Source organism: Miscanthus floridulus, chromosome 15 (genome assembly GCF_019320115.1).
Source record: "Miscanthus floridulus cultivar M001 chromosome 15, ASM1932011v1, whole genome shotgun sequence".
In the NCBI taxonomy this organism is placed as follows: Eukaryota; Viridiplantae; Streptophyta; class Magnoliopsida; order Poales; family Poaceae; genus Miscanthus; species Miscanthus floridulus.
Genome location: NC_089594.1, coordinates 30983080 through 31055168, shown reverse-complemented (window position 1 = coordinate 31055168; position 72089 = coordinate 30983080). Strand labels below are relative to the sequence as shown.

General features: G+C 45.3%; 4 protein-coding genes and 1 pseudogene across 4 annotated transcripts; 2 read left to right on the top strand and 3 right to left on the bottom strand.

Moving 5' to 3' along the window:
* Nucleotides 1–1885: 1885 nt before the first annotated feature.
* On the bottom strand, nucleotides 1886–4915 carry LOC136508710 (uncharacterized). Its single transcript, XM_066503460.1, has one exon. The coding sequence runs from the start codon at nucleotides 4094–4096 to the stop codon at nucleotides 3140–3142; it is 957 nt and encodes a 318-aa protein (XP_066359557.1). The 5' UTR covers nucleotides 4097–4915; the 3' UTR covers nucleotides 1886–3139.
* A 21920-nt stretch (nucleotides 4916–26835) lies between these two features.
* On the bottom strand, nucleotides 26836–27352 carry LOC136507309 (uncharacterized). The gene is made up of 2 exons (XM_066502075.1): nucleotides 27249–27352; nucleotides 26836–27112 (listed from the first exon to the last, which is right to left on the bottom strand). Exons 1-2 carry the CDS (start codon nucleotides 27350–27352, stop codon nucleotides 26836–26838), a joined length of 381 nt encoding a protein of 126 aa, XP_066358172.1.
* Nucleotides 27353–31695: 4343 nt separating this feature from the next.
* Nucleotides 31696–34805, top strand: LOC136508095 (probable mediator of RNA polymerase II transcription subunit 26c). The gene is made up of 9 exons (XM_066502711.1): nucleotides 31696–32412; nucleotides 32534–32602; nucleotides 32722–32804; nucleotides 32902–32975; nucleotides 33090–33142; nucleotides 33506–33545; nucleotides 33640–33785; nucleotides 34144–34240; nucleotides 34457–34805. The coding sequence occupies exons 1-9, from the start codon at nucleotides 32029–32031 to the stop codon at nucleotides 34567–34569; spliced, it is 1059 nt and encodes a 352-aa protein (XP_066358808.1). The 5' UTR covers nucleotides 31696–32028; the 3' UTR covers nucleotides 34570–34805.
* A 25295-nt stretch (nucleotides 34806–60100) lies between these two features.
* Nucleotides 60101–62631, top strand: LOC136508985 (exocyst complex component EXO70C1-like). The gene has a single exon (XM_066503772.1). It carries the CDS (start codon nucleotides 60222–60224, stop codon nucleotides 62274–62276), a length of 2055 nt encoding a protein of 684 aa, XP_066359869.1. The 5' UTR covers nucleotides 60101–60221; the 3' UTR covers nucleotides 62277–62631.
* Nucleotides 62507–63544, bottom strand: LOC136507308 (citrate-binding protein-like; annotated as a pseudogene).
* Between the last annotated feature and the right edge of the window lie 8545 nt (nucleotides 63545–72089).

Sequence of the window (72089 nt, the reverse complement as noted above, 5' to 3'; positions counted from 1 at the left end):
CGGAAAATCATCTGATGTAGCTTCGGAGGAGCTCAGACGGCTTCTAGGAGATGCAGTCGAGATCATGTTTGGTGCTCGACCGAGTACACGTAGCCATATAATTGTCGTTGAAGACTTTTTTTAGCTCTTCTGAGGATCCGATGGAGTCTGGGGCAAGGCTTGTGAACTAGTTCATGGCGGTTAGCGTGAGCATGATGGGAAGATAATTTGCCATGACACTAGTGTCTCCTCCAGCGGCGCGGACAGTAGTGGCGTAAGCCTGTAGTCACTGTGTTGGGTTCATCCTTCCCTCGTAGGACTCGACCCTAGTGATTTTAAAACCACGAGGCCACTGAAGTGTTTGGAGCGCCCTCATGAATGTTGGGGGCCCTTTGGGGTTGTCGGCACCGTCGTCTGCAGCGTTGCCGACATTGAGCGGCTCGAGAGCTGAGTCCGGGTTACCATACTCTTGCTCGTACTCTTGGCGGCAGCGTACTTCTTCATGGCGACCGAAGCGGTGTTCATTGATACATCATCGCGCATCTCAAAGATTGTTGAGGTGCACTCGGACGCCCTGGTCGACCTCCTGGTCGTGTTGGCGGTGATGTTCAATGCGGTTGCCCCTAGCTCCACCCTAGAGGGGTTGCCTATCGTCGCGGAGCTGGTCGGTGAAGCAACTTGGGCGACGATCGAATCTTGGCATGGCTGATCAGCGAATCGAGGTTGTGGAGTATGAAGGTCTCTGATCCTGGCGGATCTCGTTGACCTGATAGTGCTCTGCTTTAAGCATGGCGGCGACCTTAGCGACCTCTGGTATCTACGGGAGCCGGGCGAGCTCGTTGGCGGCCACTGCTAGATTGGCGCTTGGAGTCTTGTAGATGTCGTGGCCATCAACACGGACAAACTCATCATCGAGGTTGCATTGGAGTGGCCTTCCTTGCGAGTCAAGGTGCTGCTTAGCAATCGCAAGGGCAGCCTCGTTTGCTCGGCGCTGCGCACGGTTGACGTTTCAGTTCTCGCGAGCGACGCGTTCCTCCTTGGTTTCGCCGTTCCGAGGGGGGCTGTCGACGCTGATGTTGAAGATTGCACCGCCACAGAAAGGAGGGAGAGGAAGTAGTTCGGTAGTGATTTCGGCGATGGTCTCCATAGAGCCCTAGGACTCGGAGTCCGAATTCTCCTCCAAGATGGTTTGGAGGGATGCTCCGAGGCATCGGCCGACGTGCAGCATGTTGACGGCCAGTGGAGCCTGGTCGGCGATCTGGTCGGCGAGAGGATGGACATCTCCAACCTGGTTGGTGAATTTGCCCCTTAGGGCATCTTGGTAGGTGGCGACGATGTTGCTGAGCCCGAAGGGTAGGGCTGTAACCCCTGGAGTTTATCGAGCAGCCTTCGATAGATCTGGATTGGAGGGTGGTCGGCGCTGAACCAGAGTGTCCAGAGCCGATTCGGTGATGGAGAGGCAATCGGCGAGCTTCTAACTAACCTGATCGATGGATGTGATCAGATCATCTTTGTTGATCTGCCTCCTCTGGTAGCGAGGAAGCGAGCGACGAGTTGTCGATGAAGACGACCTCGGAGGCGGTTTTGAGATCGGATCTGTAGTCGTAGGTGTTGGTGATCGACGCAGAATCAATCTACACTGGCTCAATGAGCTCTCTGACTCCATCAGCGTTGATGAGCCACAAGATCGATCCAATCGTGAAGATCTAGCCGGGCTACGGGAGGGACGAAGAGCCTATGGAACATACCATCTTGTTCGATATAGAAACAGCACGCACTCCCCTACCTAGCGCGCCAACTGTCGACAGAATATTATCGACAGTCCTCCGAGGGGTATCCCATGAAGGTAGATTGATCGGTACAGAGGCGTGTAATCAAGAATAAGAAGGCAACAGAGACACACGAGTTAGATAGGTTCAGGCCATCAGTATGACGTAATACCCTACTCCTATGGTCTATTTGATTGTATTGACTATCGTATGATATTGCGTGTGTTTGGAGGGGGTCCCTACCCGCCTTATATAGTCCGGGAGGCAGAGTTACAAGTCAGTTAGATCTGAGAGATAACCGGAAAGTAATAACAAATTACAAAAATCTTGGGATCATACGTATTCTAACAGATCTCGTAGTATCTTCAGGATATCTTTGTGGTGTCTTGCGGGAGGCGCCGAGCAAAGTCATGCCCCGCAAGGCTTCGTCTTGTGGGCTGGCCCGCCCCTAGGGGCGCAGCCCATGTGGTCTACCGTGGGTATCCGGGGTCGTACCCCCCCACACAATAAGAATGTCATCAATAAAGACCACTGAACACTTTCTCGACAGTGGATGTAGTACTGTATTCATAACAGTCTAAAAAGTAGCAAGACCTCCTGTAACTCCATAGGGCATGACCCTGTACTCATAGTGGCCACTATGTGTTTGAAAGGCTGTTTTGAATTCCTCTCCAACTGCCATCCTTATCTGGTGGAATCCCGAACACAAGTCAAGGGATGTGAACCAGGTAACTCCATGCAACTCTTCAAGTAACTCTTCAATTCAAGGGATACTTGTTTTTGACAGTCATTGCATTCAGAAGCCTATAGTCAACACAGAGCCTCCAATCTCCGGTCTTCTTCGTGACAAGCAAGACAGGTGAGGAGTATGGACTCATGCTTTCTTGGATCCATCCCTTCTCCAGCATTTCCTTAATTTGAGTTTCTATCTCTGTCTTTTGAGCAGGGTTATATCTATATGGCCTTAGGCAAAATGATTGAGCACCCTCCAGCAAGGGTATTTTGTGATCCCCTGGCCTTGGAGGAGGTAATCCAGTGGGTGGATTAAAGACAGTAGCAAACTATTGCAACAGTTGCTATAGATCTTCAGGCATGCTGTCTTTAGGATCAGTATCAGAATTGGGGGAAGGCATGGACTGCAACTGGACAACATAAAGAATGGAGTCATTTTTGTCAAAGGCTTGTAGCTGAAACTGGGATACAGGAGGACCCACAGTAACTCCTAATGCCAGACCTTATAACTTAACCTTCTAACCTTGATACTAAAATTGCAGCCACCTTTCAACCCAGTGTATCTCCATTGGACTGTTAGATTCTAACCAATCCATTCCTAAAATAACATCATAACCACTTAATGGAATGATCTTCATGGTTGTACAGAATGTATATCCCTACACAGCCCAAAGTTGCTGAGATAGCTCATGAGTGCAACTAATAACACCTCCATTTGCAACTTTCACCCTCATTGATTGTGGCAAGGGTTGCCAAGGACTGATATGAGTAGCCAGTCGATCATCCACAAAACTGTGAGAGCTTCCAGAGTCAACAAGCATGAATACCTCCTTACCATTCATATGACCCCTCAGCCTGATGGTTTTAAACCCCTCAGTGCAATTCATGGCTTGGACAGATACAGCCATAAGATCTTCCCCAGAGTCAGAGTCATCACAACTAGTTTGATCTGTACCCTCTCCTTCATCAGAAACCCATTTCCACAATTCTTCAATGGCATGTAATGAAACTTGTGTCGGGCACTTGTGCTGAGGGCCCCATTTCTCACCACATTTGAAACACAGGCCTTTGGCTCGCCTGAAGGACTTCAGAGCAAAAAGTTTATCTTCTCCTGTCTTGGTTCTGGTACCTTCATTCCCCTTCTTCTCTTCAAGAGTCTTGTTGTAATTTGGAGCTTGAGCATAAGGTGTTCTTGACTGCTCTTGATTAGTCTTTCTAGGATATAATCCCAATTCACTCTTCCTTGTAACTGAGTCTTGAGAGGCTTCTTCCTGCAATAATGCCAAGGAACTAGCAGCATCCAGATCTCGATGTCTATGAACCATAATAACAGCTCTAATTTCCTTTTTCAACCCATCAACAAATCTATTAGTGATAACAAATTGAGCTATGGTGGGATCATAAGCAAGGAGTTGCCGGATAATCTCACTGAACTGCTCTATGTACTCAGAGACAGTAGCAGTTTGCTTAACGTGGAAAAAATGTCTAAGCAAATGGTTATGCTCATCCTTATAAAATCTATTGGAAACAGCTAGAACAAAAGCATCCCACTTCATAGCAAGGATAGAGGCTCTACTAGACTGAAACCAAAGTGCAACTGATCCTATCAAGTTCATGGTAGCTATCTTAACCCAAAGGTGAGGAGGGGTGGCATACACATCGAAATAGGTTTCACACTGAGTTACCCACAACCGAGGATTTGAACCATCGAATTGGGGAAAACTAAACTAGGGTATGGCTGAAGCGGGGAATGGCTGACAAACGTGATCACCAGATGCAGAACCATCCAAATTAAAAGGAATTGGAGTCAATTGGTGGAGATTCTTTGCACCTGTGGCCGGAGGCGGATCTAGGATGGCATACACCATCCCATGTCCGACACTCCGGTGATGATTCTCTTGTCGATGGCCACATGGCCCAGACACCGCCCCGGACGGGGTCGGTTCCAGATGGGCGGAACCTGGCATCAACATGATCCCGGCCTGGGTTGGCTCCGGTGCAGGATGCTCAGAGTGCGCCTCCTTCTTCTCGGGGGATGAGCTGCCGGAGAAGAGGAGCTCCACGCGGTCACCGTGGTCGTGGAAGGCTTGCTCCAGCCCGGTGACGTGGAGGTCCACGGTCGGCTTCCAAGCATCCAGATCGGCCTTTGCCACCTTCACCTCGCTCATGGACTCCTTCAGCTCCGCGATCCCCTTCTGGTTCGCGCTCAGCAGGGCAAGGATTTGCTCGTACTGCTCTTCGGGAGTCGCCATGGATTGGAATCGGGTATATGGTAATGGTGATTTGGTTGGTCGTGAGCCAGGTTGTTGGTTCTGATACCAGATGTTACCAGACTACTACGTGTATAGGGTAATTTCAGTAGCTGGTGGATACAAGGACTCGAGACGCCGGCGATCGCCGCGCTCGCCGCTGCCGCCGACACCTTCAGGTGCGGTTGAGAGAGGCTTTTACCCGTGTACCCTTAAAAAAGATGCTACATTTCTGTGTATCCCTCAAAAGTTGGTCGCCACCTACGTGCCATCGCTCGAACTTTTCTTTTCCCTCATGCCATTCCGTCGGCATTCTGTTAGGTGTTGACCGTTTGGCGGCTCTGACATGTGGGACCGGACTAGAAAAATACCATCATTGCCCCTGGATCATTGCAATGAGCGCCGGAGGGGCCATATTTTCAAGCCTGTCGGTCCTTTTTTTGAACGTGCGCTGGAGGGGCCGACGCACGTACACATATTTTCAAGAAATGAACTGCAGGGGCCATGCATGCACGTACACGTACTACTGAGCACAGTACTTTGATTGAATGTACTACTGTTGTTTATTAACCTGTATACTGTTGGTGCACTGGTACGGTGTATGCTTTTTTTTGCGAGATCGATTCGTCTGTTTACATGTTCAATTAATTTCGACAGTGCAAAGTGCAACAGTGCACAACATGCATGCTAGCTGTTTTATTGGCGTATGGATGCACACGTACGTGCCCTCGGATCCGAGTCCAGCAAAGCAAAATGTGAAACGCGGATGCCAGATGATCAGTTGCGTCAGGTATGTGGTAGCTCTGGTGCCTAGTAGCTCTACGTGCAGTGACACAAATAAATGCATCACTGTGTTCTCTCTCAAAAAAAATGTATCACTGTGGCAGCATGCATGCATGATAAATTGCACGAAGTCGCGCGCACTTGTGCGTGCATGCATGCAAATCTCCATGTGGGACCAAAAGCCATCGTCAAAGACGGTGAGCTCTGCTGTAAAACAAAGACGGTGAACTCAACCGTACCGGATACTCCGGCCTTGTTTAGATTGCAAATTTTTGTAATCTGGACACTGTAGCACGTTTCGTTTGTATTTGACAAACTTTGTCCGATCATGGACTAACTAGGCTCAAAAGATTCGTCTCGTGATTTATAACTAAACTATGCAATTAGTTATTTTTTTACCAACATTTAATGCTCCATGTATGCGTCCAAAAATTGATATGATAGAGAGAGTGAAAAAACTTGAAATTTAGAGGTGATCTAAACAAGGCCTCTGTGCCCATGCATTCAAATCTCTCCTGACTCCCGACTCCCTTCCAAAGGACGACGAGAAAAGCGAGCGCAGGGCAAGGCGGCAGACAGAACCTGTCCTCTCCGTCCGTCCAAGTGTGCGTGCGTGCGTACGCCCGGCCATGGCCATGCACGTCTCCATCATCCAATAACACGTCACGACACGACACGGGTCACGCACATGTCAAGGCCTGGTCACCTGGAGGTAGCGTACAGAATCAGGCCAGGCGCGAGAGATGGGCCGGAATGGCGGATGCATCATCCGTCCGTGCCATGACGTGCGGCTTAAGTTCAGTTGCATGCCATGCATCTCTTGCAAACTAAGGCCAATATAATGGCCTCATGTGTATGTAGCAACGACTAGCTAATACATGCAGGCAGATGCCATCATCTTTTATATTTTGCTAGCTAGTTTGCCAATAATGGGCGTGTCATGTGCGGCGACCGTGACCTTGCTTGCCACGCATGCTATATATATATATATATATATATATATATATATATATATATATATATATATATATATATATATATATATATATATATATATAATCTGCCACGAGACAACTGTCCGGATCGACGGTCTTTGCATCGCTGATGGAGGCAGACAACTCAACAGGATACATACTTCCTCTGTCTCAAACTATACGTCGTAAGAATATTACTCCCGGCCGTATAATCTACATTATTAGTACGTATGTACTCCATGCCGTACATATATCTAGAAAAATAATTAATCAAACTATAGATCCCGATGCGGCGTCTCCCGCCGACCCCGTGCGCGTGCGTGCGTAGGTACGTGCGGACGAATACGATCGATCGATCGAGGTGGAGGCTAGCCACACCAAACGTGTCAACAGTAGTGTGGTTTGGGGTCTTGCGTGGGGTGAGAATTTGAGCGGGCTGTCTGGCTGGCAGCTGCCTTGGACAGTGGTTCGCTGCTGACAGGGCTTATTCTTTTGCTCCAGGGATGCAGGGCTAACTAGCTATCTTCTTGGATCATGTGGATCAAGGCAAGGCTCGTTGATGAGAGAGTTGAAATGATAGCAGTGCAAATACAGCACCATTTTTCTCCGATAGTTAAAAGAAATCGTGCAGGACCGTAGGAGTAGGTCACGATTGGACAATAGGAGTAGGCTCCGATGAACAGTAATGGCACAGAGGAAATGAAAATTGGCCTGGCAATGGCACAGGGGAAACGAAAAAGTTCAGACACCCATACAAGCCCAAGGGCAACTGAGTCATTCTCCAGAGCCGTTACCCACCGTTAGGAGCAAATGCCGACGGAATGGCATGAGGGAAAAGAAAAGTTCGAGCGATGGCACGTAGGTGACGACCAACTTTTGAGGGGTACGCAGAAATGTGGCATCTTTTTTAAGGATACACAGGTAAAAGCCTCCGGTTGAGAGTAGTGTCCAAGTTCCCCATCTCCTCTCGTTCCTTGCCGTTACAAGAAGGAGCCAGGAAGCTGCCTCTGACATGGGCCACGCAGAGCCAGTAGTTCACTTGGCCCACTCCGGTCCAGAGATCTTGGGGTTCGGCTTCCTGGGCCGTGTAGCTCTCTCTTGGGCCACTTCATTTGAGGAATATGCCTTCTCCGGCGCAGCTGCCCCCTTCTGTCCTCCGTCAGCTTCGGCTTCATCCTTGTTTGCAGCAGAGGTACCGGCGGCCTTGAGATGCCGGCGGTGACACAGTTTGGAGCAGGGGACAACGGCCGCGCCTCCTGGCCAAGCTGGGGCCGCCTCGCTGCCGCCGAGGGCTGCACGAGGATGGGGTGACCATGTCCGTCGTCGCACACCGCGCCCCGGCGGCGTCGGTGTCGGGCTGCCGCCGCTGCAGCTGCGGCGGCGGGCAGTGCGTCAACATCTATGTGAACAACAGCAACGTGCAAAGGGTCACCAACGCCGTGGTGGTCGGCAACAAGGTCGTCATGAGGGAGCCCGGGCCGCGCGTCTCTAACCGTCACCGCCAGCCGCGGCGAGACGTCGCCGCCCGCCGCAGTGAGGGAAAGCGAATTTCTCGGCAGCGGCATATGGCGAAGACGACGAAGGTTGGGATCGTCGTCGCCGTCGTGTCGTTGCTGTTCGTAGCAGCTACGGCCTGCAGCTGCCGTGCTTTGCCTCCGTCTTTTTGTACGCGGAAGCAGATGACTGCACTAAACTAAACTAGCTGAAGACTTAGGGGGTGTTTGGTTCTTATTGGAAAATTTTAGTCTACGTTCCATCGGATGTTTGGACATATGCATGAAGTATTAAATATAGACGAAAAAATAACTAATTGCACAGATTGTGGCTAATTTGCGAGACGAATTTTTTAAGCCTAATTAGTCCATGATTTGACAATGTGGTGCTACAGTAAATATATGCTAATGGCGGATTAATTAGGCTTAATAAATTCGTCTTGTAAATTAGTCTCTATCTATGTAATTAGTTTTATAATTAACTCATATTTAGTTCTCCTAAATAGCATCCAAACGTCCGATGTGACATAGACTAAAATTTAGTCCATGAAACCAAACACCCTCTTATTGGACGGTTTTTCGTGATGGTTTCTGATAGGAATGTTACTTACCTTACGTCTGGACGGATAGACATTTGGTCATCAAAATACGAGCGCCCCCACTCCCTGCTCTTTGTGCGCCATGCATCCGGCTTCCGCGCCGGCGCCGCCCCGCCCTGCCTTGCTCCGCCCCACCCCACCCTCTGTGCCACCGTTGTCGTCCCAACCCACCCTCTACGTCGTCGTCGCTGCCGCCGTGCCCCACTCACCCTCTGCATCACCGCTGCCGCGCGCCACCCGCCTCTGCATCGTCACTGCCGCCCGTGCCGCCCGGCCCCACCCCGCCCTCCATGCGCCGCCTCCTGTACACCGGTCACCTCCACGCGCCAATGAGCCTCCATTCGCTGAAGCAACAAGGAGATGTTGCACTGAAAGAACATGTTGCAAACGTATATTTTAAGTGTTTCGGGTGTTTCAGAGGTATGTTGCAAGTGTTTTTATATTTGATGTTGCAAAAGTAGATCAGGATGTTGTATATGTTGCAATGGCTACACAAGTATGTTTCAAATGTTTTATCTCATTCAGATGTATGTTATAAGTGTTTCATCTGGATGTTGCAAAAGTAGATCTCCATGTTGCATATATGTTCAAGACATCGGGGCATGGCAGGGATGGGGTGTGGCTGAGACAAACACAGAGGGGAACGGGGCACGACGAGGGGTGGAGCGTGGTAGGGGATGGCAGCACGGCGGGGACGAGCCGCCATGAGTGATGCACAAGCTCCGTTCCGTTATGTGGGGACAGGCGCGCTCACTCCAATCATTTTTCTATTGTGGTCTTTCATCGGACGTATGGAATCAGGCTGGGAGCTGTGTCCAGACGCATCTCGATGCCGAACGTCCAGACACTAGCTGTCCCATTTCTGATATCGAGCAATTTTCACTTGAATATAATTCGCTGGACGCCACCACTAATCCTGCCCATATCGATCGACACTTGAACGGAGCATCAAACAGCATCACTCCGTCGTTTATAATTTGGTTCGTTCAGTCTCCTCATCATGGAAACATTAAACACAAACCTAGAGAACTTTTGGTCTGCATTGTTGCCAAAAGGACAAACATCAGACACTCAAACAGAATCCACAGAGCACGTTCATCGGTGAGGTACATACGCCTTTTCTTTCCCTTTCCGCTGCAATTCGTAGGATTCCCTTCCACAGGCCACAGCGGAAGTCCGATCGACAAGCCCCGCACTCTCCTCCCACCGGGATCGATCGGCGCTAAGCAAAGGACTGCAGTGCAGGTCCAGCGCGCGTGTGGCCTGTGGCGGCACCAATGCTGCGTGCAGAAATGATTTCTAGTGCCCGTTACAAACGGTTTTTAGAGGAAGTTCTGAAAAACAAACTACTACGTTATCAAATCGATGGTACTAAGAATTAGGCCCGTTTGCCTAGTTGGATCGAACATGGAAACCGCAGAGAAACACTACCAAACACATTCTAATATATTAAGCCAGTTTGCTTTGGCCGCCAGGAACAGCATCCACATCACCGAATTGTTTCCAGCCGTCCGATCCTCCATCGTGTGGCCCAGATTGCTTGTAGCCGCTTCTGTTGGAATCTGCTTCTACCGGCTCCTCGTCGCTTTGGGTTCGTTTTGCTAGCTTCTGCGGCTTCTCATGCGAATCCGGTCGAACAAATATATACTCCAGCTCCTGATTCTTCTTCAGGAAACTTCTCATCCCCTCCCCAGTCTCCTCTACACTCCCTCCCTCGCTCCCGAGTCACGACGCGACCGACGACGGCGCGGGGCGGCCTCGCCGGTGGCTGGCCCTCCGTGCGGCGGCGGCCTCCCTCCTCCTCCTCCTCCTCCTCCTCCACCACCACCACACACCTTCCTCCTCGCGACGAAAGCCAGCGGGTCGCAGCGGCACGAACGCCAGCCTAGGGTTTGGCCCCTCCGTCGCCGGTCGTCCCCACAGGCGCGCGGGCAGGTCGGCGGCGCGACTAGACCTCCACGATGGCCGGTGCGCGGGCTGGACGGTGGCACACGTCCACGAGCTGGCCCCCCGCAGGTGGCCGCCGCCGTGGCTGCCACCCCGACGCGACTTGGTCCGGCCGCTGCGTAGGTTAAGGTTCGCTCTCTCTCTTGCTCCCCCTCCCCTTCCCTCACCGGCGCCGGGGACGGACGTCGATGTAGGCTTGTCGGCTTGGTCTTCCTTGCTGGCGGAGGCCCACACCGGCGGATCTGGCTGATCTGTTGCCTCCATGGCCGGATCCGTCTGTCCTCCTGTCGGATCTGTGCAGGCAAGAACCTTCCGGAGGCCATGGGCAGCGGTGGCATGGTGGAGGACTGTGGGCCAACGACGGCACTGGCCACTGCCTCCTGCGCGTCTTGTCCCGGTGCTCCACTTCCCTCCGCTCGGTTGTGGCGCTGCAGGCAGCGCCGCCCGCTACCATGCCGGGTTTCCCAAACCCTAAACTCCGGTGTGCCCTTTCTCCCCTTCTCCCACTCCCCCTCTCCTCACTACGAGGATACACTGGTGGTTTCCCATACATGTCCTAAACAAAAGGTACAAAACTAATGGTTTTCCATATTAGTAATTTATTTGTCTTACCTGTAGTGATAATTTTTATAGCAATTTTATATTTACTTAATGCATAGGAAATTATATGGATAGCTAGTTGTCATGAGTAAATTCCATGTTCGTAAAGTGAACGGAATTTCATGTTTATAGGTAGTATATATCTAGCCATTCTAAATAGTTATTCTTGGCTCATAGAGCTTGCAATAGCCAAATAATGATTGCATCATGTGTGTACATGTCTAATTGTCATGAGCGAATAGGAATTGTTGATATATTATTAGGCCTCATCTTTGTTCAGTTAAGTTAGCAAGGTACTTATGTGTTCAATCCTACGCTGCATCTTTGGTTGGATAACCGACGCGTGCAAGGGCACGCGTGATGGACTAGTTACCGTGAACCGACTCATCCTCGGACCGTTTCTATCGTTTCTCTCTTCTTCTTTTTGCCTGGCCAAGAGAAACGACTTTAACATGGTTTCGCTAGGTTCTGTTTCTGGTTTCTCCTATTCACCAGCGATAAATATTTGTTCTACTTATCCTTTTTAAGTGCAGAATTAAAATAGGTTGTATTTTGATTATTCTTCGTCCACGAAAAAGTTCTAAAGTTTTTTAAGCGTATTTTTATTTATATATTTATAATATATTTTTAGAATCAAAATCCAACCGTCAAACGGTTTCATAAAATTAAAGTGATTCTAATTCATCAATTGAAACGTTTTTTAAGAGAAGATAGATCTGAAATATTTATACAATACCAAAGGGACCCTTAAGCATTTCAAGAGGCACCCATCCATTCCATGTCCGATAGCCTTCCAAGCTTGCCAAAGCCTTGAAGGACAGGGGATCACGTTGTGGCCAGAGTGGCTCAAGAGGACTTTTTCTGAGGAGCTTGACTGGTCATGTGTCCTCTCCTTCCTCTCTCTCTTGCCACGTGAGACTCCCGCCCCTTTGCGCTGAAAGCGAGGTTGAGAAGAGAGGCAGTGGTGGGACGGGAGAGGTAGGAAGGGCATGTTTAGTTTCTCTCCAAAAACATCAAATTTTTTAAGATTTTCTGTCACATCGAATCTTTAGGCGCATGCATGAAGCATTAAATATAAATAAAAAATAAAACTAATTACATAGTTTAGACGAAATTCACGAGACGAATCTTTTAAGCCTAATTAGATTATGATTGGACACTAATTATCAAATAACAACGAAAATGCTACAGTGTCGTTTTGCTAAAATTTTCGACAACTAAACTGGCCCTAAACGTGCACAGCCTATCGTCCATTGTGTGGGATGTAGGCCTATCCATCCATATCTACGTGGAGAACATAATCTTTTTTTCCTGAACCTAATTAATTCACTTATCGTCCTGCATTGTTGCTGCCATAAACGAGTTAGGTAGAGCTCTTAACAACTTTTCTTCATTTCTGTTCCCTTTTAACTCAGGCCCGGTTCGGATCCCATGGACGAATAACTAGTCGCAAAACTTTAGTCTCTGAGGATCCAAACAGGAGGGGCTAATGAGTGGGCTGAAGTTTAGCCAAAGTTCCAACTAGTTGTTAGCCAACTAGTCCATTAAACCCAACTAGTATAGTGCTCGTGCTAACGCCACGGCTTCATTTCAGGGATGCACATGAAGATAACCAAACTACGGTGGTACTTCGTCACATCAATAGAGTATATCAAGACAATTAAGAGATATTCCAATTCATTGCATCATTTTCAGTATATTATAGAAATTTGTCATATACATACGCCATTCAGATAATGCGTATTATACAGCTAAATTTAACAAAAAAAAACAACAGAAACATTTAGCCAGCTATAAAACATAAATTCTCAATTCTAGCTACCGCTATCGATCTGCCAATGTTGTCTTCTTGCTTCAGGTGATATCCAGACATCAAAAACATTCGACTGACCTTTTGGACCTATAATGGCTATATACTCTATTAGTACTACAGATTAGTGAAAACAGAATGAAGTTGAATTAAGAACGACAAGCTTAGAAGCTTAGACAAAAGGTAGGCGTCTACATTTAAGGGGACCTTATTCTTTGAACACACCAATAATTATATCAACATAGGTTGCATAAGTCTCAGTCTACTGCGTAAGAACAGAAGTTAAGGCAGTGTGATTACTAATGTAGGTATGGAGTCAGTTCCAAGCATGAAAAAACAAAGCTGAGTCGAAAAGATGACTATTTATACATTTGTGAAAGAAATGCTGAATCATGTGTTGAGTATATTAATATAAATAACATGACAATATTTATGGATAACTGATCTCCTGCTATACCCTTATCAGTTATAAATTAAGAAAAATAGTATAGTGCCCGTGCTAACGCTGCGGCTTTATTTTAAGGATGCACATTGAAACAACCAAACTACGGTGGTACTTCATCACATAAATAAAGTACAACAAGACAATTAAGAGAGATTCCAATTCATTGCATCATTCTCAGTATATTATAGAAACTTGTACTGTACATGCACCATTTAAAGAATGTGTATTATACAGCTAAATTTAACAAAAAAAAAACATCAGAAACATTTAGCTAGGTATGAAACATAAATTCTCAATTCTTGCTACCGCTACTGATCTGCCAATGTTGTCTTCTTACTTCAGGTGATGTCCAGACATCCCAAACATTCGACTGACATTTTGGACCTGCAATGGCTACTCTATCAGTACTACAGATTAGTGAAAACAGAATGAAGTTCAATTAAGAACGACAAGCTTAGAAGCTTAGACAAAAAGAAGGCGTCTACATTTAAGGGGACCTTATTCTTTGAACACACCAATAATTATATCAACATAGGTTGCGTAAGTCTCAGTCTACTGAGTAAGAACAGAAGTTAAGGCAGTGTGATTACTACAATGGTGGTCAAAGATCCTCGTTAAATTTAGAGTTTGCAAATGTAAGTATATCCGATCATGGAAAGACGAATCACATTCACAGAGTCCATGTAGTAAACACACTGCCATTCTAACAGGTTGTCGGCTATCATGTCATAGTGAATCACATTCACAGAGTCCATGTTAGTTCATGTTCACCTCATTGAAACCAGAAATAAGAGAGCAGAGAAAATATAAACTATCAAGTGACATTGTACATTATGGGTTCTATTTCAATATCAGTCCTTTATATGCATGAAAAGCTCAAGCTTCCACAACAAATTTGTATTATAGAAATTGAGTCCTAAGTACTAAAGAAAGACCAGTTACTCTCAATCCAATCCCATGTTTATTTACTCACTAATGTCCGATAAAGCTCCATGCACCTAAACTCCATCCCGCTCTGCGCATCTCCAGCAAGCACACATGCCTGTTGTATTTCCTGTTGCCTAGTGTATTTCCATGCTGCTTTTTCCATTGGAGCCGCTCCATCTTGAATGAGTGAACAAATTAGTCATATTGAGGAAGCACAACAAACATCATCGACCTAAAAAAAAGAATGAAAGCATGAATCGGTTCTTTAGCAAAAAAACACAACCACAAGATGCAAGCAACCACAGGCAACCTCTACTATAAAAAAATCACTACAATAGAGAGAAGATTTCAAATTTGAGCTAATTATCATACAGAGTACAGGACCATCCTGCTTGTTGCGTATTAGAAAAGGGAATGGACAGGATCTATTTACCTGTAGACCATTGCCAGTGGCAGATCTAGAAAATACATTTAGGGGGGAGGGGGGGGGCTGGGACAAAGAGAGCTATTTCCCAATGGGCTGGAAACTAGCTTCTCTACACTCTACTATGGGCCGCTGAAACACATATGCTGGCCCAGGAAGGCAGCCCAACTCGAAACTCATCTTCAACCTCCGTCGGGAGCACTCCAGCACCTCCTTCCCTGTTGTTAATGGCTGAAAAAATCATGGGGGCTAAGGGGGCTCCAATGGCGCGACCAAGGTAGGGGGGCTTGAGCCCCGGCAGCCCCCCTGGTAGATCCGCCCCGAACCATTGCACACACTGGTTGCAGTACCCTAATTATTAGATAACCATGTACCCTTTTTCACACCAATTAAAACATTTTCAATAATGATTCTCTTTCTGTATAGCAAACCATCTTTAAATGATTCTTAAATTATCCTAAATTATTCCTTATGCACACATAAAATTATTCTCATCTATTAAGCACTCTTTTTGTTTTGCAACTCCAGCAACTCCAAGGCACTAAACTGGTAGGCGCTAAGCTATATGGATTACAAAAGTAAAAATACATGAAAAAATGGATCATATGAGCCATTTCAACAAACACGTTGTGTGCAAGTGGGTCATACGGACCATCCCATCCACCAAACTGGCAGGGGCAAGGTGATCACGGCCTAGCATCCCAAAACAGAAGGAAAAATTGTCGCAGCAAGGAGATATATCACACATACATCAAAATATCTAGCATCTAGATCTGGTGGAAGGTGAAGTCGTGGAGATAAAGAGGCTAACCATGGGGGAGGAGGCAGATCGATGGAGTCCCGTGTCGCTCACAGGTCTTGCAGTGCTTCCTACACAGCTTCATCTGTAAATAGGAACTCCCCGCAGTGCTCTCAACTCATGGTAGCATATAAAGAAAACTCAGAAAAAACATAACCAATATTAAATTACTGAAGTCAACACCCACTATTTTAGTTAGTAAAGAAAACAAGCCTGCAACAAGTAAATTTAACTTCCAACGAACCATAATAATTCAATTGCCAATAGCCAAAAGCAGGGGGACCAACGTGATTAAAACATGTTCACCAGTCACCACTGCTACCACCGATGCACATTTTTTAAAAAAATAGACTTCAATTAATAGGCATGATTAAAAAAATGGTAAACAATCATTCTGATTTATTGTTCAAGGGAATCCAACAAAGGACATGTGCTAGAATATATTTTTTCTAATGCTACATTGTATTCCCGACATATTAACATATACAATAAAAAAGAGTGGTAATGTCATATGCATAAGTGTACATATACACAGAAAGGGAGAAGTGTGGACTACATGACAACAGAAGTTATATTTATATACCTCAGGAGTCATGTACAGGCTTCGTTTCCATCTACTGGTACATGAACCTAATATGCTCCAAACCCTTGTGTTAACCACCAGCTTCAAATGGCAACACCTGTAAGGAGCTTGGGTTAGATCATAATCGCTAGAGAAAGGGAATTCAATAATTGCTAGAGAACGGGAATTTTATTCAAAAGACATAAAAAACTTCCATATATCTTTAAAATCAAGTGCTATGATCTTCGATAAATGCAGGGGTCAACAGAAATGTAACATATCATTTCACCACCAAGCCCCAATCAAGTCAAAAAATAAGGCAATGTCAATGTACAAATTACAATCATTAGCTGCTTGACCGGATTCCACATGCCAAGCATCCAACTCAAACTAACACAGCCTCCACCAATGCCAAATTTTCATTATTTTACAAAACATGCTGGGTGGTAAGCTGAGTGCGGAGCTGAGGCACGGCGATGAAGGGAACCCCTAGACCAGTGTTCCACATTACTTACCTGATATTCTGTAACTCTTAGATTGATACATGTCAGATTACTTATTTGGAACTCAGTCTTGGCTGAACCATGTGTCATGATACTTATCTGAACCATATTTTAGAATTACATACTTTATAAACAGGGAGTTGCAGAAAAATAGCATAATTATGTATTGTTTATAGAAGGAGGAGAAAAATGACCACTTACATCCGATCTTTATTTTAGCAATATGCCTGTCCTGTAAGCAAAGCCAGAGAGCATATTGTCATTATTGGCATTCTATAAGTAAAAAACATTTTAATTTGTACCACATCTGATAGGTGAATATTATGCATTAAAGAGAATGATGCAAAGATTTGTTTCCTTCCTACCCCAACTCACAACAACGAATTTGTGGTTGTACTATTCTCATTACTGACTTCAAGGTGCGGGGAATCCATCAAAATTCAAACAGGACTGACATGGTGCCTGACAGCTGTTAAGGAAGTGAATAATAGCAATGTTCGTAGAGGAAACAGGAGAATGTTATCACTGTCGTCTGGCTACAGAAGAGAAGCCATGCATGCGACTGCAAGATGTAGTCCACTGGATCTTATGCCCTAGAACCAGAGCATATCCCAGCAGGAACTCCTTGGACTGCCCCCACATGATCTCGCCTTCCTTCCTGCTCATCTGTGACGTGACCTCCTCGTCCCACCCTCCACCACAGCAGTCCATGGCCTTCCGCATGAGGCTGGAGTCACTGGAGCACGCCTTGTCGGCAGTCTCGGAGAAGTTGCCACCGCTGTAGCACTCCGTAGGCATCCCCCACGACGCAGGCTCTCGTCCTCGCCGTCCTCCCGCTCGTCGGAGTCCGCGGCTGAGAGGAGCAGATGTCGATGACGAAGGTCCGCCCTCGTAGGTGTTATCGCGGGGTCCGGCGATGGTGCCGGTGAGGTAAGACATGTTGGTGTCGGTGGCCGCAGGCCTGGCCGCGCCCCTGGATGTAGGCAGCGCTGCCAGCCACGCACCTGAGCCTGGACACGCCCCCGGCTGGAGGCTACTCCGCCGGCCGTGCACCCCTGCCTGGAGGTTGTGAACCTGGCCGCGCCTCCGGCTAGAGGCGGCTCCTCCGCTGGCCGCGCCCCTGGCTAGAGGAGGCTGCTCCGCCGACCGCGCCCCTGGATGGAATCCGCACAGCCGGTCTCGTCTCCGGCCTCGATCTAGGTTTCAGGCGAGAGGGGCAGAGACAGAGATGCATGGGCGTCGGGGGTGAAGGTCGCCGTAGGCGCGTCGATTGGGGAGAGGATGCGTCGCGGGAGACGCGAGAATTCGGGAGGGCGCGTGGGTGGGCATGCGTGAGGGGCGATGGAGGGCCGACACACTAAACATGAGCCGTCGGATTTGGATGAGTAATGAGAGAGAATGGCTAAGAGATAATCTAGTGCATCCGTTTTGATAGTGTTATATTTTCTAGGTGTATTCATGGGTGTGGATGTAGCATAGGTCATGATTGTGGAGCACGCATTTGTTGTGTGGCTATAGATTTAATCTAATAGGTGTATTATAGGGTGGGGTAGACTATCAGGGGCTAAAATTTTAGTCGATTGGAAAAAAAACACACCGATACCCCCTCCCCCACGCGACCCTATCCACAATTCGCTCGGTTTCCCTCCCTCCCACATTCGCTCGCACCGCCTACGTGCCCAGCGCGGCCCCGTGGCTCTCCGACGCTCCGGTGCGGGCCCGCTATCTACTGTAGCCCAACACGTCGACACAGCCTCGCTTGTTGCCCGGCGATCTGTCGCGGCTTGACTCCCTGCCAGGTCTTGGCGCTCCGCCGTGGCCCTACTCTACGCCGCAGGCTGGCGCTCCGGCACGGCCTCGCTCACAGCCCGGCGCTCTACCGTGGCCTAGCTCGATCTCCCGGTGGTCCCAGCGCTCCAACGTGGCCCAGCCCCATCCTACGCTCCGCCATGGCCCGCCTCTATAGAGAGAGAAATAGATGTAGCTGAGAAATGTCGTGCGGGAGAGTGAAGGAAGAGAAAAAGTTAGGGGTATTCTAGTCCATTTAGAGAAATATATGGAGCTATTCAATTAGCTATGGATCCAAATATGTAAGGGCTAACGATTAGTTGGCTAATATTTAGGTGCCTAATTTTTAGCCATAGATAATCACTACTAGTCCTAATCCAACCAAACATGCCCTAATAAAACCAAGCTTGCCATACTTCTTCTATATTATTACTCCCCTGGTTCCCTAAAGCAAGTATTTAGACATCGACATAGTCTAAAAAACAAATTTGACCACTATTTTTTTCTATAAAATATAGTCAATATATACTTTTACGAAACTACATTTCGAGATAAATCTACTTACATTGCTTTCATGTTTTCAAACTCAACCTAAAAGAATTTATTTGTAGTCCAAATTTAAAATGTTTGACTTTTGACAACCTCAAAACGTCTTTCCTTAGAGAACCGGAGGAAGTACTCCCTCCGCTCAGAAGTGGTAATCGTATTTTATTTTTATCCAGAGAAAAAGTCAAACTTTATAAATTTAAACAACAATTAGTCAAACTATATGAAAGTTTAGAGCATAAAACTTGCATCAATAGATTTGTCTTAAAAGTGCCTATAAGATAATATTGATTTTTAAGCTATTGACTTTATATTATAAGAGAAATTAATGGTCAAAATATATTTTATATTATTTTTTATGTAATATGATTACTATTTTTAAACGGAGGGAGTTATCTATACATATTAATGAAGAGCCAAAATTTCTGCCATGTATTTTTTCTGTCTTCCGTATCGTCCATGGTTTTGTGTTTACACTATGTTTTTGTTTCCGACTCTGCTATGCGTTTCCTTTTCATGCTTAGATATTTTCTATCCCGACTCTGCTCTGCTGTACCAATCCTTGGATGTCGGCAACTAACTTCAAGATCATAATTATATATTCAATTAATTGTTGCAACACATGGATAACATGAATATTTAAGTTATGATATATTTATGTCTAATAATATTTTTGCTTTCCATGATAGAAAGCAAACTGTTAAGGTTGTAAATTAATTCCACAATAGGATATTATCAACATTAACTTATATTATGGATGCCATAGTCATTATAAAAAAATTATAGAATCAAAATTTTATATAGAAAGGATAAAACATAAATAGGTTTGTATAAATCTCGTCGTCATTTACTATAAATGTTTGGTAGTTCTTTTCTTCCATTGCAACGCACAGCCATGTTTACTTATATCTATATCTATATACCCAATATACCTAATAATAAAGAGAGAAAATTTTTGGTCATTTTTTTCGTCCATCTATTTTTTTTCCGTCTCCCTCTAGCTACCGAACAATAGAGAGTTTCTTTTGTCCGAACTTATATATATAACGCATGCTCGTACGAGTTAGAATCCTAATCTAAATAGGCCTGATCATGTTTGATATTGAATCCTAATCGTAATCTAAATAGAAAAGGAAAATAAGAGTAAACACTAGGAAATATACGACCTTTTGTCCTCACGATCCTAATGTTTTTGTCCGCAAGTTTTTTTTATCTGGCGTCGTCGTCAAATTGCTGCAGCTGCAGCGGCGAGCACTGCGTCAACATCTACGTGAACAACAACGTGCAAGGCCGGGGTCACCAACTCCGTGCTGGTCGGCAGCAAGGTCGTCATGAGGGACCCCGGCGGGCGCGTCTCCAGCCGCCACCGCCAGCCGCGGCGAGACGCGGCCGCAGTGTGGGAAAGTGAAGTTCTCGGCAGCAGCATAAGCCGAAGGCGACGAAGATTGGAATCGTCGTCGTCGTCGCCGTGGTGTCGTTGCTCTTCGCAGCAGCAGTTGCTGCTGCGGCGACCATGCGTTATTATTTGCCTCCATCTTTTTGTACGCGGGAGCAGATATGACTACAACACTAACACTAGCGAGTGCTAGTTTGGACGGGTTTTCGCGATGTTTTCTGTTCTGATATCGGGCAATTTCACTTGATGAATGTAATTGGCTGGACGCCACCACTAATCCTGCCCGATAGCCTTGCAGAACTGCAGAATTGAAGGACAGGTGATCAAGTTGTAGCGAGAGTGGCTCAAGAGGGATTTGTTTTTTTTTTTTTTCTGATGAGGAGCTTGACTGATCATGTGTCCTCTCTCTCTCTCTCTCTCTCTCTCTCTCTCGCCACGTGAGACTCCTGCCCCTTTGTGCTGAAACCTGAAAGCGACATTGAGAAGAGAGGTAGTGGTGGGACGAGACTACGAGAGAGGTATGTAGTAAACGTGCACAGCCTATATCGTCCATTGATTAGGCATGTAGGCCGCAGCCTATCCATGTCAACATGGAAAACACAATCCTTTTTTCCCTGAACCTAAAGCACTTATTATCGTCCTGCATTGTTGCTGCCATAAACGAGTAAGAGCTCCTAACAGCTTTCTTCATTTTCGTTCCCTTTAACTCACAAAACCAAGTTTGCCATACTTCTTTTATATTAATATTATATTATGAACCACGAAGGTTAGAACCAGCGGCGGAGCGTGGAACAAATGGCAGGGGGGCAATTTTTGTTTTTATAATAAAAAAGACGAGTGATCTGTAGCTGGCATCATTAATGTAGTCCATGCGTGGGCTGCGCATACATGCGTGTGGAGCTGCTCTTCGCTCTGGGCTGGTGCATGGTGCGTGAGTGGGCTGCTCTTCGCTCTGGGCCAGTGCTGTGCTAATGGTGTTCTATGTCCATAAAGAAATGCTGAGAAATTCATTGGGCCACCAAAAATTATCTGGCCCAAGGGGCGGCGGGGGCCCAGTTTCACCTTCATTGCGCTCCGCCCCTGGTTAGAACCGTGTTAAATCATCATTACAAGTAGCAGCTAAGCAGCACACACAAAAAAGACATTTTCATAGTCACCTAATGAAAATGAGTTGCGTACTTGAGTCACTGCTAGGGTAGTGGTTGAAGGATCTTGCTATGACTATGAGCAATCAAACGGTACCATGTTTCAATTATGACGCAACAAAATTAGTTTAAATCCCAGGTGTGCATGTAGTGGTTGCAGTATCTTACCATGAGTGAGCAATCGGATAGTACCATGTCTCCATTATGATCCAACAAATTACTTTAAATCCCAGGTGCATCAGAATTTTACGGTTGGTGTAGAAAGTGACCAACAAGTAAATATTTATAGTTTTACCGTACGTTATGATCGAAGGTGGGTTCAGGCAACGTGCCCTACGTCCAGTTTGAGTCGGTCGGTGACTTTATTCCTGAGCCCAGATGCTCGAAGTTTGCAGTGGGGTTACAAACGAGAAGAAAAAAGATGGGGTGCACGAGAGGTCCGATCGGCTCCGGTCGGAAGGGCCGAGAGCGACAGGAGCTCCTCTATGAGCTAAGTGTTCAAACGTGTGCTTAAGGTCCGAACCTGGCGATTCTGTGGTTGTGAGCTAGTGAACTTGATCGATCTGAATTAACTTGTATGAACTTGAATCAACTTAGTCTCTTGGGAGAGAGCGCATCCCCTTTTATAGATGAAGAGGATAGCCTTACAAGTGAGAGGGGGAGAGTTCGTATGCTTCTAAGTCTGGTTGTCCACGCCGTCGGGTACAGCAGGATGGTAGATGCCCACAACACTGTTGGATGTCAGTGGTATGTGGGAGGTTACGTCGTCTTGTTTCGGGTATGGCAAATGTCAGCACCTACATATACTGTTGATGCCTAGAGGCAGTGAGAAGTTTCACCATGTTCACTGGGTACAGTAAATCCTGGCGCCCACATTACTATTGATGCCCAGAGGCATGTGGGGGCCTTACCGTATGGGAGTTAACGGCGCCTACAATACTATAGAGGAAAATGTCGGCGCCTACAATACTGTTTATGTCAGGGCGATTGCAGAGTACTGTTACTGTAAGTGACAGGGCATGGTCCCTGGTATCATGGTTTGACTTGAGCGCCTTGCCTTGCTTTCTCCGTTCGTTCCCTGGTCCCTTTCGGGTGGGCATCCCCGGTTGGTTGGTCCCAGTCAGCTCTGGTTGTGCCAGTCGGAGAAGAGCAGTGAGTAGGATTTTTGCATACCTTGGTCAGAGACATGGGGTCGGATTCAGAGGTAGTGCTTTGCTAGGCCTTCTGGTCGGAGAGACCGTTCGGAGGCGCTGGAGACCGAAGTGAGCGCTCCGGCCAGAGAGGTGGGCCGGAGTCGACAAGCGGGCATTGTTCCTCCTCGGCCTGACCTTTCGGTCAGTGATTGGACCGCCCTTCTGACCTATTGTTTTAGACACTTGGGCCAGCCCATGAGTTGCGCGTTGTCTACTTGGGCCGAGCTTTTGCGGGAAAGCCGGTCCGTGAGGGACCCTAGGTTTATGAACCCAATAGGAGCCCCCAAACCCCCGGGCGATTTGGGCAGAATCATCTGGGGTTTTTTGTCTCGATGGCGGGTGCGTGCGAGCGCACTCGCGAGTGTAGCCCCCGAGCCCCCGGGCGGTTCGGGCAGAACCGTCTAGGGGTTTTTCCGTGTTGCAAGCGAGGGAGGTTTTTGTTTCGTCGGCGGGTGCGCGCGAGCGCACCCGCGGGTGCAGCCCCCGAGCCCCGGGGTGGTTCAGGCAAAACAGTCTAGGGGGTGTTTGTTTAGCGGGCGTGTGTGCATGTTTTCCAGTCGAGACGGAGTCGTCAACAAAGACGTCGTTGCGTAGCTGAGGCGGTTAGTTTCAAGGGATTGGGTGAGACGGAGCTTGCGGGTCCTGGCATCGGTGCGTGCCATGGGACCAGACGAGGTAGTTAGTCTTAGGGATCGGACGAGGTAGAGCTCGTGGATCCTAGCGTCGGTGCGCGCCGTGGAGCCGAGGCAGTTATTTTTTGGGATCGAATGAGGCAGCAAGGCGGTGCTCGCAGATCGTGGCATCGGTGCAGCCCACGCAGCTGAGGCAGTTAGTTTTGTTAGTTTAGGGATCAGGCGAGGTGACAAGGCGGTGCTCGCAGATCCTGGCATCGGTGCAGCCCACGCGCCGAGGCAGTTAGTTAGTTAGTTTAGGGATCGGGCGAGGCGGCAAGGCAGTGCTCGCGGATCCTAGCGTCGGTGCAGCCTGCGTAGCCGAGGTAGTTAGTTAGTTTAGGGATCAGGCAAGGCGGCAAGGCGGTGCTCGTGGATCCTGATGTCGGTGCAGCCCACACAACCGAGGCAGTTAGTTAGTTTATGGATCTGGCGAGGCAGCAAGGTGGTGCTCGTAGATCCTGACGTTGGTGCAGCCCACGCAGTCGAGGCAGTTAGTTTAGGGATCGGTTGAGACGGAGCTCGCTGATCCTGACATCGGTGCGTGCCATGGGATCGGGCGAGTCGGAGTCGTGGATCCTAATGGGGCGAGTTCGGATCGTAGACCCAGGCGTTTTGTTTCTTGAGCCCCCGAGTCCTGTTGGGCCTTAGTAGGGGTTGGTGTGAGTAGTGTGCGTTACCCTGTCCTCGGTTCCTCACAACTAGAGAGGCTGAGTTTTGTCGCTTGTCCCGATCGCTCGGGCTCGAGTGACGTGCTCGGTGAGTTCACTAACGGGTATGATCAAGTGGAATCCGGGTCCGTATAGCCTCTTGTGATAGGGTCGGCATAGCTCTCTTGTGACATTCCACTGCTCCTTTACCTACAACCCAGCGGATGCCTAGGTCATTCTAGAGACCGACCGGGTGGCCTAATGGCCTCCTCTCGATGGAGATTCTGTGGGCTTGGCAAGAGGTTTAGAATCGAACGAGAAGGTTGAGATGACCCTATCTGCCAGATTGGGCAAGGGCCGCATGGGGCTCATCTACATTTTTCTCCCCTGGCTCTATTGTTGCTCATGTCGAATGAGGCAACTGCCGCTTCGTGACGCAACACGGAGCGTTGTGATGCATCTCGCTGCATGTGCGATGCTTAGTTCTTGAGCCCCCAGGTGGTTCAGGGCCCGAATCGTCTGGAAGGCACGAGCGTATGGAATGAATGCGTGTATGGATGTATGAAATGATTATAAAGAAATAGAGGGGTTTTGGTAGTGTTACCTTGACGACCCGAGTGACGGGGTTTAGAGAGCTCTAGTCGGAAATGTTCGACCGGGACCTGTGCTCGTTGTTCGTGATGGAGTCGGCATGGCCTATATGGGGCATCCCTTCGCTCGCTACCTGTCTCTCGATGTGTTTCTTGTATCAATGAATACATCAATACTGTTTTTTGATAGAAATCCCTATCTATTCCTTGTTTTTATCCTAGCATATCTTTTATTTTTTGCCCTTTCTTTTTTGTACCTGCCCGTGAGTTTCGTAGGCTGCAGCTTTTTTAAGAGCCTGGGCATGGCCCGCGGGGCTCGGTTGCTCGTAACCGTAGGTCGTGGCGGGGTGTGTTTGGTTAGGAGTAAGAACAAAAGTTACATAGGGCAATCAAAGGAAAAGGAATACGCTTATGGAGCCCCCAAGCGACCCGGGCTGAAAGTGTTCGGGTTGGGGTGCTTTACAGGGGCAAGTATTGACTTCGGTGGCAACGCATCATTCGAACCTAGACTTCACTACTATCTGTAATGGGTATGCTGATGGCTTGAGCACGGAGGACATCCAATCGATCGGGGAGAGCTTGCTACCGCACGCAAGGTCGATGGCAGAGCAAGTCTCTACTCAGTGGGTGATGGACGTCCACCGTGAAGACATGGCTAGAAGCATGCAGGGGGAGGACATTGCCCAGCCTATGGATGGCATGGAGCCTGGGTCGAAGGTGGACATCGCCCCGGCTTCGACCGAGCCGAATGTCGTGCCACCGGGGAGTGAGCAGTCCACGCCTTCGCCGGTTGCATCGACAACAGATGCCACCGAGCTGGCCCAATAGCTTGTAAAATATAAGTAGTTTAGTGAACATAAAAAGTTTAAGTTCATGGGGGAGCCCCCGTGTAAACATCCCTGTGTGCTTAATGACTATAGTTGGTTCCGTTTTCTGTGATGGAGTCGCTCCGTTTGGAGAAGCTTATTCCCTTTTGTTCCTTAGTTTTCCCTTAGCATAATTTTGTTTTTTATTCTTTCTTTCTCGTACCTGCCTGTTTGTCCCATAGGCTGCAACCTTGGGATCCCAAGGTGTGGCCCATGAGGCTCAGCTGCTCGTAACCGTAGGAAAAGACGGGGTGCGATCGGTCGGAATGTTTAAAAGCAAAGCTATGTAAGGCAAATGAAAGGAATGAGCTACCCTTCTATTTGGGTAAGGAAGAGTTTCACCATATGATAGTAAACAAAAAAGAGAGGTAGTAGTGTATCCTCGTGGAGCCCCTGAGCGACCTAGGCCGAAAGTGTTCGGGTCGGGGCGCTTTTATAGGAGCAAACGTTAAGTAAACAATGGTAAGATTGAATTTTGGGGGAAAACGACGTAGTTGTTCAATGTTCCAAGTGTTGGTGAGAACATTGCCGTTAGTGTCCTCCAGTCGATAGGCACCCAGTCAGATCACTTCGGTTACCGTGTAGGGTCCTTCACATGGTGGAGAAAGTTTTTGTATTTTTTTGTTGACTGCGTCCTCCTGAGTACAAGATCGCCGACCTTGAGGATCCTCCCCCTGATCCTCCTTTTGTGGTACCTACGGAGAGTTTACGAACATCGCACCCAAGTTTGTGATTAGGTCGCGAGTTTGAGCCATTTTGATCACTATGTCATCAATATAGAAGGCGATCGTTGGTCTTGGCCGCTCGTCCTGATCAGGCTGATTGAGTGAGTCGATTTGGTCGGCGAAGTATTGCTGCATGCACCTTTGGTAGGTGGCGCCAGCGTTTTTAGGCCAAAAGGCATGGTTATGTAGCAGTACGAACCATACGGGGTGATGAACGAGGTTGCGAGCTGATTGGACTCTTTCATCATGATCTGGTGATAGCCTGAGTAGGCATCCAGAAAGAAGAGGATCTCACAACCCGAGGTGGAGTCAATTATCTAGTCTATGCATGACAAAGGAAAGTGATCCTTTGGACATGCTTTGTTGAGGCCAGTATAATCGACGCACATTCTCTATTTCCCGGTCTTCTTTTTAACAAGAACGGGATTGGTAAGCCAGTCGGAGTGGAGTACTTCTTTGATAAATTTGGCTTCCAAGAGTTTTGTGATTTCTTCGCCTATGGCCCTGCGCCTTTCATCGTCAAAATGGTGCAAGCGTAGCTTTGTGGGCTTTGAGCCCGGGATGAGGCACGACGTGTGTTTGGCGACATCCCACGGTATGGCGGTATGTCAGATGGCTTCCATGTGAAGGCATCACGATTGGCGCATAGGAAATTGACGTGCTCGCATTCCTATTTGGCCAGGAGCTGGGTCCCAATCCGCACCGTTTTGGTTGGGTCGGTGGGGTCGATTCCCACCGCCTTGGTTTCCTTGAGCTGGCGGAAGGCCGTTGAGGAGTTTGGTTTGTTATAGTCTAGGGCTGCTGGGGTCAGTGACTCCTCGAGCCGCAGAAGCTCAGACGAGTTGATGACCGTGGTGGCAAGCTCGAAATGCTCACGGTTGCACGTGAAGGCGTGTGAGAAGGCACTGCTCACGGTGATGATGTCGTTCAGTCCCAGCATCTTTAGCCTGAGGTAGGTGTAGTTGGAGATTGCCATGAATTTTGTGTAGCATGGCCGCCCCCAAGATGGCATGGTAGGACCCTAGGAAGTCCACCACTTTAAAGGTGAGGACCTCCGAGCGAAAGTTGGCTCGGTTGCCAAACGTGACGAGCAGGTTGATCTGCCCGAGCGGGTATGCCTGTGCGCCCGGGATCACCTCGTGGAAGGGAGAGCCCGCCAGGCGGAGTTCCGACCAGGGGATGCACATGGTGTCAAGGGTGTCGACATAGAGGATGTTGAGGCCGCTGCCTCCATCCATCAGCACCTTAGTGAGGCACTACTTGTGGACGATGGGGTCAATGATGAGCATGTAACATCCCTGTCTCGCAACATGGGAGGGATGGTCCCTCTGATCGAAAGTGATCAGAGATTCCAACCAGCTTAGGAAGGAGGTGATGGCCATCTCGGTGGCGCATGCCTCCCTATAGCGTACCTTGTGCTGGCGTTTGGACCAGATGGTGTCGGATCCGTCGAAGATCATGATGCATTCATTAGTGTCGGGGAAACCGTCTCCATCCTTGCCCACCGCGCCTCCTTTCTTGGCTGCCGCCTCTTTGTCGTCCCCTTCTTTTGGCCCGCCGGCCTATCGTAGGAAATGTTTGAGGAGCTCGTAGTCCTTATAGAGGTGTTTGATAGGGTAGGCGTGGTTGGTGCATGGGCTATCCATGAGTTTGTTGAGATGGTCAGGCAGGCCCTATTGGGGCTGCTTGCTCATGCGGTCAGTTGCGGCAACCAATGCGGTGTTGTCCAGTCGGCGGTGGTCCTTTTTGTTCTTATTGCCCCTCTGTGTGGAGGGGCCCTCGTCTTGGTCTGTGTGCTTGGCCTTGCCTTTGTCCCGGTCTCCGTTGAAGACCGCTCCGACCACTTCTTCACTGGAGGCGTGGTCAGTGGCGACGTCGAACAGGTCACGGCTAGTATGGGGCTTTAGGCATCCAAGCTTGTGGATTAGGGACTCATAGGTCATCCCGGAGAGGAACGTGCTGATGACATCCGCATCAACGACATCAGGGAGGGAGTTGCATCGTTGGGAGAACCTGTGGATGTAGTCCCGTAGGGACTTGCTGGGCTCCTGCTGGCAACTCTTGAGGTCCTAGGAGTTCCCAGGGCGGATATATGTCCCTTGGAAATTCCTGACGAAGACCCTCTTGAGTTCTGCCCAGTCACGGATGCTGTCATGTGGGAGGAATTCAAGCCATGCTCGAACATGTTCTCCCACACAAATAGGGAGATACTGAATGATAAAATAGTCATCATCCACCCCTCCAGCTCGGTAGGCGAGCTAGAAGTCTTCAAGCTAAATACCGAGGTTTGTCTCCCTAGTGTACTTGGTGATGTTGGTGGACGGTCGGAAGCGCTGTGGGAACGGCGCTCTTCGGATATGCCGGTCAAAGGCCCACGGCCCCAGATCCTCAGGGCTGGGACTCTGGTCGTCCGGTCAGCGACCGTGCTTGGGGCGCATTTCACCGCTCCCCTCGAAGGTTTGACCAGGATTCGTGTCACCTGCTCTTGCCACTGCCCGGTGGACATCATCATCATGCCAGGCCCGATGCCAGTTGCTGATGATGCTGCGAGCATCCTGGTGCGGACCGGGCCACTCATGTACCAGCGGTCGGTGGGGAGCAGGCGCCAGGTCGGACTGTGGTGTGGCTGCCGCCCCCCGAGCCGCACCTAGCGGCTGTAGCGTCGAGCGAATGGAGCGATCCGTCTGGCGCATCCCCGTTCCCCCGGTGGGGAGAGAGGGCACATGTCGGAGTCATGATGCGGAGCTTTCCGCCTGTTGAATAGCGGTGGCTTCTTCTAGAACCTAGAGGTTCTGGTAGACTGCCTGCTCCTGGGGGTCGACGGGCTCAGGAACGCCGCGCAGAAGCATTACCGTAGCGGCGATGTTCTGGCCAGCCCAAGCAAACTATGGGAGATCGTTCCCCTCGTTCATGATGTCGTGTTGGACCTAACGGGAGTGACCCCGGGCGCCACCCGCCGGGCCATGCGCATGGGGCGCAACGTGCTGTACCGAATGCGTCGCTGTAGGCGGTGGCTGGTTCTGCCGCTGTTGTCGTAATTCCTCGGCGTGCGCTTGCGCAAACGCGAGGGCCCCCGTACATGGGTCCAGAGGGGTGTGAGTCTGTGCGGATTCCACAACCACTAGTGGCTGTCCTAGAGTGTCCGCCATAGCACACTCCCGGGACGGATGGTGGCGAGGTGCGATGTCACCGATGCTGGAGCCGTTGCTCTCACCCTCGTCATCTAGGAGTTCATGGAGAGTGGTAGGAGCGTAGCTCGCCATTCCCACGAATTCGGATGTGAGGGGGGATGGTGCCAGCATCCTTCGGAGCCCCTGAGCGTATGCATCTACGGGGGCCGCGAGGCCATAGGGAAACCAAACGTACGGTGTTCGTGGCATGGGCAGTATGGTCCCTCCGGATGATCGGTGGGAGATAGTAGATAAAGAGTAAATAACAATACGCATATTACTTACAGCGGGGTTTGAGCAGAGAGTTTGCTTGAAATGGCGCGCAGATGCCGCGTCGTTGAAGTCGTGCATCCCAGAGTCAATGGAGGGCGCCCCTCCGATGGGTGCCGGGACGAGTGCCTCCTCGTGGAGGTGTAGTATGCCGAGCCAGTCAGCGACGAAGTCCAGGCTTCCGAGGAGGAAGGCCTAGGATGGCTCGAAGACGGGTGGAACCCACATCCCAACAGGTGGGAGCACGGGAAACTCCAGTGAGCCGAAGCGAATCGAATCGCCAGAGCCCGCCACGGCGAGGGTGGCAGAAAAGCGGGCCATCCAATGACAAAAAAGTGTTGAACTTACATCATCTTCTCCACGGACAGCGCCAACTGTCGGTGCAGAAAGTGACCAACAAGTAAATATTTATAGTTTTGTCGTACGTTGTGATTGGAGCTGGCCTAACACTCAATGACACAGGGTTTATACTAGTTTAGGCAATATGCCCTACGTCTAGTTTGAGTCGGTCAATGACTTTATTCCTGAGCCCAGGTGCTCGAAGTTTACAGTGGGGTTACAAACGAGAAGGAGAAAGATGGGGTGCACGAGAGGTCTGAGAGCGACAGGAGCTCCTCTATGAGCTAAGTGTTCAAGCGTGTGCTTGAGGTCCGAATCTGACGGTTCTGTGGTTGTGAGCTAGTGAGCTTGATTGATCTGGATTAATTTGTATGAACTTGAATTAACTTAGTCTCTTGGTAGAGAGCGCATCCCCTTTTATAGATGAAGGGGATGGCCTTATAAGTGAGAGAGAGAGAGAGAGTTCGTATGCTTCTAAGTTTTGTTGCCCACGCCGGTGGGTACAGGAGGATGGTAGGCGCCCACAACACTATTGGATGTCGGTTGTATGTGGGAGGTTACGTCGTCTTGTTTCGGGTATGGCAGATGTCGGCACCTGCATATACTGTTGATGCCCAGAGGCATGTGAGGAGTTTCACCATGTTCACTTGGTACGGTAAATCCTGACGCCCACAACACTGTTGATGCCCAGAGGCATGTGGGGGGCCTTACCGTATGGGAGTTAACGGCGCCCATAATACTGTAGAGGAAAATGTCGGCGCCTACAATACTATTTGTGTCAGGGCGGTTGCAGAGTACTGTTTCTATAGGCGACAAGGCATGGTCCCTGGTATCATGGTTTGACTTGAGCGCCTTGCCTTGCTTTCTCTGTTCGTTCCCTGGTCTCTTCCGAGCGGGCGTCCCCGGTCGGTTGGTCTCAGTCGGTTCTGGTTGCGCCAGTCGGAGAAGAGCAGTGAGCAGGGTCTTTGTATACCCCGGTCGAAGACGTGGGGTCGAAGTCGGAGGTAGTGCTTTGCCAGGCCTTCCGATCGGAGAGACCGTCCGAAGGCGCTGGAGACCGAAGTGATCGCTCCGGTCGGAGAGGTGTGCCGAAGTCGACAAGCGGGCGCTGTTCCTCCTCGGTCTGACCTTCCGGTCGGTGACTGGACCGCCCTTCTGGTCTGTTGTTTTAGACACTTGGGTCGACCCATGAGTTGCGCGCTATCTGCTTGGACCGAGCCTTTGCGGGGAAGCCGGTCCGCGAGGGACCCCGGGTTTATGAACCCGACACTTACCATAAACAATCAAATTGTAACATGTTTCAATTATGATGCAACAAATTACTTTAAATCCCAGGTGCATATGGCGGTTGAAGGATCTTACCATGAGCAATCAAATAGTAACATGTTTCAATTACGATGCAATAAATTAGTTAAAATGATAGAAAACCAATTTTTCTTTGCATTAGTTGGAAAACCAATGTGCAGCTTGAACTTTTGTTTTCAAAAATAACTAAATTTTTTTCAATACCAGAAACTCCTTGATGAAATACGAAAGCTAAATATATCAATTGGAATTCACGCATACTTCTTAATGAAATGCACGTGAAGTCATGTTCTCGAAAAAAATAAAAAAAAGTTAAATAAAAAAGGTTGCAATTTCTTTAAAAAAAACAACAGGCACAACGAATTGTGACAAATCAGCCGCCGGAATAAGGAATGTAGCCGCCGGAATTTTTGGTCCCCAATCGCTCCGCTTTGCCAACCAACCATGCACCCACGACCCACCTGCACCACGCCGTTAACGGGTCCGGAACATCCCTCATCGGATCCACTCCGCCCTCCCTTGTCCCGTCCGATTCCCCACAGCAGCGCCCTCGCCCTCCTCCTCCTCCAGTCCGGATCGCCTTCTCCCATCGATCCGTCCGGACATCGGCATGGCTGCGCCCCCGCCGAAGGCCGCGCCGGCGCCGAGCGCTTCTTCGGCGGCCTAGCGTTCGTTTGCCTCCGAGGAATTTCCGCCGGTCGCGTTACCGGATCTTGTGTGGGTGGGCCGTCGAGGATCCCGCTCCCCGCGCCGCCGGCGACCGCCCCGCCACAGCTAGTATGAGCTCCGACGGGCGCCTCCACCGCGCGCTGGCCGCGTTCGGCGGCGGCAGCGACGTGTGGAGCCTCGTGGACGCGGCACTCGCCGCCGCCGCGCGGGACAGCCCCGCCGAGCTGCGCGCGCGCCGCGACGGCATCGTCCAGCGCCTCTACGCAGGGGCAGCCCGCTGCCGCAACTGCGACGCCGACGCCGACGCTCACCCGCCGCCTGCTCAGCCGAATGGTGCCGTCGCTGCTGCTGCTGCTGCTCCTGCGGCGGCGTCTCCGGCCTCGCCTGACGAGGCGGTCGACGCGGACGGCCTCGACGACGACGATGCGGATGCCGACGCCGGCGTGGAGAGCAAGATCCTGGCGATCAGGGATTTCCTGGAGGACCCCGACCAGGTCCTCAAATATCCCATCTTTACCGCTTTGATTAACAGTACTACAATTTTGCTGACAAAAGGAGAGAAAAGGCTCACTGCTTGGTTGCAATCTGTACCTCTGTCGTGTGGTCTCCTCACAGTCGGAGGACGAGATGGTGAGCCTGCTGCAGCACCTAGCAGACATGGACATCACCTACAAGGCTCTCCAGGTCAAACTTGCTTTTAGCTTCCGCGTTTCCTTGGTCATGTTCAAGGAAAGATTGGTTTGGATGCTTTCTGAGGCAGGCAGCTCAACGTGGTGAAAAGTTTGCGATTCTGTTTTTTGCAGGACACGGACATCGGCCGCCATGTGAATGGCCTGCGTAAGCACCCATCCAGTGAGGTCCGGCAACTGGTGAAGCTGCTCATCAGGTGATGAACCAGCTGACTGCTCTATTGGATCGATAATAAGACATAACTATCTTCTGATAATCTGATTGTGGATTTGTCTTTGTCTTCGGTCTTTAAGGAAATGGAAGGAGATTGTGGATGACTGGGTGAGGCTGCACAACTCAGGTGGTGACGGTGGTGGCTCGATCATAAGTACGTTGCTGTACAGAATTTTGAACTTGTCTAATGCGCTGTGTTTGGCTCCAAAGCTTTTGGAATTTCTTTGTGCTTGGTGATAATTTTGATACATTTGATTCATGGTGGCAGGCGATGGTGACTCACCTGATAAAGTCCAACCCAAGTACCATCAAAATACTCATGTAAACTATTCTTTCACGCTCCAATGTGGGCTGATCTTATGTTTCTTGTATATAGTAAATTAATAATTGCAAATAAGATAACTATGTCACACCCGATTTAGCAAATCCATTTTTCTGAGAGGTTAGACCTGTGGACAGTATCGTGCTAAAGGTGTGTAGTTCAATTTCCCTTTCTAATGAATCCATTATGTACTCCCAAAGTGTCATACTTTGCAGCACACGTCTTAGTAACAACTAAAAAGGCTAAACAAAGCTTTAATGCTTCATACCAATCTTCTTATACCTTTAAATTATTTTTCTCGTCTCAATGGCATGCTTGCCAACAAAAAATCAATTTATTTTGTTGCTATTGTGCAATTGCAGGTTTCAGACTTCAAGTATTCTCCCAGCCCACAGAGGCATAGTGAGTTCCCATGTCCATCCCCTAAGAGGTTTAAGTAGAGCTCGTACATTGCATGACCAACTGATGTACCGATGGTCCCTATTTTGGACCTTAGATGTTTTGAGCTCAGAGAGGTCTGGCAATCATAATTTGGTGGAATCAACAATGGAGAAGCGTAGAACGAGCCCTGCTCCTGCATACCATAACACTAAGCAGAACAACAGCAACAACTATTCTACTGTTTCATCATCTGCACCAGCTGTAAGTTTTTGACCATACAGTCCTCTCTGATTTTTCTTACAGCTGTACTTGTCATTGCAAAGGGACTATGCACTTGGTTTTGTTTAATGCACAACAAAAAAGCTTGAAAATAAAGTTCAGTCCTCCCTAAAAAAGAAAGAAGAAATAAGGCCAATACTCTATCAGCATGGAGTTGTCATCTGTTCACTAGCCTCACTATACACCACTCACTGCACATTGGTGTTATCATGCAAAGTAGTGAAAAAGGCCCTTATCATAATTAGGCTTTAACTTTTCTTAGACTTTTGACTTTGCTCTGCTCACGTTTAGCATAACAGCGCCTATTCTTTCATGTGATGTTCATAATTACACTCCGCAGAGAGCGATGAGGGAGCAAAAGAACACTCTTTTGGATGCTGAGAAGCTAGATTCAGCCAGGAAGAGGCTTCAGGAAAACTACCAGGAAGCGCAAAATGGTAATATTTCAATGGCATGCTCTGTACACTTACCATTGACTTAGAGCCTTACAAAGTTAAATAGCATCTCGCTACATATAATTCTTAGTCTGATTTCCCGTTCAACTTGTTAAAATGACGCGCTAAACTGTCAGGCTAACACTATGTCATTGTGATCCAAAAGCAGTAAGATTGATACCTATTTTTCCTAACATCTTTTTCCCGCTCCCTTTTCAGCGAAAAAGCAGAGGACAATACAAGTGATGGATATCCACGACATACCTAAGCCGAAGAACAGGAACACCTTCATACGCAAGAGTGGAGGTGGATTCCCGGGAAAGCACCGGTGATCTGCCAAACCGCCATCGTGCTGTAGCGGTCTCGCATATTTATTTTGTACTAGCAAAAAACGAAATCTGAAAGCAAACTCTTGTTTTCCCAGTTTGATTTGTACTCCTGCAGCCCAGTCCACTGATATAAGTATATACTGTCTAGTCCATGAGGCTACGCTTGTACTTCTCTTAAAACTGGAGAACAGAAGGAAAACAAATTGTGTTATTATTCATGACACACCCACCTTCTTACCTGATACCAATCCATGGGCCTTTTTGTTTTGTTTTGCGTTTTGTTTTTGTTTTTGTTTTTGTTTCTTTCTTCTTCTCTTCCTTTGTTTTGCATAGGACAGCCGGCTAAGAACAAGGTCGTGCAATGCAGAATGGGGTGCGTGGACGTGTGGGCGAATCCAATCATTCACGATGTTTGTCATTTTTTTTCTATAAAAAAGGAAAATAAATAAATAGCGAGTAGCACGAGCATACATTAGTTGTCATGAAGATGGTTCCAGTGGCAAGAGCTGAAGTTGTTTAGTCAAAAGTCAAAGCAGCTTGGTATCTCCCGTGGCTCGGGGAAACTAGAGATAGCCTAGAGGGCACATGACATTCGTGTGTGTTGTCCTGTACTCCTGTCCCCGTCGTGGGAAGTGGGGAGCCACGTCCTCGGCACTTTCAGACCAGAGAGTATTGTGCTTTCTCCATCCCACGAGATTAAGGCCCTGTTTAAATCACCAGCTAAACTTGAGCAGGCTAAATTCAGCTACGTTAGATTCAAACAGCCCACGGCTTGCAAAACTTTAGCTGGAGGCTAAAATGTACATAATCACTTTAGCTGTTTCAATCCTGCTAAAAGGTCTCTAGGACCTCAATGACCAAAGTACCTTCAACTTAAGTTTCGCTAGAGAATCCAAACACCCCCGGCTAAAGTTTAGCTAACTAAACCAATGAAATTAACGAGGGATAGCATGGTTAAGGTTTTTAATTAGCTAGAGGATCCAAACACCTCTAGCTAGCTTAAGATTAGCTAGCTAAATTTTAACTCTAATAATTAGCTAGCTAAATTTTAGTTAGGGTGAATCAAACATACCCTAAGTCTACGATGCTGCTACGCTAGATTCATCCGTCCGAAGCTATGATCCCTGTTCTTTCCACGCACCGTCGTCCTCTTCGACGCCATGCTAAGCACTGAGGAAGCGAAAATAGACGCTAGCGCAGTAGCACTTTTTAGGGAGCTGTAAGTTTATGCCGTGGTAACAACGAGCTAATCTCGGGTAAAGTCGTTCCAAAAAAAAAAAAAAAAAACAGACGAGGTGATTTCTGACCAGCACATATGAAATGGATTCACTCTGAAGACCAAACAGGCTGTTAGGAGTCTACTAGTGTAACGTGCCTCCTAGATTTCTTGTGATTGAAAGTGTTCAGCGTGGGCAATGTTTTTGTCAACTGTGACAAATAAACGAAAGGGCTGGTAGTCAAGTGGTTACAAGAGTCGCAGCAGTACCTTAGGTACTAGGTTTGACTCTCTGCGGGAGCGAATTTTTCAGGATTTAACGGCGTTGTACTTTCAGTGGTAGGCGACGTTCTCGTCGACAGAGAGGCGCCTGTGGTGACTTCCTCAATCTCGAGTATTTGCTAGCCTGGTCTTCGAAGATGCTCCTATGGGTTGAATTTGCGTGCGTACGTTCGTAGGGGTGAGTGTGCCGTGTACGTATGTTGTGAGTGTCTGTGTTGTACTGTGTAATCGCAAAAAAACTATGACAAACACGGTGTCGATCGTCATGGTTGTGAGTAAGTTTGCTTGGACTTTCGCTATGATTGTCAGCCAGTCTTGATAATTTGGAGATCGTAGGACCACATAAAGCTAAAGGGTCATTTACTCAAAAATAGAACAGAGGAACATGCTACACTTTATTATTAAAAAAAAATCGTACGCTTTAGGGGTTATAGGGCAAAAGCTAGATCAGCCGTTAGCAAGCAATCGTCAGGGTCTGACGGGGATGTATAAAGGTTTGTGAGATTATAGGCAGTAAAGCGAGTATCAATCTTGACCTCCATTTTTCTTTGCAATTTTATGAGATGCCCACATTTTTGGTCGACAACTAGAAAAGATAATATAGGGGGCCAATGCCCCCCTCCCCATCCATACCCACACTCACACCCCACTAGCACCACCACCCAAAAAATCTCATGATAAATCAATAATAGCAATAATAATCCTATTTGTATTAAGCTATGTCGAATAATAAATGTAAAATTTCTAGAAAAAACATGCAAACTATGTATGATGAAAATTAAGTGATAGTTATCAAATAATTGCTATTATAATAGGCATGCTTATGTCCATGCAAAAATAAAAAATCATATATTTACACTCTATTTGATTAGCAAGATAAAAGAAAACGACAATTCCATACTAGTAATTTATTGAGTATTTTGTACTAAACCATAGCTAAGATTATATTTGATCATAGACAACGCATGCTATCTTCATGTAACATACCATCTAAAGAAACACATATACCATATGGTTCCCTATCCATGCCTAGTTCTTTATTTTTCAATTAGTATGGTCATTTCAAAATGTAATATGGCATTCAATACCACATAACACAAGCAAGTTTTGGTTGTTTGGTTTGGTCGTGTTGCCTAACTATCTTGAAGATTATGCAAGCAAGTTCTGCCTTGCTAGCCTGAGACAGCCAAATTGACTCTTCTGGCTAGGCAAGGTTCTCATGCTCTGTGCTAGCCAGAAGAGGCTAGGATAGGCGAGCCACCCAGTGAAACCAAGCACGCCCAATATCTCCTTTAAAATTTCCATGTCTACTAGCACGGGTGTTTCACACACCAATAAGGTATTTGGGTTAGGAAGGGATTTGATAGATAATTAGAGACAATATACAAGGCTTTAGGTTTGGATGAGACTCCTCTGACTTTGCTTCCTGTGATTTTGAATCGCTGCAAGTGGGCTTGATTGATTTGCTCCCTGTAACTTTGAGTCACCGGTAGGTGGGCCCGATTGATTATAATCAGGTCAACCTGTGAGTGACTCAAGTCATCACAGGGAGCAGAGTTAGGGATTTGCTTCCTTTAGGTTGTTGCACTCATCGTCCTAAGCTTTGAAAAGCTCTAGTTATGGGCAGGAGCTGGGTGAAGGCCAAGCATCATCAAATGGGCAACTACATAGCGAAGAAAGAAGAAAAAGTTGGATGCAATATGTAAATTGAACCGTTCTAATTGGTTTGACATCATCTATGATCTCAACCAAACTAAGCAAACAATATCTCCTTTACCATTTCTATATCTACTAGCACGGTGGCTCCATGCACCAATGAGGTCTTTGGGTTAGGAAGGGAGTCGATAGGGACAATTGTACCAAGTGATTGTTTAGAAACTATTGGAGATCCTCTTATAAAGGTTTTGGCAAAATAATAATTGTCTCTATGGAGGAGGCAACCAAGGGGGGCATTATATTGGGACCAGCCGGTAACATTGGTTTTTCATGATGGATGCTGTGTGTTCGGATCCGATAGCCATGAGATTGCCTTGGTTGATGGGGGCGAGTGACACACAATACAACAAACAATAGAAAGATCACTACTACAGAAAACGTTTGTAGCAATGCGATAATTTTTTTAGGGACGACTGACGATGGAGCCGCCTCTACAGTGGACGTGCTCGGGACCCATGAGACCAGCCACCCATACAAACCGTACAGTTGGGGCGACTGGTGATACGAGCCGCCCCTACAAGTGGGTCAATTTGTAGGGGTGACTCACTCACCAGCCGCTCCTACAAAGTCGATTTGTAGGGGCGGCTCAATCACCAGCCGTCCCTACAAATATTTTGTATTTTTTAAATATTAATTCTGCATATTTTTTTATAAATGTATATATAAATGTATTAAAAACAATTTGCTATATTTTCGCGTACACATAAAAAACAACTTGCTTATATATATATATATATATATATATATATATATATAATGATACATTTTCTTTTAAAAAAATAAAAAAAATATATTTAAAAAATGGAAATTTGAATTTGTAAACTTTGAATTGAATTTTAAGACAGAAAATGACCTAAAATAAAAATGTTGTAAACATCAAAGTTGTAAAACTCATCAAGATTTACAACTTTTATTTTCATCATCTTTTCATTTGACTTAGTTTGAAAATTTCAAAATTTGAATTTCTTAAAATGGTAACTTCAAATAACATTTTCAAAGAGTAAATGATTTCAGCTAAAAGTCATGAATATAAAAGTTGTAGAACTCATCAAGGTATAAAATTTTTATTTTGGTCATTTGTTCATCCGACAAAGTGATAACAACATTGTTCACAAATTTTACATATCTCTCGTATGGTTTCATAAACTATATGAGAGATATGTAACTTTTGTGAACAATGTTACTATCACTTTGTCGGATGAAGAAATAACAAAATAAAAGTTGTAGGTCCTGATGAGTTCTATAACTTTTATGTTCATGACTTTTGGAGTTCAAATCATTTGGTGTCTTAAAATTTTGTTTGAATGTATCATTTATTTAAATTTAAAATTTGAATTGTTCAAATTTAGTCACATGAAAATATGACCAAAACAAAAGTTGCAGCGATTGATGAGTTCTACAACTTTTATGTTCATGACTTTATCATTTGAAACTATATGCTCCTTCAATATGTTGTTCCATGTTTACATATTTTTAAATTCAAATTTTGATTTTTTTCAAACAAAGTCACATCAGAAGATGACCACAATAATTTGATAGAGCATGATTTTAGAAAAATTTAGGAAAAACAATCAACACATTTGAAGTTATTATGAGGAAAAAAGACTAGTTACAAATTTTAGTCACAAGTGTGATTTCTCTTTTTAATCTGTGGCTAAAATTTGTAACTTGAACAAGTGTGATTTCTCTTTTTAATCTATGGCTAAAATTTGTAACTAGTGCTTCTCCCTGTTTACATCAAAATTTGGCCGGCCAGGAAATATCATTGGCATGGAACGACACGAGGTGCATCACGTGCATACCAGAAAGGGAAGGAAATATTCTTTGGTATATTGGTGATCTATGAGGTCTAGGAGCTCTTCTTCGACCAGAAAATATTATATTTTGGGAGAAGCATGATGTCCAAAGTCTCCTCACTGAAGACAAGGAAGAAGCAAGAGAAGCTAGAAGAATTGGTAATTTTATTGCCAATGGAGTCTATAGAAGGAAGCCATACATACGCCAACTGTGAAGCGCATCAGCTATCGGCTCAGAGAGTCTAAGTGCAATACAATTCTATTTTACCTGGTGACCACGTAATGAAGGGAAAAGCCAATTGCCACAACTAAATAAGGCAAATATAGGCACATGCATGTACATGTACGTACTATAGTTCGGCTCAGATTATTGAACCGACCAAACTAGGAGTCGTACCATAAACTAGATTGGATTGGATTTGTCTCCTTGTCTAGACAAACAAAAGACACGTCGGTCGACAAAGCTTTATTAGCGGATTCTACAAAAGGGGAAACGGGAGTCCATGTATCTTAAAATTTCCTTTTCTTTTAGATTTATCTTGTTAGGCAAGTTTTGTACTAGACCACCACGTGACCAACTAGGATTGTTTCAAGCCTCAGGGTATAAATATAAACCCCGGCTATTATAATCAGGACATCCACACATCAGTTAAAATCAGTCTTTACTTTTTTTGGCTTCACGCCAACCCTTAGGAGTAGAAGTAGTGTAGCTTTCGGTGAGTTCTTCAGCAAACAGGGCTGCATGGACTGATCGACCTCCAGCTTGCTTGTGAGTACCATCACGACTTGTATTGTACTTGTAAAACTACATCAGCTGATTGAGCTTTTATGAGCCATAATATAAGTTAGTTATCGATCTGTATCATAGTTTGTAAGGCTGCATCAGCTGATTGATCTCTTACGAATCATAATATAGATCAAAGTTATCAATCTTGTGTTAAATAACTTGTTGTTTAATACAATATCATCAGTTATCGAATCTGCTAAGATTAGTAAGATTTTCCTTGCTGTTTTTGGTTGATTCACCGGTTATCGATTTTGCTATAATTAATGTTTTATTAATTATAACAAAATCACCCGATTGAGATAGAGATAAATCGGCATCATATCATCTTAATTGGTCGTCCTTTGATCCGGTCATGCTTCAAATCTTATAATCGATGGCTTAATTTCGCTACATCGGCTATTTTATCTCTATTTCAATCAAACATAGTATGCATCCAAAGACATGTTTCAATCTTGAATAAACTCATTAGTTAATGAGATCTAATCTAACAACACTACCATAGCTGCATCGATCCGGTCAAACTTCACTGGTAAGACTTTAGATTAGAAATTATTGATTAGTGGTCTTGTTCATGATTAAGATATGTACTCTGTTTGTTTGCTATGACTGCATCGGCTATTTTAGCCGATTTGCCTATACTCTCATGTATATAGCATGCTTTCATGAATCTGTCAATATATAGATGGTTTTATAGATTCTTTGGCTTTAGTTTATTATCATTATTATAGCTACATCGATCTGATCAAACCATACTGTTGATGATAATAGATTAGACATAAAATTGTTTGTAGAATCATTTATATTAGATAGTCAATTTGTTCGTATGTTATACTCTTTTTATCAAACTCATCGGCTTGACGCTTTATATCAATCATGTTCCATTTAGCCGATGATGCTTTCTGATGTTCCATGAGCATCGGTTATTTTTGTTCGTATCATTGTTATTTAATATTAGCCTATAATCCTTGATTTAAAGATCTTCATTTCATGGATACGTTGGATATCGACTATTTAGTCGATAGCCTCATTAGATCGGCTATCTGGCCACATATTGGAACTGTCTGGTGCAACACCGACATGTTCCACCTTAAACTACTGATTATTCTCTCCTTATCAATTGCAGGGTCAAATTGACTGGTATGCCTTTGGTCCTGAAACTGACCGTTCTTGTGTTCAAGCTAAGCAGATCGTCGGATTCACTTTATCAAGATCATCTGGCTGCTATGTGTTGATCATATCGCCACATTTTTGTGTCAACACACTTTTTGGCACGCTCAGTGGGACCATAGTCCTTTGGTTAGAAGTCAGATACTCATCAGGTTATTTCTCATCGATAAGGTTCAGCCAAGAGAAGTGAAGAAGAGCAAATACGACGTTATTCTACACTTGGTCGATGACCTTCTAATCAGTTTAATGGCCGATATCATCAAGGACAAGTTCAGAAGTGGTGTACATGGGAAAGTTTCTAGAGGTTATCACACGAGCAAGATGTTTTGCTACATGTCCAATAATTAGAGATATCGGTCCAAGAAAAATGGAAAATTAATGCGGATAAATCAGAATCCTAGGGTGACACGTTAGTTGCATATAATGCGGAGTCGGATACAATATGGAGATTACAAGCAGAACATATATGGATTCTTTATTAAATCAAAGCAAACCTGGAGCAGATGCAATCAAACAAGGTTAGAAGCCGTACGTGCAAGCGTCAAACTACTCAAGGCATCAAGCCGATGGTTGTATTGAGATTGAATTGAGCTTTCATCCATCGGCTATTATCATTGGATGCTCCGTCACTTCCATACTCAGTCTGCCCTGACATTTTGAAGCCAATGATGGATTGGGGATTAGTGTCGCTGAGTGGACCAAGACAAAAAAGATCTATCCACGTAGAACAAGATATCATCGTTCCGCTGTGCAGATCGTCAAGTTTCAAGAAAGAGCGTTCAATCTTGTAACCGTGTAAAGATCCAGCAAACAGTCCAGGACGTTCATGAAGTCATGCGAACACCAAGCGTAGTGCGTCTACCGAATCCAAGGAGTTAATGCATCTTCTAAATACGTACAAGATACATGCTATTATCATAAGCATCAGGATTTCTGTTTGGATTTATTAACTGAACGGACCGACGATCGGCTGTTGGTGTAATTTCATCGGCTACTATCGACAAAGCCGTCAATATAGAGACAAGCTATGCAAATTTAAGAGGCTAATTGATCTGGAAAATAGGATAATGGCCAGCTCCGCCGATGCCTAAATCTTGGATTGGTGATGGCTATTTCAGAGTTAAAATATTTGAATGGAACATATGTCATTAGCAGGCAGGCCAGAATATTTTATTATATATGTTAGCAAGGCTATAGTTGTCGTTGATCTACTACTGTCCTCATCGGCCTCGGAAACAGCTACCTTACCAGAACAAAGTGTTTGGGCCAATGACATCAACAGAAGCCGATCAGCCAGAGCATAAAGCCGATGGTTTGCTAGATAGAAAAGATAGCTGAGCTTCTGTTGATATGTCCAAACCACCATGCTCACGGCAACAGCGCGGTGTCATTGAATATAGAACCTGGGTCCTGCTAACTAAATATTTGCCTCCCAAACCGACGAAGGCCGATCACTTCCTAAAATGGAATCGGCTGTGAGGATAGCACTTCATGTCATTTAAAAGGAAAGAGCTAACATGTTACAATGCCACGCATGCATATATACATGTTGACATATATGAAGAAGCTAGCAAGTGTGTATATGTCCATGCATGGTATACGCTTCTCAAAATACGTGAAGTTGATTAGTTGCTTAGAAGAAAGTCATACAAAGGATTCCTGCTCTAGATTGCCAAAGACCGTGGTATATCCATATATAAATAAGAGTTGGCTACTCCCCTGATATGCATAAGCTGATCTTTCACCTCCATAGACTTCAAGAACAAATATACAAAGACTGGCTTGGGGGCCAGTACTGGCTCAATTTCCACTTCAGCTGATGCATCAAGTGATGGAGCCATTTGGCCTAGCAGACACGACGTGGCCGGCTCAGGTTGAGCTGCCGCTAACAATGGTACTTCAGCAGTGGATGACTACGCGTGATGTGGGGGGCTTGGATACACAGGTGGTGTTCTGAACGCACAATCGGCTATGTAGAGCCGATGCCGCTACTACTGACCAAATTTTGCTGCTGAGACAAAAGAGGAAAAGCATCAAGAAGTTGAGTCCAATTACTATATGAGCCAAATGGAATTCTATTGTCGATTGGGAATTATTATATTTGGAAAGAGATCGGGATACGAAGTCCAGGTACCCCTTGGTCATCACGTGAAGATAAAAAGCAACAGAAGCTAGCAGATTAAGGAAAAGTGGACACATCATAACCAGAGAATTGGGATACATGTCTAGCTTCTCAAAATATGCTCATGCATGGCCGATTACTATATTCGGCTTTGTGCGGATAATTCAGTCGGCATGGGGGTAGACTCTAACTTGTGCAGACGGTGAATCAATTTACAGTTCCATCTTCTCCGTAGCCAACATATCAGTTCGTGATACTACTACAGTACCTAGGTTGAGGAGGGCTGATTAGGAATCAAGAGCAGTTGACCTATGTGTGCTATCAGAAGAAAAGTTCAGATCAAGTAGGCTGATAAAGTTGAGCAAATTAAGAATAGCCGATAGGCAGAGGAGATATTTTTTTTCTAATTACCTCACCATCAGCCAGATAATTTTGAAAAATAAATATCATATTTCCAGTGTCCAAACTCATGGGCAAGGGGTTGAGCCGATAAAGATGGTAGCCGATCACTTCCTAAAATGGAATCGGCTATGAAATTAGCAAGTCTCTTCACATAGGATGAAAAGAAAAAGCTAAATTGGCTGTTAGTTCAAGACCTTACCCTTCAAGCTAATGGAGTCTGTAGCCAATCGGCAAGGGCATAAAGCCAGTGAGATATCGGTTTCTGGTGTAGCAGTGGAAATTCAAGAATAATCAAGAGAAACCAATGAAGATCGATATAGCCGATGACCATAGCTGGTTCGGCTGGAGCCAATGGGATTGTCGAGGTCAGATTAAGTTTTCCTCCATAGGTTATTATCATTGGCTGTTCGACCAAGCATATTTTTTATAAGAAGAAAAGTCATCATGAGAGGTTACATCAGAGAAACAGAAAAAGTTAGCAACCTGACTGCTGATAGGAGACCGTTAGTTTTTGGATTTGAAAATCATTATCAGCATACAAAAAATTAGTTCCAAGTATTAAAAGGTGCTCAGAATTTATATTATGGAATCCGAGAACAGAGGATGACTTTTTATCATTAGCGGTGATATTGGAAAACAAGCCATGGAGAACAAAGGTATTGCTGCTTCTTTAAGTTGCCGATGTCTACGCAAGTAAGAGCAAGATGGATGGCTGTATACATAGATACGTGGTGTAAAGAAGCAACAAGAAGCCATCACATGTACGAACAAGGAGGCATCCGATGTTCATGTGCTATCGGCTAGGCACAAGAAAATAGCCGATAGTAGGGAAGAAGCCAATGTTCATGCTTGTTACCTCCGACTCCAGATATAGCCAATTATAAAAGATATCAGCTTCTATTACAAAAGTATTCAACACTATTCTGAGGAATGTGTTGGAATTCACGTACGAAGGAAGTTGAAGAGGACTTGATTTTGCCTACCAGTTACGCATTGGTATGTGAGATTAATTTAAAAGCACAAGAGATAGAGTCCGAATACCACACATGTGCACATGGCCATGTTAATCCTTGGAGTATGAAGCTCGGTGCTAGACGGCAGTATCTGATTGAAGCACAGAGCAGAAGCAGACCTGCTTATTCAAAGGCGTAACACATCGGCTATTCAGCATCGGCAAAATAGCAACTCACATTCAGGCACTGCTACAGTGCTAGCAGGTGTCGGTGCACAACAGCATCGTGGTGGACAATGGACCAATATGTTGTTGATCCGATACTATCCTCCTCAACCCAGGAAATAATTACCTTGTCAGAAATCAAGTGTTCCGACTGACGATGCCGACGGAAGGCGATCGGTAAGGACAGCTCAAAGGCCGATGGAACCTAGATAAGCATCATGGAAAATTAGTATATATATGATGCTATCTTGTGCATGCAGAAGATGACTTGCAAGCATCTTGGAGTCTAGTTAGAGCTGTATGATGACAATGTCTGTTAAGCGTATTTGTGTATGCCATACAAGAGAATTCCAAGAAAGATATGGGCATACGTATGATTGCAACTGATCTGCTAGATAAAGCCGAATAAAGCACAATCAATCATTTATGGACTATAATTCTATTTTGACACTTTTGCATGCCTTGCTAGCTTGGTTATTTACGTGAGGTAAAACAAAGGAAAATATTTGTATATCATGTGCAACACAAGCCCAAGATCCTCGAGTTCAACCAACAGCAGGGGCAAGATCAAGCCCCACAAACACCAGGGGGCAAGGTCAAGGTCAAATGACAAGGGGGCAATCACCATCACAACAGTTACCAAGTGCCCCTGTCAGACAGACAACTTAGCTTCCTACTAGACGAACCCAAGTGTATTTAGTCCAGCAGTCAACCTCATCAATTACTCAACAGGTCGTGCAACGGCTGGCTCAGGAAAGATTCAATACCTCATATCAAACGCCACAGTTGGCCTATAAAATTGCTCTATCAGTATAGAAGGGACAGGTCAATGGAAGCACAACAACGAAACCAATAAAAGCCGACGGCTAGAAGTTCCAAACATACTGTCATGAGATAAAGATAGAAAAGATTACTTCTGGTCGGCTCAGCATCTAGAGAATTGCTTGATGGCCCACTGAAGGTAACTTTGTCCTTAGCAAATGAGGTCCTCATGATCAAAGGAGTACAAACCACTGCTCTGAGAAGTATCCTATGCCTGTTGAACAGACAAATAAACTAAGAATACAAATGTTGGGTAGTCGAAAGACAGGAAAAATAAACTCATTAGTTTTCATCGGATTTCTCTTTCTTGGTGTGTTTCAACAGCCGATGATGCAATGTGTGAGGCAATTGGCTAATTAACATTTGCAGGAATCTCCATCCATCGACTCCTCTTAAATGATCCATGCAGCCGATGAAAATATAATAAATAATTATTTGAGCTAGCTTAGATCAGAGGAACCATCGACTCTGATATAGAGCCCATGATATTCATCGACAACAAGAAGCTGATATTAGCATTTGTTTGGCCATCTATCAAGGTTTATTCTGCCGGTAATGGTGTGGCGTCACGCTTCAGGATTCGTCCAAACCATGTAGGTCGTTGCAACACTAGAGTTAATTATATCGTAACTCCTGAGCAAGATACAACAGGAGTCCACTGATGATTTGTTTATTTGGATCAAGAATGAGTCGACATGTGACTATAATATTCATCGGCTTCATAGTGAGAAGATCAAGAGCATAAAACTGATGATTTCCTGATAGAAAAGAAAAAGACGACCAAGATTCTCTTGCTGGTATGTTCAAGTATATTAATTCAGATACTATAATAGCTGAACCTCACTCGAGTTCGGCTGAAGGGCAATGTAGGGATAGAGATCCTCATGGGCATTCTCAACTATTTGCTCACTGGCTCCTCTGTGGGGTGAACATCTCATTGAATCAGCTGTTGGTTCGCCATCGTCGTTGTAGCTGCATTCTTATTCTCTGGCACATTGGGTCTCGCTGTGACTATGTCACATTGACGCTTAGCTGCCTTATTGCCAGCGCCGACATGGCTATATTCGGGGGGCCTGGTACTCCTCAAATGGTCTTTCAAGATCCTACAAATACTTGTCTAAGTTAAGCGCCAATGTATCGGCTATGAGTGCTCGGAGTATATTTTAAATATGGTGGCCGAGAACCAAGGCACTATACATGTGCATGGCTACATTAGCTGGAGCTCAACCAGTTCAGCTTTATTATCTACAATGCCAACATGGATGTGCCAAGGCACGAGTACTCCTCCAACCTAGACCAGAAGATGCAGCAGCAGATATACAGAAATCGATAGGGGTCAGCTCAGTTGCACATGATTGATAGAGCATCCGACCTCGAAGCTGATTGCTTCTATTTCTGGCAATGAATTAGGCCCAACACCAATTACGTTTACTGAGCTTGGCACACATAAATCTGTCACAATATTTGACTCGAAAGCTGTGCTGGTCATCTCGTGGAAGGCAAATTGAAGGTTTTGTTACATGTTCTTGCATCTACAGAGAAAATACAAATAGCAGTCGGGAAAATACAAATAGCGAAGTATCTGAACTAATGACCTTCCCCAAAGAAAACCGGCTGCTAGTTCGATACCCCGCCTTTCAAACCAAAGAATCATTTTTCTTAAAAAGCCGATGAAGATCAGACATCATTGAAAATTAGAACTCAGAGTCGCATAGGCTGAATATTTTAATCAAAGACTTTAGGCTGATTCTTACCTGTTCATTCAGCCAACAGTGGTTAGATACTGCTCCAGGCAACCATATGTCAGGATTTGTCCGTTTGCTTAGGCCGGCGCCACTTCCAACTTCTTCGATGACAACCAGGGATTCTATGAGCTGACAAAAGTCACCAAGTAGGCCGCAAATCACACTGAGGTGATCAGGCTCAGGATGGAGGTACATGCATGCATATATGAGGTATATATTCTTTATTCCTTGCTTTTCCTATCACTTGTGAACAATTTATCATAGGAAAAGCATGCCATCTAAGTAGTTGATGAATGAGATATGGTGTGATGAAGAGAACCTTGCTTCTTTTTGCAAAGTACTTGGGAAATTTTCTTACAAAAATTCAAAATCAATAGCTTGTCTCCTCGATGATATTGAATTTCCTACCAAGGCCATATGTTATCATCAAAAAATCTTCCACATAGGCTGCTTACTTTATGTTGAGTTTTGTCAAGTCTTGTTGACCCTTGTTAAGAGATTTATCATGCTCCCAAGATTAAGATCACATACATGCCTCATATATATGATGCTTCTACACTAGAAGTACACAAAAACATGCTTTTCATCCACCTCAAAATGTTCTGCTCCTACATTGGGAGAAGACAAAAATATGTTTGCTAGGTTTTATCAGAATAAATGCTCCAAATTCTTGATAATATTTCTCTCAAAAGTTTATTTGTAAAAAGAGACATGGGTTATGCAAAAATATAAAAAGATGGACATAAAAGAGGTCTAAAGTAGAAAAAAGAGACAAGAAAAAAAAGAGATTAGAATAAAGATAACCCATATTCTCATAAAAATATTCCACAAGAGAGAAATATATTTCAGGGAGCATAGTAGAATTAGGTTAGCCACTAAATATTCCACACACATGCATATCTTGGTTTACGAGTATGACACTTTTCTCCTTGGATCCGGGGTTTGACTTTACGATATAGGCAAGGTAAGTATGCTACATATTTTATCCCTACCCGAACTCCACATAAGCTTTTTAGAAGTAGGGTGAATAGAGGCAAAACAATGTCTTGGTGAGGAACTATACACATTGAGTGATATGAGAGAATCATTTGAGGAGCAAAGCTATGTTTTAATTTAAAAATATTTTAAAAACCCAAGTTTTCTGAGCAAGAGAAGTGAGGATGACTAGATTCCAATCCGTTCCATTCTTCAACCACCCAAGACATTGTGATAGACACTTCAAAGGTCACATGTATAGGTGAGGCTTGGAATAAGGTAATATTGCTACCGGTGAATTCTTTAGCTCCTTGCTAATGATTTGATAGCCAATTATAATTATAGACTCGGGGGGCTAGCCCTTAATCGGCTAAAGTAGATGAACAACCAAGAGATTGAACCCAAGTAAGTCATCAAAGCCAAGTATTGCAATCAGATGTCCCTGACTCGGAAAAGAAGACCATTGGATTGAAATAGTTCAAAGCATTAAAATTCATACTCCGAATTAGGGGGGCCTGTGTTTACACAAAAATCTGTCCGGCCATGAAATATCATTGGCAAGGAACAACACGAGGTGCATCACGTGCATACCAGAAAGGGAAGGAAATATTCTTTGGTATATTTGGAGATGTATGACATCTAGGAGCTCTTCATCAGCCAAAAAATATTATATTTTGGGAGAAGCATGATGTCCAAAGTCTCCTCACATGAAGATAAGGAAGAAGCAAGAGAAGCTAGAAGAACTGGTAATTTTATTGCCAATGGAGTCTATAGAAGGAAGCCATACAGACATCAACTGTGAAGCGCATCAGTCGTCGACTCAGAGAGTCTAAGTGCAATACAATTCTATTTTACCTGGTGACCACGTAACGAAGGGAAAAGCCAATTGCCACAACTAAATAAGGCAAATATAGGCACATGCATGTACATGTACGTACTATAGTTTGGCTAAGATTATTGAACCGACCAAACTAGGAATCATACCATAAACTAGATTGGATTAGAATTGTCTCCTTGTCTAGACAAACAAAAGACACGTCGGTCAAGGAAGTTTTATTAGCGGATTCTACAAAAGGGGAAACTAGAGTCCATATATCTTAAAATTTCCTTTTCTTTTAGATTTATATTGTTAGGCAAGTTTTGTACTAGGTCACCACGTGACCAACTAGGATTGTTTAAGGCCTCAGGGTATAAATATAAACCCCGACTATTGGAATAAGGACATCCACACATCAATCAAAATCAGTCTTTACTTTTTTTGGCTTCACGCCAACCTTTAGGAGTAGGAGTAATATAGCTTTTCGACGAGTTCTTTAGCAAACAGGGCTACATCTACTGATCGACCTCTAGCTTGCTTGTGAGTACCATCACGACTTGTATTGTACTTATAAAGCTGCATCAGCTGATTGATCTTTTATGAGCCATAATATAAGTTAGTTATTGATCTGTATCGTAGTTTGTAAGGCTGCATCAGCTGATTGATCTCTTACGAATGATAATATAGATCAAAGTTATAGATCTTGTGTTAAATAACTTGTTGTTTAATACAATATCACCAATTATTGAATCTACTAAGATTAGTAAGATTTTCCTTGCTATTTTTGGTTGATTTACCAGTTATCGATTTTGCTATAATTAATGTTTTATTAATTATAACAAAATCACCCGATTGAGATAGAGATAGATCGGCATCATATGATCTTAATTGGTCATCCTTTGATTTGGTCATGCTTCAAATCTTATAATCGATGGCTTAATTTCGCTAGATCGGATATTTTATCTCTATTTCAATCAAACATAGTATGCATCCAAAGACATATTTCAATCTTAAATAAACTCACTAGTTAATGAGGTCTAATCTAATGATACTACCATAGCTGCATCGATCTAGTCGAACCTCACTGGTAAGACTTTAGATTAGAAATTATTGATTAGTGGTCTTGTTCATGATCAAAATATGTACTCTGCTTGTTTGCTATGATTGCATCGGCTATTTTAGCCAATTTGCCTAAACTCTCACGCATATAGCATGTTTTCATGAATCTGTCAACATATAGATGGTTTTATAGATTATTTGGCTTTAGTTTATTATTATTATCGTAGCTGCATCGATCCGATTGAACCTCATTGTTGATGATAATAGATTAGACTCAAAACTGTTTGTAGAATCATTTATATTAGATAGTCGATTTGTTCGTATGTTATACTCTTTTCATCAAACTCATCGGCTTGACCCTTTATATCAATCATGTTCCATTTAGCCGATGATGCTTTCTGATGTTCCATGAGCATCGGTTATTTCGGTTCGTATCATTGTTATTTAATATTAGCCGATAATCCTTGATTTAAAGATCTTCATTTCATAGATACGCTGGATATCGACTATTTAGTCGATAGCCTCATTGAATCGGCTATCTGGCCACATAGTGGAACTGTCTGGAGAACACCGACATATTCCACCTTAAACTACTGATTATTCTCTCCTTGTTAATTACAGGGTCAAATTGACTGGCACGTTTTTGGTTCCAAAACTGACCGTTCTTGTGTTGAAGCTAAGTAGATCTTTGGATTCACTCTGTCAAGATCATCCGGCTTGCTGTGTGTTGATCACATCGCTACATTTTTGTGTCAACACTCCCTCATACTAACTCCAAATGCTATGGTTCTTTCTCCTAAAATTTTCTAAAATCATGCTCTATCAAGTTTATATAGGTCATCTTTTCATGTGACAAATTTTGAATAATTCAAATTTTGAATTTCAAATAACTACAACTTCAAACCAGATTTTGAAACACTAAATGATCCCTGTTGAAAAAGTCATGAATATAAAAGTTTTTGAACTCATCAAGATCTACAACTTTTATTTTGGTCATTTCTTCATTCGATAAAGTGTTAGCAAACATTGGTCACAAATTCATGAATCTCAAACATAGTTTATGAAATTAGATGAGAGATATGTCAATTTATGAACAATGTTTGCTAACACTTTGTTAAATGAAGAAATGACCAAAATAAAAGTTGTAGATCTTGATGAGTTCAAAAACTTTTATATTAATGACTTTTTCAGCTGAGATCATTTAGTATTTCAAAATCTGGTTTGAAGTTGTAGTTTTTTGAAATTCAAAATTTGAATTGTTCAAACAAAGTCACATGACAAGATGACCAAAATAGAAGTCGTAGATCTTGATGAGTTCTATAACTTTTATATTGATGACTTTTTTAGCTGAGATAATTTAGTGTTTCAAAATCTGGTTTGAAGTTGTAGTTATTTGAAATTCAAAATTTGTCACATGAAAAGATGACCAATATAAATTTGATAGAGCATGATTTTAGAAAATTTTAGGAGAAAAAACCATAGTATTTATGTGATTTCTCTTTTTAATCTATGGCTAAAATTTGTAACTAGTCATTCTCTCTCGTACTAACTCCAAATGTTATGGTTTTTTCTCCTAAAATTTTCTGAAATCATACTCTATCAAATTTATATTGGTCATCTTTTCATGTGATAAATTTTGAACAATTCAAATTTTGAATTTTAAATAATTACAACTTCAAACCAGATTTTGAAACACTAAATTATCTCAGCTGAAAAAGTCATCAATATAAAAGTTATAGAACTCATCAAGATCTACAACTTTTATTTTGGTCATTTCTTCATTTGACAAAGTGTTAGTTAACATTGGTCACAAATTCATGAATCTCACACATAGTTTATGAAACTAGATGAGAGATATGTCAATTTGTGAACAATGTTTGCTGACACTTTGTCAAATGAAGAAAAGACCAAAATAAAAGTTATAGATTTGATGAGTTCAAAAATTTTATATTCATGACTTTTATATTTGAAGTCATGTACTCTTCCAAAATATTGTTTCAAGTTGTTATTTTTGAAATTCAAATTTTGAATCATTAAAAAAAAGTTACATAACAAGAAGACCAAAATAAAAGTTGTACATCTTGATGAGTTATACAACTTTGATGTTTACAACATTTTTATTTGAGGTCATTTAGTGTCGTAGAATTCTATTCGTAGTTTTGAATTTTAAATTTTCAAAATTTAAAATATGTTTTTAATTTTTTGTAAAGAAGAAAATACAGAATTATATATATATCAACAAATTATTAATATATATATATATTTATACATATATAGAATAATTATAAATTTTTTATATAAATTTATATATAGAATACATAATTACTAATTAAAAAATATGAAAAATATTTCTAGGGACGGCTTGATCAGGAATCACCCCTACAAATCCATTTGTAGGGGCGGCTAGCATTTTGAGCCGCCCCTACAAATGCTCTTCGGTATATAAGTAGGAGGGCGTAGGGGCTTCGTTTTGGCTAAGTCTTGGGCGCTCACTATCTCTTTGACGTCAATAGGCTGCCAAAATTCAACGCCGCCGCCGGCACCGCCTCCGTGCCCTACCTCCACCTCCTTCGTGCCCTACCTTCATCGTGCCCTACCTCCCCCAGTTTGGCTCGAACCCCTGGTCTAGCTTCCTACCCTATGCACACGCCGCCGTCCGTGCACACGACAGGTCATAAGGTTTCCGCCGACGACCTCGACGACCAACGTCGTGCCCTACTTCCCTCGGTCCACCTCCAACCTCTGGTCCGCCTTCATGCCCTGCGCGTGCACTGCTGTTCCTCATGCACACAGTGGCTAGGGTTTCCGTCAACGACCTTGATGACCACCGTCGGCTCATCTCCGACCTCGAGCTCCATTGGCCCCCTACGGCTAGGGTTTGAGGGGCTTGGCTCGTTGTGCCACCACCACCATCCCTCATGGCTCTAGCGTCCGCACCCCCTCCCCCAGTGGGACTACCCTGGTAGTCATGTGTTCGGCGTCCACACGCGCTCTCCCTTGCCCCATGTGTTCAGCGTCCGTGCACGCTCCCCAGGTGGCCCTGGTGTATGCACCTCCTCCCCCAGTGAGGCTACACCAGTTGTCGTGTCCTCCGGTGTCCGTGCCCCTTCACCCAGCATCCTTCTATAGGTATGCCGGCCCCAACCCCTTCCACTTGACCCCTTTTCCTCTATTCCTGTTGCAATGAGTTCATGCCATGCTCAATTTCGTTGAGACTTGGATATGCTGCTGAAATGGGTTGTGAGACTTGGATATGCCATGCTCAATTTAGATTAGAGTACCATGTTGTCCTAATGTAGTAATGTGTGCTGAAAATGACCTCTTCTCTAGCATTTCTGTTTGAAATACCTTTTGTGTTGTCATCATGGTATTAGTCTTGAGCTAAACAATGTTGTCATTATGGTATTAGTCTTGAGCTACTAAAACTGTGTTTATATATGCTCACTATTTTTGTACATGCCCACTGTGATTATATACGCTCACTGTGATTATATATGCTCACTGTTTTTAGATATGCCAACTGTTTTTATATATGGTCACTGTGATTGTATATGCTCACTGTGATTATATTTGCTCACTGTTTTTAGATATGCCAACTATTTTTATATATGGTCATTGTGATTGTATATGCTCACTATGATTATATATGCTCACTATTTTTAGATATGCCAACTGCTTTAATGTATGGTCACTGTGATTGTATATGCTCACTGTGATTATATATGCTCACTATTTTTAGATATGCCAACTGTTTTTATGTATGGTCACTGTGATTGTATATGCCCACTATGTTTATATAAGCTCTTTGTTTTTATATATGCTCACTGTTTTTAGATATGCCCACTGTGTTTATATATGCTCTCTATTTTTTTATATATGCTCACTGTTTTTAGATATGCCCATTGTGTTTATATATGCTCTTTGTTTTTATATATGCCTACTATCTTTATATATGCTCACTGTGATTGTATATGCTCACTGTGATTATATATGCTCACTGTTTTTGTTTGTCCTCCTCTCCTCTCCTCTCCTGTACTACTACTTCTACTTCTCCTACTCTATGTTTGGTAGCAGCTGCTATTTCTTTTTGGGAACCAATAGTTGCTTTTTTGGGCAAACTCTCATCTCCTCTCCCCTCTTTGGCCTATGATGAATTTGTCCAACTCTTGAAATTATCTATATTATGAGCTGATGATCATGAACTTGATAGGAACTTGGCATCATTACCAGCCGCCCCTACTATCTTTTTCTATTAGTTCATGACTATTTTTATATATGCTCATTGTGTTTATGATGCCTTTATGCTCCAAGTTCTTGATTAAATGATGATTGACATGTTTTTGATGCCTCTACTACTTCTACTACTTGTTTTTTTCGATCTTTTGCTAGTTTATCGTACTTGTAGTGCCATTGGGTTTTCTTAGACCTTCTCGGGTATCTAAAGTACACTTTCTTGCATCTATTAGAACAAAACATGAAATGTCATGGACAACAGATAGTGCAACCTGATGCCTTGAGCACGAGCCAACCTATGAAGAGGAAGAACCAGAGGACCATCTTACTCAGCAGCAGTTCGATGATGAGTTACAAAAGGATATAGCAATGATGCTTACTCAGGAGGAGTTTGATGAGGATGGTGCTGAGAGGAACGTAGAGGAAGGGGGAGTAGAGGACAGAGCTGGAGAGGATGATGATGATGAAGACAACGACGACGAGGATGAAGAAGAAGGATATGAAAGTCCTGAGGATCCTTTCCCATGTGAAGCCAGACGGAAGCTAATGGAGGAGGAGCTAGATAAGGATTTTGACCCAAACGAGGAGGTAGGGATAAAGCCTTAGCTTGTAAATTTTACTAAAGCTTTGACTGTGTTATAATTACTAACATTTTGACCTCCGGTACATATAGGCCCCTCCTAAAACTTGGAAAAGACAACATCGACGTCCGCGATATCTCGCCAGACAAGATATAGTAGAGGAAAGGAGAACAAAGGCAACAGCCACAAATACAAACATTGAGGCCTCTGCTCCACAACCTCAAGACACGACCACGAACTTGGCTCCAAAGCCAAAGAGGAAACAGGGGGATAGAAAAGTGAACCAATATCCAGATAAAGTATGCTATGTGATAGCGGAGGTCGGCCAGTAGGGGAGATACTTGAGCCTAAGGAATTTAGAGGATGATTCCGTAATACGATCGGGGCCCTAGTAAGAGATTAATTAAACCTAGCAATCCCTAGCTGAAAAGATGTACCAACGAAGAAAAAGGGAGAACTATGGGATAAAAAGCTGAAGCTCAATTTTAGATTTCCAGAGGGTAAGCATGAACTGGTGAAACTTCATGCTTTTAAGATAATGGGAGAGTCATTCTGACGTTGGAGGTCAGAGCTGAACAAGAAGTATATCCAAAAGGGGTTAACTCCCTTCCACGAGTTTGGTAACACAACTCCTAGTCAATGGGAGGAGCTCGTGGCTCAGAAGACTACACCTAAAGCATTGACCCTCAGTGCCCGTAACACTGAGCTAGCGAAGAGAAACCAACACCACCATCATCTAGGTCCCGGTGGCTACTATGGCAAGGAAGAGAAGTTTAGGAAGATGGAGGAAGAGACCAACGCATCTGAGAAATTAAACTTGAAGAGGTTGAAGCTACGCTCAAGGAATTAGATCCTTGGGAGGAGTACAGATGCATCCGGTACTTCCCTTAAGTTTGATAACCCAGCGACCAAAGAGGTAGTATCAAAGATACTGAAATATGCTAAAGACAAGGAGAAGGGCTCATTCAAGTCTTTCCAAAGAGAGAGACAAGCTTAGCCTTGCCTTGGGAAACTCTGAGCACATAGGCCACACTAGGGAGCTAGGGAAAAGAATGACCTAGAAACACAGATTCAAAGAGGACCAACACATGTACAAGAAACATGGCAGAGACCGAGAGTTTAATCTTGAGCTCACCGTGAAGGCTCTAGTTGCGAAGGCACTAGAGGAGCAAGGACTGTCTATGGAGCCAAGGACAGTAATGGCTCCTCCTAGAGAACTAGCAGTAGTTGGTAGCCCTTCAGAAGTTCCTAGCAGCCAAGGTTCCATTGCAGCCATAACCCCCGTCGATCGCATAGGGGAACCAACTACTTGGACCTTGGTGGTTCTTATTGGTAGGCAGAACACTATGATGGAGGTGGCAATGGGTGTGGCACATCCTCCAGGCGGCTTGCATCACAATAATAGGATCCTACCAAACTACACTAGGGTCGAGGAGCATACCGTGAAGCCCGAGTTCATGCAGTGGCGCATAGACTACCCAACTCCCAACGAACAACAATTACTTGGAGAAGTAATGAACCAATTCATCCTCTGGCACAAACGGGATATTATATTGACTGCTTCTTCGCCGCCTGTTCAACGTTTAGAGAGAGTTATTAAGGAGGGGGGGGTACTTCTACCATCTTGTGACCACCACTTGCCTGAGCTGTCACATTCTTGTTCGCCTCCAAGCGAGCACATGCATGAGATGCCACAGCCTATTCCACAGTCTTTCTCGCCTCCTACCAAGCATGTACCTAAGATGCCATAGCCTTCTCCGCCTCATAAGGAGCATGGGCCTGATACGGACCTGATACATGAACAACAAGGGCCTCCTGAAGAAGTTCATGCACAAGAGGGTTGGGATAAGGAGCCAGAAATTTGAAAATTGCATCCAATCACCATAAGGCCAATTTCTAAGTCGATGGGAGACATCACTTCGACAACCAAGTGGTACACCCATGACCAGTTCAAGCCTGAGAACCAAGTTAAAGAAATCCCAGCACGGGCTTCTAAGGAGGCCGTCACCAGCAAACAACAACCGATAAAGAAGTATCCAAATGTTGATGCCATCAAATGGTCAAATGATTGCCCAAAAACATATGAAAGAGGCAAGCCATTCCTACCAAACCGGGACATCCAGCGTCTACCACTTAGAATGAGAAGGTTCCATGATTGGTACTTGCGTGTTTTCCCAATGACCATAGATCTCATACAAGCATGCTTCCCTGCCGGCACATTTGGAGGCCCAGCCGAGAAAATTATCTTTGACTTTAATGGCATATAGACATGCTTTCACCTCAGAGCAATGGAAAAGAATCTAATTCGCATGTGGTGCCTATAAGTCCTTGCCCTCTTGATATGATATTATTGTAATATTTGGATTTGGTTGATACTAACCCACGCTGTGATTTGTAAATGCAAGTGCACCTTTCAAAACAAATGCCAAGCGTGCGAGCCAAGTACATAGACCCTCAATGTATAGCATCAACATGTTTTAACTATGACAAGGACTAGAAATTGGATTGCAAAGAGCTAGCTGCTAGAGAGACTATTGCGGAGAAAGAGGCAATCCGGAAGAAGGAAATACGTGCAGCGGCCCTTAGAGTTGCGGCATATATTGCCCTAGCTTTTAAATATCTCTAAAATAACTCTGCTATATGGCTACCATACAACTTCGAGTAAGTTCAACTCTATACTGAAAAGCTTTGTTCGATATATTTTATTCGATGCAAAATAGCTTATCCGTTTCTATGATTAAATTCATGCAGCAACCATTGGATTTGTATAGGCATCGATGTTGGCATGGGCATGGCGTGGGTCTATGATTTAATAGATAAGAACCCGGTGACATACAGACTTCATATCGATTCTCAAGACGTATATATATCGACAATCCTCATTACCTTATATGTTTGTATACATACTTGTAACCTTCACTTTTGGATACTAACAAGTTGCCTTTGTTAAATTCATTTGAACAGGACATACAGGTTCTATGTTAACGAACATAAAGGGAGGCATGATCCAAAAAGAGGGCCCGACCTATGTGTCAAAACACTATGTGCGGTAAGTGTAATTTACCTCAAGTACTCCATTATGTTGGTGTCAAGAGCATTACTTAACATTTTCATATGCGAAATACACAGTACCCCAAGCAGAAGTCCAGGAGTCTTCACTGTGGATACTATGTATGCACTATGATGAATGACACCGGTGCCTACAGGAGACACCCCTGTAGGGTAAGTTTGAACCTCTTCAACATTGTTAATTGTGATTACTGCAATGTTAACTTCAAAACCAGCGCCATGTTCATAGATGCTCACTGTTTTTATAGATGTTTGCATATGTTATGACATACTAAACCCCAACTTGTTTTATTGTAGTAGCAAGATGAGAAAGGAATGAGAGCTGACCCACACAAAGATGACAACCTCTTGGAGCTCGTCGGCGATCTTTATAACTTCATATTGGACCAGATTGTACACGTAAGAGGAACTTATCATGACAGAAAATCCGAGTTAGGAAGACATCCTCAGTACCAACATCTTCGTGAGATGGAAAGGCTAGCTCTAGGCCATTGATAACAATGTGTATGGAATGTGACATTGGTCTTATCTTGTGGAACGGTTTCGAATTGTGGAACGGATTGAACTTGTGAATTATGTCTATGTAACGATGAATTATATATGTTCTTGTGAATTGGACTTATAATGTTAGTTTATATAATATTCTTGTGCTTATGGATATAATGTTTGAATTACATATGTATATCGTCCTGTTCGTTTGGCTTATAAGCTGTACTTTTTCAGCCAACGAACAATATTTTTCTCTCACAACAAATCAGCCAACAGTACTTTCAGCCATGACTTATCAGCTAAGCGAACAGGGCATATATCTATATGTGTTCTGGTCAGATTTGAATTTTGAAATTTGATTTTTTTACGGAAAATATACTGTAGGGGCGGTTCAATTTCAAATATTTTTGACGGGAAAACGTACTGTAGGGGCGGTTCTAGATTGAACCGTCCCTACAAATAGAAATTATAGGGGCGGCTAGTATTAAACCGCCCCTATAAATCTTTTTTGTAGAGGCGACTGGTGCCCTACAAATACATTTGTAGGGACGGTTGTTGACACAAGCCACCTCTACAAATCGATTTGTAGGGGCGGCTTGAGAACCGCTCCTATAAATCATTGATTTGCAGAGACGGTATGGTATGGGCGGATGGTAAAACCGTCTCTACAAATCATCGCCAACCGCTCCTACAAATGCAGGTTATGAGGGTCTAAGGTTGAAGATAATCCTAATAAGGTCATCTTTAGATTTTCATTTTGGGCCTAAAAGAAGACACATGCAATATAGCAATTGCTTTAAATTTCACCTCAATCTTGCTAACTATAAATCCATGAATTTGAATCTATATCTACACGTAAAAACTCCCCACATGCGAGCGAGAGAGAGAGAGAGAGAGAGAGAGAGAGAGAGAGAGAGAGAGAGAGAGAGAGAGAGAGAGAGAGAGAGAGGAGACCTCTGCACCTCTCGTTGCCGGCCAGCTAAAACGGGATCACGGAGAGGCCGTTCCAAGCGTAACGTGCCTGATGTCTCAACTCCCGCGCAAACCTGCTTTCTCTCTCTAGCCCACCACCTCTCACCGCCTCCTCTGTTTCTCTCTCTTGCTCTGCATGCCTCCTCAGCCATCCGTGCGAACAAACAACCACTGACCTCGCCATTGCTCATTCCTTCCCCCTTCCACCCGGCCGGCCACCCACCGGAGATGGACAGCCGGAGCCAAGCGCCCTACAAGTCCAGCAGCTTCTCGCCGGCGACCACCCGCGACGACGGCGGCAGCAGGACCCGGGAGGTCGACCGCAACTTCTCCCTGGGCACCCTCCGCGACAAGAGGGACGTTCCGCACGGCGGCTCCAGGGAGCAGTCCATCAAGGAGGAGGACGAGCAAGAGGAGGGTGACCATGGGGCGCGAGGAGGTGGCGGCGGCGAGGGTCCGGACTCGGGGGCAGGGGGAGGCGGCGAGCCCGACCTCGCCCCGCTGTCGGCGGAGGTCGACGCGTTCCTCGCGGGCAAGGACGAGGACGCGCCGGTGAGCGTCACGGAGGCGACGCTGGAGAGGTTCGCCTCCGCCGTCGAGCTGCTGGTCGCCAGGTCCGAGGGCGTCGAGGACAAGTGGGCCGCGGAGGCCGGTGGCGAGCCGTCGGCGCTGCTCGACGCGATCACGCGCATCGCGGCGCTCTCGTCCGCGCTCGGCAAGAGCCCCGAGGGCGGCGGCAAGCACGCTGCCGCCGTGAACCGCGTCACCGCCGTGCTGCACCGGGCCATGGCGTTCCTCGAGGAAGAGTTCCACGGGCTGCTCGAGGACCCGCGCGTCCCCAAGACGGGGGGCGGCGAGCAGGGCGGCGCGCACGAGCCCGACCGGTGCGTCCTCGCGCCTCCGCCGGCGTCGGACGGCGGCTCCGGGAAGGAGTCCGCGCCGCCGTACCCGGCGGAGACCGTGGACCGGCTCCGCGCCATGGCCGACGCCATGGTGGCCACCGGGTACGTGACGGAGTGCTCGCAGATGTTCCTGGTGGCGCGGCGGAACGCGTTCGACGCGACGCTGCAGGGGCTGGGCTACGAGAAGTCCAACATCGACGACGTGGTGAAGATGACGTGGGAGGCGCTGGAGGCGATGATCGTGACGTGGACCAAGGCGTTCCGGCACGCCATCAACGTCGGGCTGTCCACGGAGCACGATCTGTGCACCCGCGTCTTCGCGGGGCGCCACGCCGCCGTGGGGCGCGGCATCTTCGCGGACCTGTCCCGCTGCGTGATGCTGCACATGCTCAGCTTCACAGAGGCCGTGGCCATGACCAAACGCGCCGCGGAGAAGCTGTTCAAGGTGCTGGACATGTACGAGGCGGTCCGCGACGCGTCCCCGGTCATCGAGGCCTTCCTGTCCGCCGACGAGCCGGCCGCCGCCGAGCACCACAGCCATCACTCGGGGCTGGCGGAGCTCAAGTCCGAGATCGCCGCCGTGCGGTCCCGGCTCGGCGAGTCCGCCGCCGCCATCTTCCGCGAGCTGGAGAGCTCGATCCGCGCCGACGCTGGGAAGCAGCCGGTGCCCGGCGGCGCGGTGCACCCGCTGACCCGCTACGTGATGAACTACCTCAAGTACGCGTGCGAGTACAACAGCACGCTGGAGCAGGTGTTCCGCGAGCACCACCACGGCAATGGAGACGACAGCAACCCGTTCGCGGCGCAGCTGATGGAGGTGATGGAGCTGCTGCACGGCAACCTGGAGACCAAGTCGCGGCTGTACAAGGACCCGTCGCTGAGCAACATCTTCCTGATGAACAACGGGCGGTACATGCTGCAGAAGATCCGCGGGTCGCCGGAGACGAACGCGATGCTGGGCGAGGCGTGGGCGCGGAAGCAGTCCACCAACTTGCGGCAGTACCACAAGAACTACCAGCGGGAAGCGTGGAGCCGCGTGCTGGGGCTGCTCCGCGACGACGGCGTGCTGACGGTGAAGGGGCACGTGCAGAAGCCGGTGCTCAAGGAGCGGTTCAAGCAGTTCAACGCCGCCATGGACGAGATTCACCGGACGCAGGGCGCGTGGGTGGTGAGCGACGAGCAGCTGCAGTCGGAGCTGCGCGTCTCCATCGCCGCCGTCGTCGTGCCGGCCTACCGCTCCTTCCTCGGCCGGTTCGCGCAGCACTTCAGCGCCGGGAGGCAGACGGAGAAGTACGTCAAGCTCAGCGCCGAGGACGTGGAGACCATCATCGACGAGCTCTTCGACGGTAACGCCACGTCCATGACCAGGAGGAGGACATGACAATAATAACAACACTATAGCTTGTTGCTTGACAGCGCCACGTCCATTGGTCGGTCCAGCTAATCCATCCATTATCGATTTGAGCAAAGCAATGTATTGTTCTTTTTTTTCCTCTTCAAAAATCTTCTTTTTATTTGTCTTCTTCTTCTATTAATTAAAAACGTTACTGTACTAATTTGGTCCAACAGTTGATCGATGTACTAAGAACTGTACTTACTACACTACTTCTCTCAGGAGTCAGGGCAGCTAGATGACCGTTTCTGTAATTCGTACCCATCCCATTCCCATGTATTGCCTGATGAGATTTTAAACCTGTTCTTCCAAATGTAATGTTGCAGTCGTTGCAGCTAGATGAATTCAGTTCAGAGAAATCACATCAGAAATCTATCGATAAATAAACAACTAATGTCTACGTCCAATCCAAATCTTTTATTCAGGTTCACTGATTTGATCTCTGTTCTTCAGCCGGAACCTCAACCGAGTTTGGTGTAGACCTTGTGACGTACCTCCACCGGGACTCCATGCAGTGCGAGGGGTCCGTTGTATCCGCCATGTCCCGCGACGGCGAGCCGCTCCTCGCCGTCGACGAGCACGGTGAGCGCCCCCGCGCCGACGTCGTGCACCACGTTGAGCCGGAACCAGCGGTTGTAGATGGAAGCGTCGACAACGCGCGCCTCGTCGTGGTAGTACATGAGCCGGCCGCCGTACACGTGCAGAATCAGCGCCGTGTATTCCGCCACGACGCGCCGAACACCTGCATCACCGACATGCCGGAGGTCCCCGCTGGCACGTACCCGTAGCCCTCGAACTGCCACACCCCCGTCGTGTACCTCACCTGCACGTAGCAACGACAAACCAAAAAGAAATTGAAACGATTAGCAATGGCGACAGCTCACTACTGGTGTCATAGGACATGATTAGCAACATGATTAGCGTTGATCGTGAAGATTAGTGATGCTATTGGCTTAATTTAATTAGGAGGTATATACGTTTAGGAGGATCTCGGAGCGCGGCTTGGTGGGGCTGCCGCGGCTGAAGGGCTTGTCGGTGCTGTACACCCCCATCCGCCCCACATCGTCGCGGAACTCGTACCGCTGCTCCGGCGGCAGGTCGTATGGGTGGTGCAGCTTGAACCGGTCCTCGGTGAGGTTGATGGCGATGAAGCCCAGGGTCGGGTCAACGCCGGCAGAGCACTGGCCGCACCATGAGACCAAGACGATGAACAGGAGTAGAGGCCGTGGCAAGGAGGAAGCAGGAGCCACAGCCATTTGCTCGTGGGGATGATGGCCTTTTTTTCGAGTTCAATTCACTAACACAAATTCTGATGAACAGGTTTGCTGTGTATATAAGATGCTGCTATGCTGGTTTGTGTGAACAGGCCGTTTCCTTAGATAATTCCTATTGAACGGCCGGCTTCGAAGTTAATGAACTACTGGTCAGCAAAAGTAATTAACGCTGACGCCACTGTCTTTGCCGTGGCTGCTTCTGAATATTCAGATTTTTAGCCTGCAAAGATATGAGCCGGTTCTTTTGTCAGTTCACCTGCCGCCTGCAATCTTTTGTTGTTTTTGCTCGCAAGTCCTCGTGACAACTGAAACACCAAAGAGGCAATTTCGGCATATATATTTAACTACTAGCACAGCTACTCAGGAAGGATTAAAATGGTATGAAAGAGTAAAGTTCAAAAAAATATTGGAAGAAAATACCTATATCCTGAGGGCCTGATTGATTGGTAGCTAAATTTTAGTTGCCAAAACTTGGACAAGCCAAATTTCTAGCCTCTATTTGGTTGGTTACCAAAATTTACCATTATCTCACATTTAGCTTGTCAAATCTATGGCAAATATATTTGTCCAACTTTTGGCAACTTTGTATTGCCAAATCATTGGCTTAATTATTAGCAAATTTTGGAAGCCAACCGAGCAGACCCTACTTTTAATTAGTGACGAATGGGAAAAATAGAAAACTAGAATCTTTCAATTGGAACAAGTGGACGGTATAATAAGTGGTAATGTTGGGGCTTAATTAAAAAGTATATCACCAAATACCGCAAGAGCGTGTTTACTGTTTAGAGCTCCTAAACTTTCTTTTGTGACAAAGGATGAGACTTGTGTAGAAGATATTCATCATGTTATAGCAGCAGAAAATGAAATCCTAACATAAAACTTGGATGCTGAAGTTAAGGACACTACTTTTCAAATGAACCATAATTCAGCACATCGAATTTGTCTGTAATAACATGCCTCATCATATGCCTTTATCTATTAAACATCGAATTAATTTGTGGTAGAATTACATCACATCGCTCTAACGTATCCGTCTAACAACCGTACCGATAAATGGAAAGAATCTACCTCATTTCGCAGCAAATAAAGATAAACCGCGTACACTCATGCAGATAACTGCTCCATATATATTCCATCTCCTAGCAGTAGCTACTTTGGATTGGACTTGCGTGCCATGTTAACCACATGGTGAAAACGCTGCGCGTCACAGGTGACCTTGAGCACCCCCTGCTGGCCGTACCCGAACTGTTCCTCGGCCGTCTCCAGCAACGCAGCCATGCACGGCTCCTTGAGGTCGCTCACACGCACCAACACCCTCGTCTCCGTCGTCCCTCCTGCACCACCCTCCTCGTCGTCGTCGTCGTCGTCGTCGCGGACCAGCACTATGGGGAGGTATCCTTTCGGAACCTGATCTTCCTCTGCTTGTCGTCGTCGCGAGTGACACCGGCGGCAGGCACACAGCTCGCCGAGAAGGCCTTGCTCGAGCTCATCGCCACTACGTCAAAAAGCATTTCTAGGGACGGTTGTAGATCATTTGTAGGGACGGTTTGCCCAGCCGCCCCTACGCAAGTGTCTCTACAAATCATGCATTTGTAGGGGCGGTTCTCAGGCCATCCCTACAAATTGATTTGTAGGGGCGGCTAATGTTTCCAGCCGCCCCTATAAATCTATTTGTAGGGGCGGCTCTTATTACCAGCCGCCCCTATAGATTTGTAGGGGCGGCTGTAGTACCAGCCGCCCCTATAAACAGGTATTTGTAGGGGCGGTTCAATCTAGAACCGTTCTGATAGTACGTTTTTCCGCAAAAAAAATCAAATTTTCAATTCAAAATCACTTTGCCGAACGTCCCACAACCAACGTTCCGAACAGCGTTCGCGTTGCCGAACGCCCCAACGTTCCGAACCGCGTTCGCGTTGCCGAACGCCCCGTGACCAACGTTCGCGTTGCCGAACACCCCGCGACCGCGACTACAAGCATAAGAGTATTCTATAAACTACAATTACAAGTTCAATTCACATGAATATATACAATCCATCATTAAATATACAAATTCCATACACATTGTTATCAACGTCCTAGAGCTAGCCTTTCAGTCTCACGAAGGTGTTGGTACTGAAGATTTGTACCTAAGTCAGACTCTCGGTCATGGTAGATGCCTCTGACGTGTACAATCTGGTCCAATGTAAAGTTGCAAAGGTCGCCGACAAGCTCTAAGAGTTGGTCATCCTTGTATGGGTCTCTTTTCATTCCTTTTTCTACTCTCTACTACAAAAAAACAAGTTTCAGTTTAGCATTTCATACCGTTTACGAAGTTTTTATACTATGGGTGAAGAGGTTCAAACTTACCCTTAAGAGGTGTCTCCTGTAGGCACCGGTGTTACCCATCATAGAACATATATAGTATCCACAATGTACACTCCCAGACTTCTGCTTGGGGCACTGTGTGTTTTGCATATGAAAATGTTAAGTAATGCTTTTGACAGCCATGTAACGGAGTACTGAAGAAGTAAGTTACACTTACCGCACATAGTATTTTTATAGCCAGTTTTTCCTTCCTTACTGGATCATGCCTTCCATGATGATTAATGACATAGAACCTAAATGCCCTGTTCGAATTATTTTAGCAAATACAACTTGTTAGTATCCAAAAGTGAATGTTACAAGTATGTATACAAACATATAAGCTAATGAGGATTGTCGATATGTATACGTCTTGAGAATCGATATGAAGTCTTTGTATGTCACCGTGTCCTTATCTAATGAATCAAAGACCCATGCCATGCTCCTCCCGACATCAACGGCTATACAAATCCAGTGGTTGCTGCATGGATTTAATCATAGAACTAGATAAGCCATTTTGCATCGAATGAAATATATCGAACAAAGCTTTAAGTATAGAGTTGAGCTTACTCGAAGTTGTATGGTAGCCATATAGTAGAGTGGTGTTAGAGATTTTTGAAAGCCAAGGCAATGTATGCCGCAACCTTAAGGGACTCTTCCCTTAGCTTCGCACTACGAATGCGCTCTTTCTCCCGAAGAGTCTTTGCAGCTGCTAGCTCTTTGGCATCCAGTGTCCACCATTTAGGGTAATTAAAATTTGTTTGGGCTATAGCTTGAGGGTCTACATACCCGGCTTTCACACTTGGCATTTGTTTGACAATGTGCACTTGCATTCTACAAATCACGGCGTGGGTTAGTTACAACAAAATTCAAAGATTACATTCATATTATATCGGAAGGACAAGGACTTACAGGCACCACGTGCGAATTAGATTCATCTCTATTTCTCCTAGGTGAAAGCATATGTGCATGTCATTGAAGTCAAAGACAATTTTCCCGGCTGGGCTTCCAAATGTGCCGGTGGGAAAGCATGCTTGTATGATATCTATGCTTGTTGGGAGAACACGCAAGTACCAATCATGGAACCTTCTCATTACAAGTGTTAGGCGCTGGATGTCCCGGTTTGGTAGGAAGGGCTTGCCTCTTTTATATTTTTTCGTGCAATCCTTTGACCATTCGATGGCATCAATATTTGGATACTGCTTTGCAATTTGGTGAAGTTTGCTACTGACGGCCTCCTTAGAACCCCGTGATGGGACTTTTTAACTTGGTTTTCAGGCTTGAACTGATCATGGGAATACCACTTGGATATCGACGAGACATCTTTGATCAGAACATAAACTGGCCTTATGTGGATTGGAATCTTCTTTCGGAGTTCCCATTCAGGCACGTCCTCATCTTCTTGTGCATCACCTTCTTTAGGAAAGTGCATATAGCTCTCTTCTCGTCTGGTGTTAAGTTGAAGCACGCCGTGGGCAGAGTGTATTTTCCATTAGCCTCAGGTACCGGGTAAAGCTGTGGCATCATGTTTAGCCGCACCATGTCTTTCTGTGCTTTCAGACCATCCTTTGACTTGCCTGTGTCCATCAAGGTAGCAATGAGACTCTCAAAGACATTCTTCTGCACGTGCATAGCGTCAATGGCATGGGGGACCTCCAAGTCTAGCCAATAAGGTAGATACTGAAAGAAGATCGATTGTTTCTTGAAAGGTACGCCTTCGATAGGAGGTGTGCTTCTATCTCTGTTCGTCCCATCTGGATTCTTCTTTCCATAGACAACGCGTATGTTTTTCACCATTCTGTACACATGTTCTCCGTTATGACGTCTCTCCGGAGGGGGTTCAATCTCCGGGGCATTGTCATAAAATCTAAAGAACAATTTGCTGCGGTACTTGTGACTTGTCTTTAAGAAGTGTCGGTTCCTTAGGTAAACTATCTTCTTGGATGCATCCAGGTAAACCCATGTAGTACCATCCAAGCAAACCAAGCATCCCGTCTTCCCTTTGATCTGTCCAGACAAAGCAAACATCACAGGGTAATCATTGGTAGTAACAAATATTATTGCTCTACATATGAAGTCCTCCTTTCGGAACGCATCGTACATCTGCTCCCTATGCCTCCATAGTCTCTCCATTTCTTGCATCAAGGGCTCGAGGAACACGTCTATATCAATGCCTGGTTGTTTAGGGCCAGAAATAAGAATAGTGAGGAGAAGGTACTTTCTCTTCTGACACAACCATGTTGGGATGTTGTACATGGTCAAGATCACTGGCTATGTGCTGTGGTTGCTCATCCTCTCATTGAAGGGATTCATTCCATCGGTGCTCAGGCTAAACCGTACATTCCTTGGGTCATCGCTGAATTCTTTGTGCTTCTCATCAAACCTTTGCCACTGACTACAATTAGCCGGGTGTGCAATCTTATCATCATCCACCTTGCGCTCATCATCCCACCATGTCATGAGTGCGGCTTCTTTAGGGTTTAGGAACATACATCTCAAGCGGTCGGTCACTGGCAGGTACCACATTACCAGGGCAGGAATTCTTCTCTGCTTTGCATCGTTGCCTAATGGAGTGTCCTCTGGGGCTGAGATTCTTGTACCACCTTTTTTGTACCCTTCTTATTCCTCTTTTTCCCCGTGGATGGTTCGTCCCCACCGTAAAGGTCATTGTTCTTGTACCAGCTGGCCCCACACCGGGGATATTTATCCAATGACTTGAACGTTTCACCACAAAAAAGTATACAGTGGTTGGGGCATGCATGTATTTTTTCAACCCCCATTGTCAATAGACTTATGATCTTCTTCGCTTGGTATGTGTTGGCGGGAACTGAGTTTGGTTATGCCAGCACCCATGACAGGAGATGCAATAGATCATTGAAACTACAGTCTGACCAGCCGTACTTAGCCTTTAGGATAAGCAGCTCAAGCACGAAACGTAGCAATGTCCAATGTGTTGGACAACCCTTTTCAACACCATACACAGTCTCCTTCGATGCTTTTGTCATTCTTTCCAAATTTTCTAAACTTTTCGGGCTATTTAGTAAAATCTCTGGTCCAAGGGTTCGAATCATGTCATCTAAATCATCTTCAACTCCGACACGTGCTCCACCATCATTATTGGCACCGCCTTTGTCATTACCATCCCAACCACCAGCATCACCACCTTGTTCATTGCCAAACTCAAAATCCATTTATGCATCAAGCTCGGCTGAATATTGGGACAGGGATTCTATGATTTTATCGTCGTATTCCTCCTCATCCTCGTCGTTAACAATAACCATTTCACCATGATGAATCCATACTGTGTAGTCCTCAACAAATCCTCGTATAATCAAATGTGATCTGATGATAGTCACATCTGTCCATGCCATACGGTTTTTGCAATCTTTACAGGGGCAAATAATTGTATCCTTATTCTCTTTCAATGTCGTTGCATGCTTCATTGCAGCTTCAATAAATTTATCCACCTCTTCATGGAAACCTGCCTTGAACCTTAACGAACCATACATCCAAGAGTTCCTGTACTCCATCTTTTACAACAACAACAAAACAAATATTAAAGGACTACTTATTCAGATATATATAAAAATTAATCAAAGTAATAATTATTTGAGAATAATTGTATATACCTCAGATATATATGAATATAAATCTAATATAATTACATGAAGCATACAAACACACCATGGTAGAGGAAAATTAATTAATGGCCCATTTATCCATAAATAATTAAAATACATATTTATTGATTACAATAAACAATTTCAAAGACAACAATTAGCAATAATTATACTTTACCCAATATCTTTCATACAAACCCTAGTCCAATTTTATCAAACATAAATTTACAAAAACGAAATTAATAAAAAAACCAAACCCTAGATCTAGATCACATGCACATGAAACATTCATAAAACTAACTAATGGTTCACTAAAATCAAGAAACATGGACCAAATAAGGGTATGGTCTTGTTCCCCTCCCTAATTTACCCTAGTACATTTAAAAGTTGGGTCTAATTTGCTCATAAATAGCTCAAGCACCATACAAGAGAGAGAAAAACAAAACTCTAATTATTCACTAATCAACCATTAAAACTTTAAAAAAAGTGTGGAATAGCATTTTCTTACCTTCTACAACCTCTCCACCAAAGGATTTGAGACCAAAACCTTTCCCCCTTAGTAGAGCAATTTTTGGGAGGTGCCCAAGGCCTCCCCACCTTTCTTTCATGGGTTGGAGTGAATGGCCCAAGGAGTAAGAAGGTGCTGCCTCAGTTTTATATGGGGGGCCATTTGTAGGGGCGGCTGGTGATTGAGCCGCCCCTACAAATAGGAGCTATAAATACGGGGCCATTTTTAGGGGCGGCTCAATCACCAGCCGCCCCTACAAATAGAATTTTCAGAGGCGGCTGGTGATTAAGCCGCCCCTACAAATCAGGCCCTATTTGTAGGGGCGGCTCGTAATACCAGCCGCCCCTGCTGTTCCATTTGTAGGGGCGGCTCGTGTCTGGGCACCCGAGCACGCCACTGTAGGGGCGGCTCCATCACCAGCCGCCCCTACAAAAAAAAAAAAATTAATCCGTTGCTAAAAATAGTTTTCTACGTAGTGCGCCTTCCTTGTCGTCGTTGTTTCTGTTACACTATATATGTGTTGCGGATTGGCTAGCTGTGTTTCTTATGACTTGATCGATGCTCAAACTTGGTGATGAACTGAGAATGGACAAGAGATGCAATGCAGTGCAGGGGGTTATATAGCTAGTGTTGGAGGGTCAAAGCGAAATAGGACTTTTCCACATCAGTAGACAGACGTGGCTTGTGTGATTGGGCATAGTGAGTGTGACTGGTCGGCCTGTACGTATACATACATGCAAATTGATGAGTCGACGGTAACGTCCCCGTCAACAGGGTTAGTCACATTTAGTAATAGGAGGATCCTATATTGTAATGGAAACTATGGTGGTTTTTTACTTTTGCCGTACGTGAGGATTATTTGCGTTTCGACTTGTACATGGGCCTAGCAATAACTAGTTAGTCAACTGGCATCGTCTGAGCACGTACGATTTTTTTTTAAAGAAGACCACGTACGATTCTAGTACGTGTGTAGTTGATCCACTGATATACGTGCTATAAATCGTCTGGTGTGGTCACTTCCATCCTTCTCGTTTTGAGTTCGATTAGGTTCATGTTCGTGAGTTGCTACGGATAGCTAAATTTTTGTACTAAACATACGGATCGTACGATAAGATAATAATACTATAAAATTAAATACCGACGTTTAAGTGACACTTAATCTAAAAGACAAAGTTCGTGAAATTAACAGTTACGGAGAGCGCGGCGTCGCAGGCTCACAAACACTACTGTACAGGTTCCGTGATGTGACACCCTCGTGAAAGTTTCCCTGACGTGGCTAAGATAATGTTTTAAAGTTTCGCCGCATCCCCATACCATCCAGTACATAGGTTCGAGTATATAGTAAATATTAGTACCTGTCACATGAGTAATACTGCGTGTTTTGAAAAATCTCTCACAAAACCTTAAGATAGCATTTGGTTGGGAGTCAAAATGGAGTGGGACGGTCCTGTTTCTGATTCCTGGGACGGGACGGCTCCATTTTGTGTTTGGTTGACAAGTGACGGGATCGCCCTATTTTTTGTTTGGTTTAGAGACATCAAAAGTGGGATGAGGCACCGACAAATGGGACCCATTTTTCAGTTTGTTTTTCTTTTTTCTTTTTCCTTGTCATCTCCTTATCTCTTTCTTGATTCCTCTCGACGCCTCCTCTCGGTCGCCGCTACCCAAGTCTTCTTCCCCAATGAGCCCTGCCGCCGGCCACCCCATGCCTCCACTACTAGGAATATCCACTTCTATGACGATCAGCTTTCATCACTGAAGGAACTAAATTCGTCATAATTTTAGTTTTATGACGAATTTATGACGAAAACGGTTTCGTCATAGAAATCGCGTCATACTTGAACTTCCATGACAAATCTAGAAAATGGTCATAGAAGTAGATAGATCTATGACGAAAAACAGATCGTCATATAACTATTTTGGCACGCGTGGCAGGGGGCAGCCACGCTGGCGGGTGCTTTCGTTGGAGCTGCTTTTCCATGTGTACATGCTATAGCCGGTTGTATTAGGGATGGTTCGGGTACGTGTCACCTTCTTATTGCACAACATGGCCATCTCT

Coding starts and splice junctions, on each gene's coding strand:
- LOC136508710 (XM_066503460.1), bottom strand. CDS start 4,096: ATGAACTTGATAGGATCAGTTGCACTTTGGTTTCAGTCTAGTAGAGCC.
- LOC136508095 (XM_066502711.1), top strand. CDS start 32,029: ATGAGCTCCGACGGGCGCCTCCACCGCGCGCTGGCCGCGTTCGGCGGC. Junction 32,413..32,533: donor TCCTGGAGGACCCCGACCAG/GTCCTCAAATAT, acceptor GTCTCCTCACAG/TCGGAGGACGAGATGGTGAG. Junction 33,546..33,639: donor TCCCAGCCCACAGAGGCATA/GTGAGTTCCCAT, acceptor TTTGGACCTTAG/ATGTTTTGAGCTCAGAGAGG.
- LOC136508985 (XM_066503772.1), top strand. CDS start 60,222: ATGGACAGCCGGAGCCAAGCGCCCTACAAGTCCAGCAGCTTCTCGCCG.
- LOC136507309 (XM_066502075.1), bottom strand. CDS start 27,352: ATGTGCATCCCCTGGTCGGAACTCCGCCTGGCGGGCTCTCCCTTCCAC. Junction 27,113..27,248: donor CAGATCAACCTGCTCGTCAC/GTTTGGCAACCG, acceptor CACCTACCTCAG/GCTAAAGATGCTGGGACTGA.